The sequence below is a fragment of the Stigmatopora argus genome, chromosome 11, assembly GCF_051989625.1.
Source record: "Stigmatopora argus isolate UIUO_Sarg chromosome 11, RoL_Sarg_1.0, whole genome shotgun sequence".
Taxonomy (NCBI): domain Eukaryota; kingdom Metazoa; phylum Chordata; class Actinopteri; order Syngnathiformes; family Syngnathidae; genus Stigmatopora; species Stigmatopora argus.
In genome coordinates, this window is record NC_135397.1 from 11156263 (window position 1) to 11228351 (window position 72089).

General features: G+C 39.0%; 4 protein-coding genes and 1 pseudogene across 6 annotated transcripts in view; 2 read left to right on the forward strand and 3 right to left on the reverse strand.

Moving 5' to 3' along the window:
* Positions 1 to 10185: 10185 nt before the first annotated feature.
* LOC144084282 (phosphatidylcholine:ceramide cholinephosphotransferase 1-like) lies at positions 10186 to 28877 on the reverse strand. 2 transcript variants are annotated; one of them, XR_013303760.1, is made up of 8 exons: positions 28745 to 28877; positions 22045 to 22161; positions 17653 to 18428; positions 15953 to 16070; positions 15719 to 15872; positions 14023 to 14189; positions 13257 to 13560; positions 10186 to 12826 (listed from the first exon to the last, which is right to left on the reverse strand). XR_013303760.1 is itself a non-coding variant. In XM_077612547.1 (7 exons), the coding sequence occupies exons 3-7, from the start codon at positions 18243 to 18245 to the stop codon at positions 13384 to 13386; spliced, it is 1209 nt and encodes a 402-aa protein (XP_077468673.1). In that variant the 5' UTR covers positions 18246 to 18428; positions 22045 to 22161; positions 28745 to 28877; the 3' UTR covers positions 10186 to 13383. The 2 variants fall into 2 exon arrangements, 1 of the variants encoding a protein (XP_077468673.1); XM_077612547.1 differs by having other exon boundaries at positions 10186 to 13560.
* On the forward strand, positions 28056 to 33197 carry LOC144084281 (multiple inositol polyphosphate phosphatase 1-like). Its single transcript, XM_077612546.1, has 6 exons — positions 28056 to 28193; positions 30072 to 30794; positions 31249 to 31443; positions 31531 to 31628; positions 32057 to 32187; positions 32258 to 33197. The coding sequence occupies exons 2-6, from the start codon at positions 30218 to 30220 to the stop codon at positions 32661 to 32663; spliced, it is 1407 nt and encodes a 468-aa protein (XP_077468672.1). The 5' UTR covers positions 28056 to 28193; positions 30072 to 30217; the 3' UTR covers positions 32664 to 33197.
* A 1597-nt stretch (positions 33198 to 34794) lies between these two features.
* LOC144085109 (bifunctional 3'-phosphoadenosine 5'-phosphosulfate synthase 2-like) lies at positions 34795 to 46026 on the forward strand. The gene is made up of 12 exons (XM_077614112.1): positions 34795 to 35016; positions 38310 to 38424; positions 38747 to 38982; positions 39061 to 39199; positions 39268 to 39386; positions 42243 to 42356; positions 42430 to 42541; positions 42609 to 42814; positions 43245 to 43380; positions 43459 to 43727; positions 44776 to 45005; positions 45301 to 46026. Exons 1-12 carry the CDS (start codon positions 34990 to 34992, stop codon positions 45440 to 45442), a joined length of 1845 nt encoding a protein of 614 aa, XP_077470238.1. The 5' UTR covers positions 34795 to 34989; the 3' UTR covers positions 45443 to 46026.
* Positions 46027 to 48337: 2311 nt separating this feature from the next.
* LOC144084744 (high-affinity choline transporter 1-like) lies at positions 48338 to 60420 on the reverse strand (annotated as a pseudogene). The gene is made up of 8 exons (XR_013303899.1): positions 60026 to 60420; positions 55879 to 55992; positions 52630 to 52785; positions 51891 to 52039; positions 51683 to 51826; positions 51452 to 51605; positions 50740 to 50957; positions 48338 to 49997 (listed from the first exon to the last, which is right to left on the reverse strand). The product of XR_013303899.1 is annotated as a high-affinity choline transporter 1-like (transcript).
* A 6861-nt stretch (positions 60421 to 67281) lies between these two features.
* The window catches only part of LOC144085113 (solute carrier family 22 member 7-like), an 8838-nt gene continuing 4030 nt past the window's right edge, over positions 67282 to 72089 (reverse strand). Inside the window, exons 3-10 of the mRNA XM_077614122.1 lie at positions 71480 to 71634; positions 71232 to 71400; positions 71044 to 71164; positions 69418 to 69524; positions 69140 to 69354; positions 67955 to 68063; positions 67670 to 67882; positions 67282 to 67591 (exon numbers count right to left, since the gene is read on the reverse strand). Of these exons, the coding sequence (XP_077470248.1) occupies positions 67543 to 67591; positions 67670 to 67882; positions 67955 to 68063; positions 69140 to 69354; positions 69418 to 69524; positions 71044 to 71164; positions 71232 to 71400; positions 71480 to 71634 (1138 nt within the window). The 3' untranslated portion in view covers positions 67282 to 67542. The remainder of the gene's footprint in view (positions 67592 to 67669; positions 67883 to 67954; positions 68064 to 69139; positions 69355 to 69417; positions 69525 to 71043; positions 71165 to 71231; positions 71401 to 71479; positions 71635 to 72089) is intronic.

The window sequence follows — 72089 nt, forward strand, 5'->3', positions numbered from 1 at the left end:
TAAGATTCAGGGTTAAAAATAGAGTGCACATTTTCCTCTTGCTGCTGTAATTCACCATTGGCCACTTGCCCCTATTTTCATTTGTTTGGGTTTATTTATTTTTGGAACTCTCAAACATGGCTATAACTAACAGTTCCATTCCAAAACATGAATGATTTGAGAAAATGGTTTTCTTTCCCTATAAATTGGCCCAAAATATATTACTACTTAGTCTTCCCAAATATGTATCTCTTTGTTCATCTTGCTATGCTAGTAACAATTCAAAGACGCTACAGATTATTGACCCCCCCCCCCCTTCCAAAAAAAAACAAGTAAGCGATTAATTATGCATGCGTTGGTGCTCCTAATGACGTGGGTGAATTATGAGTGACCTTTCTTGACCCCTGAGTGTATCCGCTACAGGGCTGAGGGGGAGAAGAAGGCGCCAGCCTATTCAAGAAAAGATCATTCATTCATGCACGGGGACAAAAAGACGAGAATTCAAAACAAGAGCTTTGAAGCATCCTCGCCGGCCGTGTCTTTGTCTCAGTAGAGGGAGCATATTTACATGGGAGGAGGAAATATTAATAAATATGTATAGTACATAGTTAGATAACTTAGTTCCATTGATGGGGATCAAATGGATTGGACCGCTGTCGCCATCAATGGCAACCTATAACGATGTTTATTATTAAACATTTTTACTTACCACAAGACCTCTCCAGAAATGTGTTTGTATTTGAATATAGTAGTTTGAATGGAAGAATGCGACATTTTCATGTATTTTATCAATTGCAACCAACGATGAAGCAACTCATTATTCCAAAAATACATTTAAATGTAATTGTCTTCAAAGGTTCGGGGTCGCTCGCCCACATAGTTTACGTTCTCGATTAAAAGTCACACTTTAATTCATCTAATGAGTTGCAAAATGAATAACAAATTGTTAAGAATAAGCGGTAAGGAAAATGAATAAATTAATATATTGCCAAGACATTGACATTGTTGGAATGAATGATTTCTAATTCTTTTTGAAGGCCTTCTATGTGATTTTGGTAACATATACTAGTGGTAGATAGTTAGCATGCATGTTAGCTGTCCTAGTCAATGGCATGGGAACCAAAAGAAAGGCCAACGTGATTTATCATTTATTAATGAACACTCTTTGACAGGATTCTATCATTTCATTAAAAATCTGTGAAAATGGGCCTTGTCTTGACTATTCAGTTTTGTGCCTCAATTGATGAATGGATTTTAATCACAGATTGCATTAATCATGGAAGCTTTAACCCTTTCTAAGGCACGGATCAATGTCATTGGTTGCCATTGACAGCGCTAGATGTCCAATTCATCTGAAGTGGGAGGGTGCCGGTTGCCATTCTCACTGTTTAAACAGATTTGATGTCTTCTAATGATGAAGTTATCAATGGGCCAGGAGGAACAAATTATATATTTTGTAATTTATAGGCTGCTATTGACAACAATGTGTGTTCCCGTGTCGGTTATCATGTGGCCGAGTATTGGGTGTTTTCTCTTTCTTTTTTCCTTTTTTTTTTTTAATTTAGAATCTGGTCAACGTATTATAGAATGCAAATGTTCGTTGTTTAAAAAACACGCTTTTAAAGTGGCAGACTGGAAGAAATCTTACAGAAGCACCTTTTTGGTAACCCGGAGCCAAGAAAATCCCTTTTGTAGAGTTCAATTTCTAAAAGTGGGTTTGGTACTTTCTTCCGTTTTTTTTTCCAAGTCACATACGGTACATCTTTTTTCCGTTCCCAGCTGGTCCCGCAGAGACCAGCTGTCTGCCTGTCTGGACCGCCATCCCAGGAGAGGTGAGACTGAAACACGGGAGACATTTTTCAGGAAACACTGAGAACTTTTTCTTCTCTTTACCCTGCGATCTAGAGAGTGGAATTTGACACAGCGTAACATGATACGGCCTCGCGCTGCCTGTCGATTGATCGACGGCGCAGCTCAGGGGAGGAAATTGATTTAACAAAAGGCTGTAAGGATACTTCCGTCCTGCATCAATGACTTTGCGTCTTTTATTTTCAATTTCGGTGGCGGCTGAATAATGCTTTGTAGCATAAAATTTAAACAAGACGCATGAGGTGAAGAGGTCAGGGTTCAGTGACCGGAATGTGGGGTCGCCGTTGTATTCCGGGCGTGAAGAAGGCCTCGATGACATCATCACTTTTCACTACTATGACATTTTTGACAGTGTTTAATGTTAACGATGAGGAGGCCCTGCAGGAACTTGGCTGTTTTAAACAGGATTCTCAAAAGGTGTGGTCAGTGGTTAACCCATGATTAATCGACGACTATATATTATGCCGACTTAGAATGTTCATCTTTCAGTGCCATGGGTGACGCTTGACGTCCAATTTATTTTTACTGGATTGGAATGTTCAGCCAAAGAGGCTAAATATTTTTTTTCCATTTTTAAAAGAATTAAGGAGGAAAGGTGAGATCTTATTTGTATATACTTTTCAAAATATTTTCATTTGAAAAAAAATGCACAAGAGAAAAATTAAGTCTCCATTTACTAAATTATAATAAAAAATAAATTAAATATTCTCTATTTATTCAATTTTAAATATTTCGAATTAATAAAACAAAGATGACTAGTGCATATTCTTCATTTTGTATAAAATATTTTTTTAAATAAAATACTTGATTTTCTAAATATATTTTAATCAAAAGTAAAAAAGGGAAATATGGTGACTATCCTCTATTTTTTTAATTAAACTTAGTTTAAAAAATAAATGAAAAAGAGTGAACTGTTTTTATATCTTTTCATAATAGTATTTTGAATGAAAAATTGTTCAGGGATAAAGCCATTAGATTGATGGTTATGTAACAAGAAATACGTCCTTTTACGAGAATAGTCAGAATTTGACAAGCATCGGTAAATTACATCAAATAACTTGATTAAAATTACTCTGACGAATGCAAAATCAAAGTTGTACTGTCAGTTCAGCTCCTGCTGTTTTGCAAGATAACCATGAAGCCAGAAAGTGCTTCCAGCAGGCGAGCCAACCTGCGAAAACGGCCTCTCAGCATTCTCGTCTGGATCTGTTTGTGAAAATGAAGACAGACGATTTCATCTGCGGGAGTCCGCATAGGTCTTTTTCATCTCGCCTATCCCAAGCAGTACAAAGTCACCGCTCGAATGATGCTCTCATTACTCAAGAATTTAACGCCTGCTGTTTATGTTCCAGCAAATTGAAGTGGATGACACAAGTAAGCGGGCTGTCATATCTGCATATGCATGTGCGAGGTTCACATCCCCTCCTCCCCACCTAAAGCTTACCATATGGAAGAATTTCAGTCCTATCGTAGCAGGAAACGTGGGGTACGGCGGCCAATTCCGAGCAGTGGCACTGGAGCTTTTACAAGACATGATTCAGCTTGGGGTGCCTGTTAGCAAAAGGGAAAGTATGCAAAAAGTCAACAAAAGGGGAACAGACCCTCAAAAGAGCCCAGTGTTGATAGCATTCAAGTTGTTTATTACACTCTACTTGAGTTAAAACTGTCAAATCAAACATACACAACTACAAAACTGATACCTTATGGTAGGTTAAACACTTACATTATTCATGTAAATCATAATGCTAATAAATATTACCAACATAGCATTTAAATTTGAAGTCATTGACTCCAATTGATGTCCAATCCAGTAGAGCTGGGGGGGTTGGCAGTGAATCAACAAATGGCAATAAACAATAATGACCATTATTGGCAATAAAAAATGTAACCTTAAACAAGACGCATGAGGTGAAGAGGTCAGGGTTCAGTGGTCCGGAATGTGGGGTCGCCGTTGTATTCCGGGCGCAAAGAAGGCCTCGATGACAAAAATGTATCATGCCGACGACCAGTATAAGATTTAAAAATATTTTAAATATTTATGAATAAATTGAAGGTGGGCTGGTGTCCGAGTGGTTAGCGTAACGGCCTCACAGTTCTGAGGTCGAGGGTTCGTTCCCAGGTCAGTCCTCACTGTGTGGATTTTGCATGTTCTACCTAGGCTTGCATGGGTATTCTCCGGGTACTCCAAATTCCTCCCACAACCCCAAAATATGCAGGGTAGGCTGTTTGAACACTAAATTGCCCCTAGGTATGAGTATGACCGTGAATGGTTGTCTCCCCGCCTAGTGCCTGTAGTTAGCTCCAGCACCCCCCACGACCGTTGTGAGGATAAGCAGTTCAGAAAATAAATGAATGAATAAATAGGGTGTATAGCAGTCTAAATGGCAGCCAATGAGTTCACTGGCCATGATTAAATCTTACAGAGTAGTTTTGACCATTCAAGTCCTCACTCTATCTATATTCTGCCTCATGCATATTCCATGAGGTCCTGTCTGCGCCTTTATACCCTCCTGATGCTTGGCACCCCATGGAAACCTTTCACAGCAGTCCGATTAGTCGTCCAGAATCCTCAAATAGCTTTTTTTTTTATGACATGCGATTCTAGGCTGGCATCCTAATCGTTGCATCATGAGCTAACCGAATTGTTTGGATTATCTGCTGCGGCAGCTGCTGCCGGCTTTAAAGAGAGGAAGAAAAAAAAGAATTTCTCAGGCGCATACCTTTCTCAGCAGGTAAGCATACAAGATGACAGAGTAAAGTCAAAGCCCCGAATGCCAGTGGCACAGTTTTGAGATCTAAGACAGAAGTGATTGGCTACAATTCAAACCAGTACAAGAAGAAATTGCCACTTCTTATTGCCAAACAATGACCACACTTTTGTTATGGTTGCTAAAAATATAAGCCGAGCCGGCCACGTTCCCGCCCAGGCCGGACGTTCAACAGGCCGCCACCTGCAGCCTGTCAACAGGCGGGGATGGCCTCTACACACGGTCAACACCATAAACCCCCCCTCCTCCGCGCTGTGTGAAAGTAGTTACCGTCCATTTGGATGGAAGAGCTAGTAAAACTGGCCCCGAAGAGAACTTTACTACTGGACTGCCGCAGTTAAAATGAGAAAGCAGAACAATGTGTTCTGACGCAGCTTAACAACAGCTGCCGTCGCGGCTCAAATTACATTAGCCAGCGGGAAAAAAAAGTTGCCTAGCTATAGGAAAACTTCTGAAATGGCCAAATAAACTTTAGACAGAATTTTGAGCCAACTTGATTATAAGGCGCGGTCCAGCGGCTGAGTGGTCAGTGTGTCGGCCTCACAGTTCTGGGGTCAGAGAAATTTGCATGTTCTCCCCGGGCCTGCGTGGGTTTCTTCCTGGTACTCCGGTTTCCTCCCACATTCCAAAAACATGCAAGGTAGGCTGATTGGACACTCTAAATTGCCCCTAGATATGGGTGCGAGTGTGCATGGTTGTCTGTCTCCTTGTGCCTCTGGCCCGGAGTCAGCTGGGATTGGCTCCAGCACCCCCCTGCTAACCTAGTGAGAATAAAGTGGTTTAGAAAATGAAATGAGAGAGATATGTTTCCTACTTTACATTAATTCACTTAATACGGGTGGTTATGGTACGGATTAACCGGAAAATTTGAAAGAATACTGTATATCTCTATATACATACATAAAGTCAGATTGAAAGCCTGATCATAAACAAAATGCAACACTTCACAAAATGGCAACTTAGATCCATGGCTGCTATCGGCAGTGAAAGACGTCTAATCCATTTGAACTGAGAGGAAAAACACAAACTAGGACTCTTCCTAGAGCTTAACAATCACCCCCCATTTTTGTAAAATGCTCAAAAAACACTCACCAAGAAAAGTTCAAACACAGAAAGTGTCCATCATCCAAGGGGCTCGTGACTTGCAAACACAATTTACCACATTTGCATGACAAAGATGACTCCGGACGTCCATTTGAAATCGTCTTTGCCTTGGTGGCTGCCGACTATATTATGATGCGGCATTCTAATCTGCTGTAAAGGCTCAGCAAGAAGAAGACTGGGATTCTGAGTGTTATGTATACACACATTTTCATTCACGTTTTCCATATTCTGTACTAATAATTTAAGGCAAGGAGAACAGCTTTGAGTTCTATTCCTCATCCTAAAATTGAAAGGACAATTGGCCACTATGTATTAAGGAGTAACTACACATTTTGAACAAGAAAAGTATAAAAGTAACCATATACATGTGCATACCTGAATGATTTGAGTGATAATATATAAAAGAATACATCATTCAAGTGAGTGAAAATATACATCTAGATGCATAACATAAGGTGCTTGATAATGGAATATGACCATAGAGCAGCACACTGTAATATTACATCCATAGCTGTACACTTTAACCTGCTCAGTCACTTTAGGTATTTCAGTCATTTTAACCTTAAATCCTATTATATTTTCAAGGTTGAGAGAAACACAATTTAAGTCTTCTGTAGTCCGGCATCTATTGTAAATTTGGCATTAGAGTTGATTTTGACTTTGATAATAAAAGAGGTGTTTATTATATTAGGTATGATACCATAATTTACAGCTGTGCAGTATTTTTTTTTCTTCTTTTGGCACCTCTAACATATGACAGGTGGTGTTGGATGATGTGATATCAAAGGTATTTCAACCCTTTAGCTCAATGTGGTCATGATCTCATTATGATTGAATACAACCACTTTGTGTCAAAACTCGTCATTTTAAATTAAAACGTGTTTTTTTAACTAATACTTTTAAAATCACAAAACACCCAAAGATATGTTAAAGATCGTCCAGTCCAGTGCCTATTTTTTATTTATTTTCCCCCTAAATTCAGTCAGATCTAGAAAAAATACCTTGACATGGTTTTTGTCTAATGGAAACAATCATATCGCAAGTCATGTTTCGCCATTGAATCAGAAATACCATTTAGTTATGAGTTTGGTTTTCAAACTGATTAAAAACATTTGCTGCCATGAAGGCGATAGATCAAATTTGAAGTGAGTCAAAGTGATGGTAAATGTTGCTGTCAACCTCTCCTAGTTCAAATGAATTGAATGTTGATTGCCAACAATGGTAGGGGACGAGTTCAAGTTGGCCCTGACAGCATACCTGTCAACCTCTGCCGATAACTGCCCTTATAAATGATTATGATTCCCCTTACAAACCCCCAAAAACCTTACAAACACCGTACGACTCGTACGGTGTTTGTAAGGTTCTTTGGGGGGGTTGTAAGGGGAATCATAATCATTTATAAGGGCAGTTATCGGCAGAGGTTGACAGGTATGTGACAGTAGTTGAAGTTTACTTTGGTGTAGAATGTTTACGTATTCTACAGAGTTATGATGACCCTCGGACACGCCATTATTACTGAAAATGTAATGTCAGCCCTCCGCCCATCCATGCACAACCCTAGAGGCTGTGAAATGAGTTGCCCACGCACACTAACTTGCTCAACTTCATCTTCCTCACTCTTGCAATACTCACCCAATGCCTTTCTCACCGCTTGCGATGAGCGTGCACTTGGTTTCATCTCACGCCACTGCTGGAGTGCCTTACTCATACTCGAGTGGAAAAATGCTGATGGATAGATATTGAAGATGCGGAGGACAGAGTTTTGCCCTTTGGTGGCTGTAAAAAAAGAAATTGTCAAAGTTTTTGGATGTGAAGAGATAAAACCAATTTGAAAAAATAGAAATAATCTACCCTAAAATGTCTTTGTAGATCTATATTTTCTTTATAGACAAACATCTGATCTCTATATGAGGCGATTAGTTGACTTATTGGAAAAATAAACAGTGATTAATTGAATATCAATATCATAGCGGCTCTAAATCCACAAGAATAACATTAATTTTACTTTAGATCTACTTCCAAGGAAAAATAATGTTGTTACAACAAGATTGGAAAACATGCTTCATGACATGAAAAGGGTGGAAATGTTCCAAAAATATCTCCTCAAAATGATCGGCTGACCTTGGCCTCACGCCGCCACATCTGCTGACTTGTGTCGCTTGTTACATTTGGCTTCCTGTCTGCTATTTCTCGCTCTCGCACATAAATCCAAGCCGATTTACACAAATGTGAATGTGTCAGTGCAGATGTCAAATACGGCATAAGAGGGACTGTACTATATGCGCTTGTATAGTGTGTGGCTTTTTTATTACCACGGCTGAGTGCATTAGTTCTACTACAACAATATTATCTGCACGGGCTAAATATGGTATTAAGGCGAGGAAAGAATTTGTCAACTCGTGAATCAAAACTTGTTTGTATTGGCACGGCGCACTTGAGGAGTGGGCTGGATTTATGCATACTGTCAAGCCCCATCTGGGAGTCTTGGTGACCGTTTCACTCGTTGGTTGCCATTGACCATGGGAGATGTCTCATTTGTATGCTATGTTGACATTACTAGGCAAAATAATACTTGATTTCACATCTGTGTTACTTGTGTGACTTTTCTATTACAAGCTTTGGCCAAGCGTTAAAAAAGTGCTTAGTCTTATTAACCTGTCAATAAAATGAATATTGTGCCAATAATAATCAAGATTAATTACAGATAAATTCTGAGATGATTATTGTTATTCAATCTATTGACTAAGAATACTTTAATTCACTTCTGTCTTGTATGTTACAAGATATGGCTGGGGATTAAATGTGATTATTTGCATTAATCTGGCAATAAAAGAATTGCTCTGCAAACTTCAAGAATAATTACAGTTTTTTTAATCAATTCAAAGTTCATGGCAAAAGAATACTTCAATTCACTTTGTATTTTTTAAAGCATGAATCTATTGGTAAAATATTTGCTTCATCAAGATTGATTATATTAAAAAAAGTTGTTGTTTTTTGTTAATTTGACAGAACTCTGTACTTCACTCGAATCAAATAACTAGGATGATTATCAGGCTTCTGGAGAGATTGCGGAGGAGTGGATCATTCGATTCAGGTGAGTTTGAGGAGGGAGACATGCAAAACAAACTGAATAGGTGTCCCTGGGACTAAGAAATCTAATTGACTTGCAGTGCAATTTTCCTTTTTGTTCTTTCTTGGATACAGGGCAATAAACGACACTCTTCTTAGTTGGGCAGCGTTCCGAATGGCATAGCCAGACAACAAAATAAAGCCTGCCAAAGCTTCTTAATAGACACACTGGGAAACGCGAGTGTTTCTCAACATGATGTGATGAAGTCAGCTCCAAAAGTTCAGTGAGTGGAGGTCGCAATTGTAATATGTGGGAGGTTCGGCACAGAGCAGCACATTTTCCAGTGGGATACAACCAGGGGGCAGCACTGCATAAATATTCTTGAAAGATGGAGGGTGGGGGTTGTCTGACACTTTGTTTTCATTCCTTTCAGTGACCATTCAAGGAAACGTCCATTTATCAGGAGCTGAAGTCATGAGCGCATTTCAGGCCGGCGTGGGAATAATCCACAGCAGATAAAGATTATACATATCTATATATATTTATCTTAGAGGGCATTGGAGGTGCTTGGTTTAAATCTGATTCATTGGTTCCAGTGCTTGTGATTTGCTGGCAACCACTCAGGATTTCAGAATAAACTCAGGATTTGTGATAACAAAAATGAGAAATTTTGATTTTTCTTTGTTCTTTTTCTCTTTTCGTCCTCATAATGACATCTTGATTTGATGTATATTTAAATAATATTTTTGTAAAAGGAGAAAAAAAGCATTTTTTTACTTGAAGAAAAACATGACAGATAATTACATCTGTAAAATGAAACTAGTCAAGCAGAACTGGTACAAATATATGTCAATGTATTCAATGCAATTTACAGTCATAGACTGCCATTCACATTCGTTCATTCGCTGTCACCCTCCCACTTCAAATAGAATGGATCTGCTATTGTTATTTTTCAAGGCAATATATGTCCAATCCATTTAGGTTGGATGTCTAGAAGTGCTAAACTCATTTCAATTCAGAGCACGATTGAAAACCAGATGATTGGAAGTTAATTAGAAAGCATATCTATACAAATAAAAGCATAATTTACCTTGGCATCATATGACTGCAGTCAAGGGATCTAAAATACAAACAAAGTAAAATTAAGGGGAAAACAAGTTCACTCATGTTGCTAAGCCAGTCGTCAGTCACCCACAGTTTCTATTTTACCCACAAAAGCGAGACTTAATTTACACAATAAAACGTTAAGCCAAGTATAAATGATCAAAACAACATCTCTAGTGTACAATTAACAGAAATGAGGAAAAAAAGCTGTTTACTTGCCTTGACCTGTTTCTACCTGCTGGCTGTATGTGGAACTGCAACGACAAAATTATTCTCAAACAACAGAAAGTGTATAGTAAAATCTTTTTATTCAACGTCGTCCCATTTAGATTCCTTTATCGTATTTTACAAACGTGATAAACAGCGTGTAGATGAACATACATACAGGATTATAATCGTTAAAAAAAAGCTTGATTGCGAACCAAGAGACATGTCTTCGCCCTTCCTTCAACTTTATTACAGTCCAATTTGGACAAATACTTCAAGCTAAACACTGCGAGAAACATTGCGTAAAACGAACAGAGATGTTCAGACAACATCTGTACTGTGCTAACGTAAAACAGAGCAAAGCTTTTCCCAACTATGTGCAAAGTCACAAAAAAATGTCTCCCTTTAAAACGCTCCGGAGAGTTAAGAGGAACCCATTTGTAGTCTAGCTGTAACCAATGACGAGGTTTTTTTTTCTCCAATGGGAAATTGCAAAAGTCCGGTTTTCAGCCTTGAACGGATCATGAAACCAGGACATTTTTCACATTCACAGATAATGGCGCTCGCGCAGCCATCTTGTTCCCCTTTCACGCCAGGATTGTGTTATCAGTATGTTTGGAAGACCGGTGGGTTCCAAAATGTAATGTGGAAAAACAGGCGTGGGGAACCTGGCAAAACTGAAAGTTGGCAATTTTCATTTTCACTTCATTTTTTTTCCTGAACTCATTAAGACGACCTTGACACTGGCTGAAGACGTCCAATTCATTTTAAGTGGGAAACACTGAACATTCGTTTATTCATCATCACTCTTCCACTTCTAATGGATTGGACGCCTACAAGTGAAAAACTCATTAGAATTCACAACAGTAGGAAGATTGGACCACTATCACAGTCAAGGGTGCTAAAAGAGTTAACATTTCAACGGTAATCAGTCAGTTCAGTCTCACATTGCAAAATGATACATTTTTAGATAATAGATCAGCTGATTGTTTTAACATGAAGCCTATAACATTACAGCATAATACCTATCACACTGTGACATGAGGCTCACGTTATATTCAGAAATTTATCACAAGTTGTAAACAAATTTAAGTTTTGACGTGAAAACAAACAGTAAATTCAAGTTAGTCATTGCATTTTGATGAATAAGCAGTGTTTCAATGCTGGAAACATTGTCTTTAAATGGGATGTTGAATGTGAAATTCATCACTCTTTAACGTGACACTCAACGTTTGTTTCTGGTCTAGCAGCAATACACTTTCGAACTCAATTAACGTTTTTGTCTTTGTCATTAATGTCATTTTAGTCTGAAATTTAGTTGAAACGACCAAAAGATCATTAGGCTCCCTACGCCCATACTATGTATGAAGCACATTCAGAAGCATTTCAGTCATGGTCTAAAAGCTATGTTTCAGTCTATAAATTATATATAACTATACTCGTCCACTGCCTTCAACCTCTGAACAGGAAGTGATGCTTAACGGGGGTACGTGCGCACAGATTCTCAGCATTAAAGTCAGCTGTGTGCCATTGAAGATGATCGACATCCTATCATGTGGCTGTTTTCATCCTTGTGGAATGAATATAATTGAGTTTGTCCCTAGTAGACATCCAATCCACTTGAACTGGGAGGTTGGCAAGCCCTCCCACATTAAATGGACTGGACTTGGTCTAACGCTGTCAATGGCAGCCAATGAGTTAAGGTCCTTATTTGATGTTCTTATGTTCTTAAAAGTGTTTATGAACAAATTACATTTGAATTATTTTCGTGATGTGTTTTTAGTTATTCGGGAAATTAATTAGAATTCCCAAAATTGAAATGTCATGGAATGGTTTCTTTGAAATAAACAAATCAGAATATCATGGATAGTCAACTATTTATTGATATTTTAACTTAGACATTCTTTAATTATTTTTTATAAAATTTCCTTGACATTCACTTTTTGTATTTGTTTTTCTTTGTTGCAACAAGTCAGATTAAAATCAGAACAAGGCCTTCTTAAAATATTTTTACAAACTGTTATTATCATTTTCACCATACGATACTTTTATATATTTTGGGAAAAAAATAAAATTGATTTTAATTTAAAAAAATTAGACTATCATGGGAAGTTTTTTTTTCCCAATGACATAAAATTAAAATATGCAAAATAAAATTTTACATATTCTAGTTAAAAAAAACAGAGGATTATGTAATTATTCTAAAAAAAACAAGCTTTTCCATGAAATTCCAATTTCTTTTTAGTTTTCAATTTTATTTTATTTTTTAACGTCTTGGTGTTGCATCAAAATAGGAAATTTTTCCTACATTTTTTCTTTAATAAAAAAAAAGTTAAAATTGTATTGTTCAAATTATAAGATTATAAGTGTATCGCCTTCAATGGCACTGAAACAATCATTCCTTAAGTTTGATAAATGTGGTACGCACGCCCCGTTTTAGCACTGATGCTTTAAGATTCAGCTAATGAAATGAAACAGACGTTTGAAAAAAATAAAACATAATATAGCCATATTTCGTGCCATAATGCATCAATAAATACAAAGCTGGGACATGTCTTACACTAATTTGGAAAAGACCAATCTTGCGGTAAGGCTGGTATTTTGTTTTTTGTAAGTGGGGTGAAAGATTACATTCATTGATACACAAGACACGCGGTAGTTGAAGTTGTTCCACAATCAAGCGAAGAAAAGGCACTGGTGAGGATTTTTTGAAAAAGGTACAAATCTACAAAGAAAAAAAATATTTTGGCGGACATTTTGTTTATCTTGAAAAATAAACATGCTTAGAAAAAATAGTTCTTTGCACCTTGATTCATTTTAGCAAGTCTAAATTACAAAAACATCAAAAGGAGGCGGTAGTTTTAAGTAAATAAGGTAGGTTTCTAGTAAAAAGTGTTGACGTTTTACTGTCATTTACGGTAATAGACGTCTAGTTGTCGTTCATTCGACTTTCTTAGTCCGAATGAACTAGCTCTATCGCCGTCAATGACAGGCATGGAGTTAAAATCTAGAAGCATACTTTTAATTAGACAGCGAAGGGTGTGGTTTTGTGCTAAGAGCAAACTAGGATAAAGCTTGTTATTTAAGTTAATAATAGCAAGAAACTCAAACGCGATGAAAAAAAGACAGAAACAAAGAAGGAAATGAGGATTCACCTGCTTTTGGGGGGAAGATGGGGAAGCTCGTTGCTAAATGTAGACAGTGCCTTCTTCTTTAAAACAAGTTATTTAAAAAACTAAACAAAAAAAAACAGCACTTTTGGATATTTACAGTTCTGGCACATCAATGCGTTTCCAGTCGGCTATACTTAACGGCACGGTTCCATTGGACGCTCCGCAGCCACAGAGGCAGCTGATAGGAACGGGGAACCACGCCGCTGATGTTCTCCTCCAGGTACTGGAAGAGTCGATACCACCACACCCGTGAGAAGAAGTTGCTGGCCGATGTCTCTTTAAGCGACTGGAAGGCACAGAGGATGTTAGCCTCATGATGTCTTTTTAAAAAACTATATTTTTTTTCCTTATGTCATAAATAAATGAATACATTGATAAATACATTAAAATATATTTATCTAAATATAATTAATCCTTTTAAATTGACTTTTTCATGGTGTTATTTTTTAATTAACAAAAAATGTATGTTTTTATCTGAATAAAAAAGCAAGAGCTTCTTCATTTAAAAAAATAGTTGAATATTTTTAAAGGATTTTTTTTCATGTTAAAGATTTTAACTAGTAACTACAATTGTTAAAGATTTCATTTTTAATTTACATTTTAGTATATAGAAAATAGTGATTAGAGGATATATATATGGAAAATTAATGAAAGAAAAACCTTTACTTATTTATCATTTGATAAATAAGTACCTAACCATATATGTAACCCTGTATTATAATAAAACCCAACAATATGCAACACTCACTTGCTGGTTTGCCATAGTGTGGTACCACCAAAAGAGGCGGGTCGTGATAAAGTAGGCCACCACCACATCCACAGTGTAGTGGTCGTGGGCCAGAAGGATGCAGAAGACTCCCACTGTGCTCAATGTCCAACAGATCCAGTGGTACCACCAGAACCGTCGAGGGGAATCTGACCAAAAGAAAAAAAATGCTGATCAAAAGTCATGTCATGTTCTGATATTTGTTTTATCTTTTAATTATTCGTCGTTGACATTCCCGAATACAGGATGAACAAAATTATCCAATCCAAACCAATTAAGCGTATAATTTTTGGTCTGATGTACATTTTATAAAAGCCTTTCCTCACAATAAATTGTATTCATTAAAAGCACATGATAATGACGGCATTTCAATTCATTTTAATGATGAAAATTGATTTGCCACACCAGTAAATTGATTTAGACGCTTGCCGTGTAATTTTCGCCACAAGAGGTCCCTACAACATCAAATTTGGGTAATCTCATTTAAAGGGGCATTATGTAAAGATGGTGGCCAAAACTGATACTGCAACAAAGCATGAAAATACTGACGCTCACAGAATTCCATCCATTTTGCGTTGCCATATAAAACCATGCTGCATTATCACAGCAATGTCGCGTTTTAATCAGAAAAGATAAAGGCTAACAAACAAGACACCAACATGAGCAAAGGTCATGTGAACAAACAGTATGTGAACGATACAACCTCTCAATTACTTACCAACAAGTGCGAAATAGTTCAATTGGTGCAAAAACTATTTTTTTTAGCAAGATCGATTTACACAAAAGAGAAGTTGTGAAAAATCTATAAAATAACGAGAATTTGGCGGTGGCCAAGTGGTTAACATAGTCCCATAGTTCTTCGATTGAGGGTGCGATCCCAGGGTCAGACCTTTCTGTGGAGAGTTTGTATGTTTCCCTGACATTGTGTGGGCTTTCTCCATTTACTCTGGTTTCTGATCGTGTAATTAGCTGATGATAGCAGAGGGAAGAGCATCCGTTTTAAACACAGAATAAAAAAACTTTTTTTTTTGATGGGAAAATTTCAATTTGACATGGCAACCACTTTAGAAGTATTCAACCATTTATTTTCCAAGCTATTTATCCTAATGAGGGTAGTGGAGGTGCTAGCGCCTATCCCAGCCAACAATGGCCAGTAAGCAGGGCACACCCTGAATTGGTTGTCAGTCAGTTGCAGGGCACAAGAAGACTAGCAACAATACACGTGCATATTCATACCTAGGGACAACTTGGAGCATTCAATCACCCTACCATGTATGGGTTTGGAATGTGGGAGTAAACCAGAGTACCTGGAAATAAAACCCTGTACAGTACAGGGAGAGCATGTAAACTCCACACTGGAAGATCGGAACCCACCAGGAATTGAACCTGAAGTAGAAGTATTGTAAAAAAAAAAAAAAAAAAAAAAAAAAACTTAAATGTCCATTGCAATATTAGGGCCGATTATTGAATGATTGAAGTCCAAATCTGACAATGATCTTTTACTCAGCTCATAAAACTAGCAGAATTTGCCCCATTTGCAATTGTTCAAAGAGTGAGAAACAGAAAATGTTATGAAACACAAATCTGGCTCATGGCGTGCCCGGGGTTAGCCTGCGTTGTCTGTTTCCTTCCTTTCACGCCTCAGTTTCAAAAGCCATTTTAGAGTGTGTTGACTTACACTCCTTGATGAAGAGGTATGTTAGCGTTAACATGACTGTGTGCCCGCTGTACAGGTAATCTCCACACATGGTGTGTGAGCCTGTGATGGAAAGGCCGCCGCCGGCGATCATCTTCATCACTCTTCGCATCTGCGCTTCCCAGTCGCCTAGAAGCTGAAAGCAATGCAGGCACTTCATTAAAACTGAAATCTATGGACATAATTTTCCCATTAAGCTTGATGTTTTCATGTTACCTTAGGAGAGCATTTGAAGTGCATGCCCGGGACAGGCAGAGTGGTGATGTACATGGTAATACACCGATACAAATAGAGTGTTCCCACGATGAAAAAAAAGCGCCTTCCTATGATTGACCTGCATGGGGGGAAAAAAATATATATATAAATAAGAATTTGAACAGCATCAGCACAATTAGCAGTGGGTCAGGCATAATGTGGAAAATTTAAATATTGGAACACAGTGAGACTTAAATCATCAAAAACAAGGTTGTTTCCTTGACTAGTAAGTTAAACATTAGAAAGAAAAAGGTTATGTATTCTGTTCCGTATGTCTGTTTTCAAGATAACTCAAAATTGACGAAAGAAACTATTATGAAACTTGAAGATGTTTTTGGGATATGAAATTAAAGAGGTGATTGAATTTTGAGGTTGTAAGGTTAAATGTCACAGAGGTTAGAAAAGTTGCAATAAGGTAATATGATGAGAAGAAAAATGTCAATGTAGTATACATAAGTGAGTCATGTAGCAATGCTTTTGAATTTGAATGCTTTGGACGAAGTCTGATCTCAGAGTGTTCTACTTTTGAAGTGTATTTAATATTAGTGGAGACCACTAAAAATAAACACCTGAGGAAAATAAAACATTTACTATTAGTTGTAAAATGTTATTAGGCAAATGTATTGACAATTGATGTATTGGATAGGTAATACAAGTGAACTGCAGTTAAATATGCTATGCTTGATGAAAATCAAAAAGGTGAACCCAAATTTAAACATTTAATTCAGATTTACCCAGAATTTTAGTTAGTTATGGTTGACTGATCACTGACTATTCCAGCAATTAATTGACTAATAATGTTATATTTTTCTGGCCTCACATAATGAGTTGGAAATGTGTAAATGATTTAGTTTTTTACATTATTTTTATAAAGATAACCTTCTGCTTTCATCTACGACTACCGACAGATTATTTTTACAGTTGTTTCTTTTTTGTTTTCAGTGTTTTTTCCGTCACTCGGCGCGAATGCCGGAGCGATCGCTAATACGAGATATACATTACTTCTCGTTGGCTGCTCATAAGAACATCAGGGGCACTGGCTCCGCAACTCCTCGTGTAATATTTCTGGTTGCAACGCCCTCTTTGTAATGTCTGCGAGCACTGGGCGGAGCGTTGCATTTTTTCAGTCTTTTTCCCCCCTTAGCCTGTTAGCTCCTTTTGGCGGAGCGATCGCTAATTCAAGACTACTTCTCGTTGGCAAGTGGTCGTGCGTTATCCTATTGTGAGGACATTTGTGTGCATCATTTTCGGAATATTTTGAAGGGAATACAACGGCAAACAGTCCATCGATACTAAAAGTCAGGTTGGAGGTGGGGCAAACAGAGCCAAGAATGGTATAAAAATGTAAAACAAAATTAGAATTAAGTTTAGTGTAAAGTCAGATTAAATTTATTTTTGAATGTGTCTGCATCGTAATCCAAGTTCGTTTAAATTTGTTTGTTATATTACAATTCACCGGTGCAAAAAGTCTCCTCTTGTTTTTAGTTCATTTCAATGTGAAACGTTCGTTCGAGTTACGAGAATATCGACATACGAGCTCAGTCCCGGAACGAATTAAGCTTGTATCTTGAGGTACTACTGTATTGGATATCTACCATTGTCAATGTCAGTGAAAGAGTTAATCAAGACTATTTCTCGAGTGTATTTCTTCTCTACAGTACCTGTGCTTGAGGAGACCCCACTGTATGAGCCATAGCGCCACCAACAGCATGCCGTTGATTTCGCAGATGGAGAAGGCCCACTCCACCCTGTTGAAAAGATCGAAGAACTTGTCTGGCAACGGCGGTGTGTGCTCCTTGGGGGGCACTCTTTCATGGACCACCGAAATGACCACGGTGGTTGTGACAAAGCAGACCACGGCGTACACAAACGCCGTGCCTGTCTTCCCCCACTCAGCCGGAAAGGAGGTGCGCAAGGTCTCCATAGGAGGGATGGGAATGTGCACCATCTCCGGCGTCCGTGCCACACCGTTCCTCAGCGGCTTCGCCGTCCCATTGGGTAGATGTCCGTTAGTGTGGCCGTTCTTGTACGCCTCCATGTCGTTCTCGATCCGAAGCGTCTCCAGGCGTTCCAGTAGACGCTGCCCGCCGTCTGACGACACCCGCAGGAGAGGCGGCGCGTGGAAGTCAGCCCGCGTCAACTTCAACAGAGCGCTGCCATTTGTCCGGCAGAGGGCATCTGTGTACTCCGGCATGCCCTCTTTGCTCAACCAGTTGGCCACATCCTCGGGGGACCACGACGTCACATTCGTCATCTCGGCAAAGGAAGCGACGGGTTCTGCGGTCTTAAAGGGCGCAGTTAAGTCCGAACCGGCTTCGGGGCATGGCGTTTATGCAGCATCGAACGAGGGGCGGGGACCCACGAGGACCCCTTGTTTTCAGGGTCAACAGTTGGAAGGTCCTTTCCAGGTTGGCTTCCCAGCTAGGTCGTCACACAGCTGTAGAAACAAACAAAAGCTGTCACGCTAGGGCTGACGCAAACATTTTTAACTCATTAGACACTGTTAACTGTCAATTTAAAGTATATCTTCCAACTCCCACAAACATTTTTGCACAACTTCTTCCATCATGAATCTTATTCTGAAATCTTGCTGTTAAAGGAACGTACCTTAAGGAATTTAAAATTGCCATCCATTTTCAAGCATTTCTTTCTAGAACGCGATATCCGCAATGGGTTAGAGTGAGGTCGGCCAGACAGATGTGGAAGGGAACAGACTTTTTTTTCCAAGATGGCGCCGTCACGCGGAATACAGTGGCAGTAGCTCTGTCCACTCTTATTTGTTTTTCGTGTTTTAAAGCCCTTCTATCTTTTTTTAATTGTACTTAATACTTTTTACTTTAATTTTTTAAAAACTTTCTTTGTGCTGTTAGCCTGGCTTCTTTCTGCCACTTCTTTTTTGGAACCATTCAGCCATGCCAACGCTGTCATACACATGGGACTAGCTGTTACAATACGCAGCAGAAGGAGCAACACCTCAATTACCGCTGGAAATTCAGAGCTGGACAAAAGTGCCGGGATAAGAAGCAACACTTTTGACCAACCATTCCATCATGGGATAAGATGGAAGAGCTGTCGGCACTTACCAGGCCGGAAACGGAGTCGAGGGGTTCTACTCTGCTGCTGTTTTCTTCAGCTCCAGACTACTGAGGAACTGTGCGGATAAGCTTGGAAGAGTGACTCTGCATATTCTCTACCTCGGTCACAGTCTACAGAAGTTCCCCATCTTGTGGAAGACTTCCTGTGTGTGGTTCCAGTTTTTGTCCAACTTTACAACGTCTTTTTAAGTCTGTATCCGTTTTAGCTACCGCAACCAAGATGGCGCCGTTCACGTGGCAGCCGGTGGCGGTAGCTCAGTCCACTCTTGCTCGTTTTGCGTTTTTGCTGCTTTTCTGTCTTAATGATTTGATTTGGTGATTCTTAATGATCCCATTTACTTTGATTTGCTCTGTACTTTGTGCTTTTGCTTTGTTGTTCTGTCTAATCACCCTTTTGCTACCGCCACAATGAAATTTCCCGAATACCGGATGAATAAAGTTATCCAATCCAATCCAATAAAAAAGGGCATTTGTGCTCATTTCAGTTTAACTCAGCAGCTGCCATTGATTGCGATAAACATCCAATCCATTTAAAGTGGGACGATTGACATTGAGTGATCACGTTTCATTGCCTGTACGGCTGCCATCCTCCCAGGGACAAATGAAGTTCGTACCTGGCGTCTAAAATGAAATTTTCGTAACTAAAGTGGGTAAAAAGAGCTTGGCCATGTGAAAGGCCAGCTGTGTAGCCACGGCGTGAGGGAACATTACTTTGTGGCGATAAAGTACAGGAGACAAAGAGCACTTAGAGCAATCTGAGATTAGCTGTAAATGACTCAGCGGTGCGCCGAGGACCTTTGGTCTGTGAATCGGCTTACGGCTAGCCAGCGAAGGAAATACTAAGCTCCCCTCAAACTGGACAGGCCACATGAAATACATTAAAATACTCAAAGGGGATTTGCTCTTGAAATATGGAACCTGTTTGTGTTGTTGTAATAGAGTAACTGAGTAAGTAGAGTTAAAGAATGAATACATAAATCACAATATATACTCATTCATTATCTCTAGTAATATATATACACATACATACATGTATTATATATACATAAATACATACACATACACACATATATACACAAGTATTTTAAAAAAGTTAAATAAGATGCTTTTGAGGAGTACTCATATCAAAATATATACTCTATTTTTTTAATTAAAAGAAATCATTTCAAACTGTTTTTAAGAAGTGTAAAATTGGAGTGAACTTATGCAATACCAAAATATATATAAAAGGGGTATTTGGAGATAAACAATAAAAGGAACTGGCTCGAATCAACTTGTTCAACAGCGGAAAAAAGATGCTCTTCACTTCCCCCAACATGTAAAACAGAAGATTAATCCTCAATAAATTATTGTTGACCTAACTTTTAACTACATCTTTGTCTCTGTAAGGCGTCCATCGATCAGCAATGCCTTTCTCCCCATTTCTCAATTTACTCCAGACCACACTGCCGAGGTTTGTCCAGAGGACGTTTTGAGCATGTTTTTTATGATTTCAACTATATTTTTAAGGAAATACCATCACCGCTTAAGTGAACTTTGAATGGTAATATTGCTCAAGGAGCAAGCAGCACGTTATCGTGGACTGGATGATAAAAACATATGATAGAAACCCATTTGTGGTATTTGCTGAACATCTGCGGCTCAAAAAAAGCAAAAAGAACACTCCCCCTTACATTTGTTGCATTTTTACTCAGTTGGGACGAGTTAAGAGGCAGAGAGGTTGGGGCTGGCTCACAGGGCCGTCCACGTGACGCCGAGCAAAAAAGATCCCACCCAGAAGGACAATACGTCAAGCTGACACAAACATAAACACGCCATCCGCGCTTCATTTTTATGAAGCCTAGAGTGGAAGCAAATGACTCATTCAGGGGGCGCCAAGAAAAGGTCTTGGCAGGGGACATCGGGCTCGACATTGCCTTTGTGACAAATAGAAAATATGATAGTCTACAGATGCTAATTTGATAGTGACTGCAGTAACAGCAACAGTGAATTTTGTGTAAATCCACTTTAGAGCCTAGCAAATATGCTTTTTAGTATTTAGGAAGAAATGAAATTTTTTACTCTTTTAAAGGCACTCAATGTTTTCCTCAACTAGTTGGCTGCCAACGATGGTGATAGACGGACATCCTATTAATTTTGATGAATCAGGAACTCACTGCTGGCCGGAACTGATCAACTATGGTCCAGAAGATTAAAAAAACAGTGATCTGTTTCATTTTTTTTTTTTTTTTTTTTTTAAAGGAGAAGTATTTTATTTTTGGAGTCCTTGAAGAAGGCAAATGATTATTATTTTTAACAAATCAAGATATTTGCAATCATTTGTTTCATAATACAATGAACTGTCGATCCATTTTTACATAACAGTCCAACTTTTTGTAGCGCATTATTATTCATTTCAATGAAAATTCTGCTCAGCGCAATTGGCACAGTAAATAAAATAATACTAATAAAAATGAGCTAATGAGTGAACAATGCAAGCATAATTGGAGATTAATCTACGAATAAAATAATTTGTTAGTGGCTTGGCTGAAACACTAAAATGAGACATAACAATGTCTAAGTATGAACAACATGAATAGAAGTAGTGTTTTGTTTGCACAAGTCATATCGTTTTCAGGTCGGACAAAAAAAAGACGCGGGTCAATTTCACAATATGCCAGAATAATTCAAATTAGTGGAATTTAAAGAGCCTTTGATGGTTGAAATGTTGATGATAGGTTACTGATCTGAACTTGTATGACCGTTAATAATGTTAAATTGTCCCCTAAAACACTGCCGGTGTATTTTTTTAACCTGCCTTGCACTGCACACAATCGCATACAAGTAGTATCGCGGTACAAGTGCAGTTCAGTCTTACTTTAAAATTTGTATTATTACAAATGGTATGATTGCTTTGAATTGTGAAAAATGTAGATTGATGCCAAGTGTGTCAGTGCCCTTTCGACACTGTGTTCTTGCCTTTTCCGCCCTTCTCTTCTTTTTCCTCCTCTGTGGGCCGTGTGATCCAGAGCCAGCGCCGACTGACCCCCAAGGCGCTCCCGCTTTCACTTTTGGCCTCCGGGACTATTTTTCTTCCTGTTTTCAAGAAAGGAAAACAAAAGTTGCTATCTTATAGGGTTAAGATTCTAGCAGCAATTCCGTGTGCCTAAATGTGAAAGAATGCCTGTGTAAAAAGGTTTGAAGTGCACAAGCACGTGTCCAATGAGCACCGGAAATGTGTTTGTGTTCTGTATGTGTAGTATCTTGTGTGTAAACCAGATTGTTTTAGTTTCATGGTAGAAAATGTTTTCTCTACTTGAGTGCACTCATGTTCTCTTGTTACGGCTGTCCCACTCTGGGCGGGTGATGTTTTGTTTGTGTTTGTGGATTTCTTTTGGCTTAATATGGTGATGTAATAGATTAGAGTAGTGTAGAATGATACCACTTCATATAGGGGATATGCTGAGGAAAAAAATATATAATCATTGCATCTGACATTGTAAGGACTTACAATTTTACTCATTACTTGAATATTCTTTTCACGGAATACTAGTTTAGTACATTTTCGGAAAACTACTTTAATAAGTAATATTTTGAAATAACACTACTCATACTTGAATAGTAACAGTTTTGGCTACTCTTTGACTGCATGGAATTGTGCCATGGATCTAATGCCATACTACCTGGGATATGGAAGTGAATACAAATAAAACAAAAAAACTGATTTGAATAAATGGCAGCAAAATAGCAAGGAAAAAAAAAATCAGTGTGGAGGGCTGCAAGATTAGATCCGCCATTTTTTCTCAATCATATCCTGGAACACTCCCACAGCAAACACTGGAAAGTGCTTGAAAACCAACTTTCAAAGAGAGCATTTCGTTGTAAATTGTCTTAAGGGGTGTGGATATTTGATTGGCAAACCCATACCTCCCCCCACCAAATGGTATCATGTAGCAGGTTATTTACTTTGTGGGATAAAGGTTAACAAAATTCTTTCACCTATATAACTTACAATAGGGACAAAATCTCGTAGAAGACCGACCTCGCAAAATATCAAGTAACTGTCTGCCCTCTAGAGATTTCAGTTTTGAGCTATTACAACAAACAAAAAAATATAATAGCATCAATTTTCAAACTTTCCCTCAAGATTGAGGTTAGTGTTACTACCAAGAAACTTAATGTGTTGTTGTACAGCGTACGCTATATATCGAAAAGTCAAGTCTTCAAAACTTTTGTTGTTTTTTTTAATCTGAATTTGTACACTTTTTAATACCCCCTTTACTTTTTTGAGTAAGAATAAAAACACAAAAAGCTTTTTTTAAACATGTTGTGAGCTGGGATTTCTGCCGATTTATTTATTTTTAACAAAAATAACGTAACTTAAGTGCAAAACCTTCCTTAAATATTATTTTTCTCTCCCCCAATTTGTGCTGTCAGACCCTAAATACAAACACTAATTGAATAATAGAATTAAAAAGTGATTGCTGAATTTTTTAAAGATATTCTAATCTCCTACAATAAAATGATTTACCTTCCCACCCTAGCAACAAATAAACTAAAGTCAAAACAAATTATTTCTGTTTCCCAATACAGTTGCTGTTGATGGAGCAAATTACTGAAACGGCTTTATGAGCAAAGCCGAACTTTCTTGGCAAAAACAAAAAATGCCCGAGCTATCGGTTTTCCAATATCATGTCGAATGTCTTTGGAGTATCTTGGAATTGTTTAAATCTTTACCTCAAATTAATTGTTAGGACAATCAGATTTAGTAAGTAGTACTAGTAAGTACAACTGCCTTGATAGACCATATAGTATATTAACAAAAGCAGCCGCCGAACCACCAACAACAAATGCTATAAGCGAGACTCACTAAACTTCTGCTGAATATTTGATATTACACTGGAATCCAGCCATCCATAACAAATTTGCAAACATTCATCGTAGCAACGGCGCTACGACGGCAACAATAAGGGCCCATAGCTTCACAGCACACGTCTTTGGGGACAAGAAAGTTTCTACTGGTTAATGAGAAAGCCCCCCGTGGCTTTTTAAGCCCCTGATTAGCATGGCGAGCCCGTATGTCCTCTGGGGGAGACAGCACAATTTGCAGGGTCTCTCTGTTCAATTGTGTGTCCTGCTCACACTATACTGTATGACTTGTTGTCAACAAGAACCCATTAGAGTGCATTTTAGCCCATCTGTCTATTTATACTGGCAATGTTTGTGTGGCTCCTGAAAAGTGGGCAATCACCATCGTTATCAACATCTCGTGAATTATTAAAAGGAGGAAGAGGAGAGAGTGTGGCTAGGTTATGACAAACCACGCATGTCTAACATTGAAACGAATGTAACAATGCCATCTCTATAAATTACATTAAAAAATAGGCTGGTGAATAGTAAGTGTTCATTTCTGTTTTGCAATCAAGTTTTTTTCTATCTATGATTAACTCTTAAACTATAGGCTTTGGCAAGAAATCGATGTTATGAATTCAAGTTTTTTTTAAGTAACATTTTTAGTCACATTGCAGCCCATAACATTAGCATTGGGTATAGGTATGTGCGCTTTAAAATGTAGTTATGTAATTGTATTTCAAATACTTTAATAAATTAATCAAAAACATAATACAATAAAATAATATTTTAATGAATAGAAACTGAAATATACTCTACAGATAACCTAAATAACAGCCTTAAGTTGTAGTATTTTTTTAAAAAATATTTCATTGTATGTATTCATTGCCTGCCATTGACAACAACAGACGTCTAATTCATTCAAACTGTGGTGACTAGTTCTTTTTTTATTCTTTTAAATTAAATTTACGATTACACACTAACTCACACTGGATTGCGTTGAGTTTGAGCAGAACAATAAGATGAAAAGCAGCAGCGATACATCATTTTTCTATTTTGACTTGAGGAAAACAGTAATTACAGCTTGACAATATTTTAGTAGAAATCACTCGACATGAAGGGAATATTGAGAGACGTGCTGGAATGTGGAGACGGAAGAAAATACTACAACTGTGAACATTTTCCTACACAAGTCATAACAGGAAAGTAGCATTAGTTTCAGTTCCATGTTACATGCAAGAACACTACCCTTATTCCAAGCCAAAGATTTTTTTTCTCCTCAAGTACACAAAAGTTGTCTGCAGCCAGTGTTGTTACCCCAGAATTCCAAAATGCACTGGTAGGCCACAGGAAACTGGGACATCATGTGAGTGGGAGTCAAATTTCATGTGTTTCTAATTATGGCGGAATAAAGATGAAAGCCAGTTTGTGTTGAGCTTCTTTGAGGAGAATCTATGATGGAAACTTAATGAGCAATTTCTAACAGTCAACGCAAAGTAGTATAATTTAGCATGAGTAAATACCTAAAGGCTATCCAATGTTGGTAACAGTTTTCTGCACATGTTTTGCTTGGGTGTCTTCTGGTCACAACATGCCAGAGTAAAGACAATACAAAATGATGGTGGCTTTGTCTGTTCATATATGCGACTTAAAAAAGAAATGCCATGTGAGCATCATTTTCAGCCGAAAAATGTTAACATCTGGTTCTATTTGAGCCTGTATTTGTCCAAGAGTCATCATATCGTCAACTTTGGTGACATTTTTGTGTCTTGAGCTGTCAAGTGGAAGAGAAAACAATAACCAGCAAAAGGAAGAGGAAGTTTCCACTGAGATAAGCAAGAGCTTGTCATTGAGTTGAGGTTTTCGTTTTGAATAGTGGACGCCTTTCGAACTGTTTTTTTTTGGGTGGTAACCTTTTTGTGGCAGACTAAGAAGACAATTAATAAAAAAAAAGTCCTACTTTTACAGTTGTTTCAAAAACTCCCCTTAAGTTTACTTTTTTTCTGAAGCATTTCAGACCAGTATTTCTGAAAATCAAGAGTCAGAGGTCAAAATAACATTTAGGAATTAACTCATTGGTTGTTATTGATTGTAAGAGATAACCGAAAAATCATTTAAAAATTAAATACACCATAATGTTGATGCATTAGTACTTAAAACACTCAGACAAAGGAAACACATTATCAGCCTTCTAGGACCAGATCATCTTAAATGTCATTTCATTAATTAATATTGGCTGGCAGAGATTAAAACGGGCAGGCCAGTCCAAATGTTTTGGACGTCTGTCACTGTCAATGGCACATGGTGGACTTCACAAGTTCCAGTAAATAGTGATATTTTAATTACTGTACTATTCTCTCAAACAAATAAGATGGTGGTTATGACTCAAGGTGAATCAACATTTCAATGAATCATTTGCATATTTTCAAATCCACAATGATAAAAAGGCAAATAAACTCATAGCAGCATATTTCAAACATGCTTGTGAAAACATCATTTTAGATGCGGCATGGACGAAGAGTCAGTTACCAGAATTAATTTCAAGACATTTGGGTGTCGACATGACCTGAGTCAAGATTAGTGTTTCCCCACTGCTGAATCATCACCCATCCTGACAGAAAAGTCATTGTTTCCACCAGAGAGTCAAACTGTGTGTTCCCTGCTCACAGACACTCGGATATTCTTTGCTTTGGCTGTGACACATCCTAGCAACAATAAACCCCTTTGACTTCAACTTCTGCATTTTACTCACCAACTTAGAGCATGGGAAAAGTTGCTTTCTCCCCACAAAAAAATACATAAATCTCAAGAGCATTTATTTGTGTGCCCACCATTTATTCCCAGAACTTTTGACTTGAGAGTGAATTCAAACGTTAATAGGGCTCTGATTTAAATATTACATAAAAAAGAATAAAAATCATGACCTTTAGAGTGGTTTTGGGGGCCACAACCAGAGTGTAATTGTGTTTTTAGTCATTTTTATTGAATTAATTTAAAATTGCATTTATTCCCAAAATATACATATACACATGCATAAATACCTATATATGTAAAAAAAAAAAAGAGTAAAAACAGAAAAACTCCACTTTTGGACCCCAAAAACACTAAAGTTGATATCAATTGTATTAAAAACTATTACAATTTTTTTTTTATAAATTTAACTCAATTAGTAGTCAACAAAAGAAATTAAAATAGAAAACAGCCTTTTGGGCTTTTAAATGTAAGAACTAAGATTATTGGGGAAACTACATAAATTGTTTGATTATTGAACATCTATTATTAATTCATTGGCTGCCATTGACAATGATGATGTTCATTCACCCTTTGCAATAAGATTAGATTGTCCACCACCTCTGGGCAGGAGTCAGCTGGGATAGGCTCCAGCACCCCCCGCGGCCCTAATGAGGAGAAAGTGGTTCAGAAAATGAGATGACGCCCCTCTGATTCACAATTTTCACCTCCATATTCATGGTTTTAATAGGGAGTACAAATGTATTATTTTGAAGGGAAAATCTTAAGAAAAATCATCACACTGAGATACTGTATGAATCGAAATTGTCTGCTGGATTGCTGGACGCCACGTGAGCAGTACAACCAGAAAGTGTGTCCGTAGCGGTCTAGTTTGTCATCCCTAGGTAAGATGGTGGCGCCCTGAGCGAGCAATGGCAGGCACAAGTGAGTTTTTCCACGTTTTATGCAAGATTCCTTCATAGACGTCAAAAATTATTTTGTTAAGCGTTTTATCTGTTTATATTTTCTCCATTTTGAAATAAATGAACGTATGGGCCGTATTGTCTTGCGTTATGGTGTTTCGGGATGTCAAGTCTAATTTCTGCGCATATAAGCCTTACCCTCAATTCAGTTATCATTTTTCGGGCGACAAATACGGCGTATATGCGAGAAAATACGGACGGTACTTCTAGCCAATTATGCAAGTATAATTGAGATTTGCAATCACTGATATAGTTTTTCAAGGATCTGTAGTCCAATTAGAAAGTGGACACCCAACTCCAAATAGGCCAAGGCTATTCACGTTTGACCCACAGTAACCCCCAAAAGGATGTTTTTTTTTCCATCCCAGTGGGGAGGAAACATTCACTAGGTCCCGCCCTGTTCCCAATGTAAGCCGAACCCCCAAACCAGGCACAGTGTTGCTCTTTTTTGTGCCACTTTTAAGTAAATGTTTACTATTTACTAAGAGGCGGGCCTCATTGTAGATGATTCAATGCCCGGGGGAAACGTTAGCTAACACACCTGTGACATTCGTCCACATGACGGTAGGTTTTTTAACAAGCTAAAATATCCCGATTGTACACAAAGCGTTGGGGATGTGTTGTGAGGTTTAAGAGATTAGCGCTAGGGCAAGCGAAAATAGACTAGCAAAAGAGCGGCTATTTGGGCTAGCTCCCAAGATTAGCCAATAAACAAGAGACGCTCGTTAGCAGACTCGACCCCGCACCAGATTACATTTTAAAAAGTGGTAAATACAATCGGAACCCTAGCTAGCATCGTGTTTATATGCTTAAAGCACAAAATTAAGTATAACTCAGTGACTACTCGAAATCGGCGTCGAGAATTATGCGCCAAGTGGAAACAAAATTATCAAGGCCAGAGAGCAACACTAATCGCTGCATTTAGACAGTCCCGACCGGGGTAAATGCGAATGACACATTAAGGACAGGGTCGCTGAATTACGGAGAGTTAAAAGAGAGCCACACTGATGGTGTAGCCCGACCAACGAGATCCCACATGGGTGAGATGTTTCGTCCCCCCAAAAATCCCCATGTCGCGTGTCAACGTCGTTATCAAACACGACTTGTGTGGTTACCTGGTGGTTTAATTGTTGAAATCGTCCTCTTTCTGGTGCCCTGATGTCATGTACGTACTCCGTTAAATCCGCTTGACGTACTCCAGAGTAGACGCTTAACAACAGTGGGGAGAAGTAGGGAGTCCTTATGAGTGTCGTCACCCATGGTACATTTAATGACTCACAGAAAACGTGGTTGTTTTGAAATCCGATGACTAACACTGTATTTTTCCAATTTCATCAAGACTTAACTGGATTTACTTATGAAAAAATACACGTCATATAGTTTGGGTTTTTTATTTATTTAAAAAGAATAACCAGCAAAAAGAGGCATTCGCTACTTGAGTACTCAAAAATTCGATATCTCGGATTTACATGAACGCAGCAACAGAGCAAACACAGAGTTGGGTTTGAACCAGCTTCCAAGATTCTTGCAGCCATCTGTTGGCCAAAAAATGTAGTAAAGACTTGAGAAAAACAGCAAAAACGGTAGGTAAAAGGTAATACGTAACTGTTAAGAAGAGCAAAAACAGTAATTAGCATGCAGTAGTTTCTGCACCAATAACTTGTTAACTTGTGATGGTAGATGAACTAGAGTTGCTGTACACCTTAAAAGGACAGTGGTCAGTTGACAGCTATTCAAAAGTTGTCACTGGTCGACCTTTAACTTTTTACAAGTGACGCTGGTTACGGCTCCAAATGACAGGTTTTTTTTGCATAGTATTTACCTCATTGCATGCTATTGATGGCAATAGACGTGTAATTCACTAAATCAGGGGTGCCCACCTCCGGTCCTCAAGGGCCCCCATGCAATCTGTTTTCCATATCTCCCCCCTCTAACAGACAAATCAAATGATCAACTCATCAGGAAGCTGTCCAGAAGCTTGATAACGATCTAGATTATTTGATTTAGGTGTGCTGGTGGAGGGAGACATGGAAAACAGACTTGATAGGGGCCCTCAAGGACTGGCTGTGAATGCTGTGTTTTAGTGCCATTGATTGCAATAGACTCAATCCATCTAATATAAACCTTAAAAAAACAGACTGACAGCTATCCACCTTGTGCTTTTGTTATCAGTGCACGATAAATTTCAGCAATTCATGTCAGTTTTATTTAGCAAATCAAGCAAAAACACACACACGTTTGCTCTAAAAGAGATCTGTGGATATGAAACTTTAACAGACAAATTTAAATTTTCAACAGGTTTCCAGCAGGAATTTGGGTAGTAAACAACGTCACTGGTATCTTTTTTAAGTGCAAGTTGAACAGCATTCCTTTCTTATCTGTACATAGTAGCTACTGCATTTTTAATAGCCCGTGTGACACATAAACACTTTTATTTTCCAGAAAAAAGGTGCAGATTTCAACATTGGAGCAACGCTGATGAAGACTCCTACACACGGGCGTGATCTAGAAGTCTAAAGTTCATTTAAGAATATTGTGCAACTGACTTGTCACCATTCGAAGAAACTTTTGGACTGTTTTGGCCAATCATGCAGATCAACATCATAAGGATTCTTTTTGTTTACTTGGCAATTACTGTTAGCTTTTGTGGTTGTTTTCTCAACAAAGGCCGTCAAAGCATACCAAAAATTGCCAAATACTTTGGCACGAAAGGGCGCTACGAGGAAGTCAACCCCTATCTTTTGGAGGACGTCCTGGCCGTCAACAAGTCTGTCTTGCGACCTCCGTCCCCGCAATGTCGTCCTGTTCATCTGACCGCCATCATAAGACACGGTACCAGATACCCGACGAGCAACATCTTCAAGCATATGCGAAAGATGTATGCTGCGGTGAAAAGCGCCACGCCTGGGAAAGAAAGCTGGGTGTGCGAGATCCAGACACAGTGGCGGATGTGGTACCCTGACAACACTGACGGTCGCTTAGCCCGCAAAGGCGTGGATGATCACAAACATCTGGCAGTCAGGTTGGCGAAGCTTTTCCCCTCGGTGCTTTCTGAGAAAAACCTTCGAGGCGGATTCTTTAGGTTTATTAGTAGTTCCAAGCACAGGTGTGTCAACAGCACTCGCTCTTTTATGGCTGGTCTGACAGAGCTGTGGAATATTCAAGGTAGGATCTACTTTTGAGTACTATTTGCCTCCTTCTCAAGTTCTATGTGTTGATTTATCAAAAATGTTTTTTCAGTGATTTATTTTTGATGTTTTTTGAATTTCTTTTAAAACTTTTGTTTTTAAGAGTATTTCAAGGGTGGTTCTTTGAATCATTTTTTCAACATTGTTTTTCAGAGTATTTCAAGGGTTTTTTTTGTAATCATTTTTTTCCAACTTTTTTTTCTGAGTAGGACTTTATTTTTGGGGTTCTTTAAAAAAAACAACTCTTTGAATGAAATGAAAACCAGTCATGGGTTTTATGATCAGACATTTTAACTTTTGTTAAACAAGCTAAAATAAATAACCCACTGTAAAACAAAAAATAATCAAAAAGTGCGAAAGTGCATGAGTCACAGGTGTTTTATTTTATTATTATTTTTCAATCTCAATGACACGTCTCTTTCCCAATGTAGATCAGACATTTGACTTGGAGGTTAACGATGCACTTATGAAGCATTTTAGCCACTGTACCAAATTTGTGAAGGATGTCGTTGAGAACCCTTCGGCCCTGTCGGAGGTCGAAAAATTCAAAGCGGGACCTGAGATGAAGAGGGTGCGGGAGAAAATGGCCAAACAACTTGGAGTCCCCTATCAGAACATCACAGCTGGTCTGGTGTGATTTCAATTTTGTGACATTGTGACTCTCACATTTTTATTCAATTCACACTAAAGATGCGCATATATTTTCTTCACAGACATGATTGATGCTGCGATGAATTTCTGCGCTTACGAGTTGGCTATAAAGAACATTAACTCCCCTTGGTGCGAGTCTTTGGACAAAGTTGATGCTCAGGTATGACATTCATCAAATCCAATGAAATGGCAGCACTGGCAGTAATAAATGATAGTCACTTGACAACCACTAGAGTACAACTCAACATACAGAAGAAAAAACTAACTATAAGGTATGAGTTCATCTCAAAAAAGTAAAATCTCTAAAGTAGGTGTGCTGGGTGAGGTTTTAAAAAAAAAATTGAATTGACTGGAGATTATTTTCTAAATTATATTGAATTATTGTTAGAAAAATGTGTGAAGCACAGCTCCAACGGCCCTAAGATCAGTTGATTTTTGAAAGTCCCGTTGTATAGTTATGTCATCTGCCCACTAAAACCACAATGCATTTTCATTATCACTTTCATCACAAAGGCAAGCCATTCTTCATGTTGACCTTAAACATCTACATTACTTAACCAACCGTATTTTGGGGATTGGGGTCAACAGATAGTGGAGTATGCTAACGACTTGAGGCAATTCTGGAAGCGAGGCTATGGTCATAAAGTTAACCGAATGTCCAGCTGTATTCTCTTCCATGACGTGTTCAGTCGACTGGACAAAGCTGCTCGCCAGAGCATGTAAGTATGACATCACAGTTGATACATTTTTGCCTCCTTTATTCTTGGAATAATCGCTCATAAACTTCAGGTCCAGCCAGAAGGTGACCGAAGCGGTGACGATCCAAATTGGCCATGGCGAGACCCTCCTCCCGCTGTACACCCTTTTGGGTTTCTTCAAAGACGAACAACCTTTGATGTCAACCAACTACGCCGCGCAACGTCAGCGCACTTTTCGCCCTAGCCTCACATTACCATACACGGCTAATTTGGTACTCACACTGTATGACTGCGGACATGGAGAATTCAGGTTGCAACCGCTCATCAATGAGAAACCGGTGGCCTTCCCTGGTTTGACTGGGCATCGGTCGGCATCCATGCCGCTTTATAAGGCTGTCAAGGAACACTACAGGGAACTAATTCGAGGCTGTGACTTTGAGAAGGAGTGTCAACTGTTCACTTGGCCAAGTCAATTTTCAATTAAGGATGCTTTGTAGAGAACACTTTCTCTTAGATAGGAAAAAGAAAAAGTGTTACACATGTAGAAATGTGGTAAGAGAATTGGGTAATAGAAGAATAGGAATAGTATATTAATAGGAGTCATGTTGTTGATGTGCGCTTTACTACAGTGTACATTTTATTGCATTACCTCTTGCCTTGATGAAAAAGTTCATTTTTTTCCATGACCAATCCATTTGAGGCCTTCCCCCAAAGTAGGAATTTTTTTTAAGAGTATTTTAATGAGAAAACATACATATGAATGCTCTATTCAAAAGAAATATATTGTTTACAAAAATAAATAGAATACAATAAAAACAACAATTTGTGCTTGATCATTTAAAGCTGCAATTCATTCATTGCGCTGTAGTCATTTTGCGCTGCGGATAAAAAGCACAACTACTGATGCTAAGTGGTGGCATTTCAATGGTGCTTTACGCTGTTAATTAGTAATATACACAAAGTGTAGTTGTGTTTTCATGTTCAGTCTGTGTAAAATCTAACCCGGAGAGTCATTAAACAGGTTGAAGCCTACTGATGGTTTGTTGAATATTTGCCTTTGTCAGACCACAAAATTAGTCAAATTGAGTTCAGTGCAGCCATACAATGTTTGTATTTCAAGTTGGCGCTTCACGGCTCATGTTTCAAAAATAGCCAGCCTCCCAGTCCAAATATTTAATCATCTACTGATGTCAATGTCACCCAATTTAATAAAGCTATTTAGCAAGACTACTGTGGATTTTGCAGAATATGAAAAATGTTACGTAATTCTCATATTGATTCAAAATCTAAACTTTTGGTGCACTTCCACTCCAAACTTATTTGGATTCTAATTTTTATGTAACATTTTATGAACTGGCATCTTAGCATCCCAATCTTTAGCTTTGCTACCATTTTTTAAAAATATTTTCAACATAACCCTAATGTTGCAGATTGTAAACCCTTTTGCTTCAATATGGATGATGCTGAACATTGAATTGAGTTGAATGCTTTTATTATCATTATACAAGTATAATGAGATTTAAAGCTTTCACTTCAAAGTGCACAAATAACAACAACAAACAAACAGAAAAACACGTAATAAATAAGTAATAGATAAATATAAGTTTTCAACATAATAAGGCGGGAAGTGCACAAATAACAAAGAAACAAACATAAATAATAACAATGAATAAATAATCAATAAATAAATAATTAGTCAACATAATAAATAAAGAGTTTTCAACATAATAAATTAGTAGTCAACACCAATAAGTAGTCACATTGAAGAAGTCGTCTCATAAATAAGTAGGTACAAAGTGACTGAAGTGGATTGGATTGGATAACTTTATTCATATTCGTATTCGGTAAATTTCATTGTGACAGTAGCAAGAGGGTGAGAAAGCAGATACAGTTAAGGCATAGTTACACATTGTTACAAGTTAGACAATTCAGTCGCAAAGACCGCAGAACAACAGAGCAAAAGCACAAAGTACAAAGCAAAATATTTGGGATCATTAAGAATCACCAAATCAGATCATTAAGACAGAAAAGCAGCAAAAACAACGGACAGAGCTACCGCCACCGGCTGCCACTTGAGCGGCGCCATCTTGGTTGTGGTAGCAAAAACGGATGCAGACTCAAGAAAAAGACGTTGTAGAGTTGGATAAAACTGGAACCACACACAGGAAGTCTTCCACAAGATGGGGAACATCTGCAAACTGTGACCAAGGTAGAGAATATGAAGTGTCACTCTTCCAAGCTTATCCACACAGTTCCTCAGTAGTCTGGAGCTGAAGACAACAGTAGCACAGTAGAACCCCTCGACTCCGTTTCCGGCCTGGTAAACGCCGACAGCTCTTCCATCTTATCCCATGATGGAATGGTTGGTCTCAAGCGTCGCTTCTTCTCCAGCTCCGAATTAGCAGTAAGTCTTTATTGGGTCCTCTTAGGTGACATCATTGCTGAGCTTTTTGGTGGTAGATAGCTAGAGGTTGGGTCCCTGGGAAGAGATCTGAGGCAAGAAAATTTGAGCACCTCTGGACTGGAGTCGCGAAGCTTGTCGGCTAGCAACCGTTACTAAGGGGCGGGGCTTTTGCGCAAGTTCAATTGCGTGTGGATGCGAGCGGAGGAGGGAGGAGGCAGCCAAGCTGGAGGCTGGGCCAGCCTGCGGAATGCTACGTGTCTTGGAGGCCCTTTAAAACCTCCCCTCGTAGTCTTTGGTGATCGGAGCCCCCTAAAAAGAAGAGTTCCAAACGACCGAGCCCACACATCCGCTGGCCTCGTGAGCCAAGAGCAGCCAAGCGGTGTCCTGCAGCCTCATCGGCGTCGTCACCCATTTCCGAAATGTCCGGAGTGAAGAAGCCTCGCACGGTAAGAGACAGAGCGAGTCCCCGCAAGTTGTCACCCGATTCTCCACGGAAGTTTTTCCCAAAACATGACGACTTGATTTTGACGCCTTAGAACTTGTTGAAAGTTTTTTTCCCCTATGGAAATGCTAGAAATGCTTCCTATAGATGTTGGTATACAAATGCAACCAAAAAACTGTACATTTATGGGTCTTTTTAATGATGAAAGATGATAACCTATGCTTTTTGTAAGTTCTGTGTTCATGTTCGCCATAGAAACACATTTCACTCTGACATCTCACCCATTGCCTCTCATTAGATTGTTTAAAAGTACATAAACAAAGTTAAAACACTTTTTAATATTATTTTTTCATTCATTTTCTGAACCGCTTATCCTCACAATGGGCACCAGGGGTGCTGGAGCCTATCCCAGCCAACTATGGGGACCAGGTGGGGGACACCCTGAATCGGTGGACAGCCAATCGCAGGGACTTTTTAGAATTTCAAGCAAAAAATACAAACAGACAAAACGAGGTTACAAAAATTTCCTATTACATAGTAAATAAAGTTGATCCGCCAATGTGATAAATTGAGCTATAATATGATTATGATATTCTTATCCCTATACCTCTTACCATAACTCATTCAGTGCCATTGACAGTTATAGACATCTCAATGGGAGCCAATGAATTAACTTGCTACTTAAAAGAAAATAGTACACAAAAATAAACCTCGCTTTTCTTTCCCTGGTTCCGATCCCCTGTAAAGGATGTAATCGGGCCCGATTTCCGATTCTGTCACCCAAACAGGGCCATTCCTATTATATAATGTTAATTTTCAGCATTTAAAGAAAGTGTTCCCCCAAAATATATTTCACAGTGATTTAAATTCATTAAAATCCCATTTTATTTAACACTGTCAACCTTTGTACTACTGTACTACCAGGTATGATGCCAAGCGCCCATTTTGACTCTCAATGGGCTAGTTGTTGCCTAGAATTTATATGTCAATATGCACTATTCATAAGGTGGGATGAGAAAGTCCTCTGTTGAACATGCCCGAGCATCATATACATACTGCTCATGTTAGATTCAGAGAACAAGGTGGGCAATATGACAGAAGTCACAATTTCAAACATAACCCTCGTTATGAAGTAATGTACTTACAACTTCAACAATATAAATATTTAGACATACTCACGAATGTAGTGACTGAATCACAGACTTAAATTGCATTAAAAACAATGAAAGCAAAATAGCTAAATATTTTGAAACCTTTTTGGGGGGTGAACATTGAGTTAAAATAAGATATTTTACTTAGATGCAATAATCAAACAGTGCTATCCATGGCAAATATTTTTAAAAGTAGTGCTGGGCCAAAATTACATTGACATTTCTAGCCAAAGACAAGATATCATAACAATTAGTGTTGCTTATCTCATTTAATCGACTGCCATTGACAGCCACACACATAGAATGCATTTCGACGCTGGATCGTTCGTTCCTCCTTGTCAAAACGGATTGGACGTCAGTCGCCGATGAGTTAAATTAACAGCAAACTACTTTCAGATTGCTGCCACATCATCAGCAGCCTTGCAGGCAGCACACTGGTGGCATTGTACAATCCGTCCACCCGCCGCCATTCCTTCCACACCACTCACCCTCACCACCTCCCATCCGTCAAGTCAATACTGCTCCTTTCATAAAGCATCCTGGTCTGTGTAGTACTTTGACCTACTCTGTCATCAAAACTTGGAAAAAAAGGAGAGTTCTATTCCAGGCAGAATTGGGGAAAAAGAAAAAAAATATCCTCGGTGTACTGTCTCAGGAACGACAGGTTTGAGTCATGTTGCTTCTTTTGAATAAGGAGTGGCTGTGTAATAATTAGTAAGTGATCATAATCCTGAAAACAAATGGAACCAAACCTCTCTTAAGTATGTAACTCACAATTCATCCTCTGTTCCATTTAGAGCAATAATGTTGAAATCCAATAATTGTCTATTTTGACAGTCAATTAGTAGTCATGTAAAGAGTTACTTAAAACTGTACTATGAATTCTACTTTGATTCAATTTAGAGACCTTAAAATAATCAAAATTATTTTTTATTGACTTAATTGTAATTAGATATACATGAGTTATTATTATGAAAAGGTTTTACTCAATATTTTTAAATAGTTTATTTTATTATTGTATATAAAATAGTTTAAAAAATACAGTTGTAATATATGGACACTATTCTTTTTGTTAGAGTTTAATATTTTGATTATTTAGTGATGTATTTTAATTTCAAAAGCAAAAAAGGTAAAAGCTCTCTAAGGAATCAAAATTGATTTGGCAAACATTTTTACAACTACATTGCTACCTCATTACTAGTCCAACTTTTCATAGTGAAAAATTTCATTCTTGCACATTCACAGCTAAAATTTTAAACACAAAGTAATATTAAAAGTAAATAAAAACATCATTTACTTTTACCCAAATTGTTGGGTCATGGACAAAAACTAAATAGTGATTGAATTAAAACGGTTTATGACAGCACTAATTCAGTTGTATCATTTCATAGGATTTTCTCTACTTGCACTGCAATGTTCTTTTGGATGTTAATGGTTTGTTCTGCTACCGGGTGTACTCCCTTTCTGTTTACTTTGAAGACTGCAAAGATACATAAGGGGACAATGACGAATGTTAAATAGTGTAAATCCACGTGCTATGTAAATATTTTGACGAGGGTCGGGCAGGAAACAAGAGCCTGTTTAAATGGAGACTCTCCTACCAAATCAACAGAAAGATTGAAATGCGAAACCAGTGACATTTTTCAACTAATTGAAATTCAAAGCGGAAGGATGATATGATACCACATTATATTACACATCTGTCGTCGTCAATGGCACTGAAAGAGATCATTTGTGACATCCTTAACATTTAATCCAGCGTCAGTGGCATTAAATGATTTAAAAAAAACAAAAAAAACTATGTTTCCAGCAGCAAAATGGTCAAATGGAGCCTGGCAGTTTTCTTTTTGATGGACACAAAGTTATACTTCATGTTGCATTTGGCTATAAAATATTGAAATATAGCATCAGGTCGACGGGATGATTGTGTGTGCATATAAAAGGAGAAAAGTAGTAGGACAAACAGTTCTAAAATAGCCCTTTGTTGGCAGCCTTGTCCAATGGCATGCCATCCAACCCATCCACTTCAAGTAAATTGAACGATTAACGTTATTGACAATAAAGGCATTCATTCAATTCATTAAATGGCTGCCAATTAGTCAACAAGAAATATACAACTTTAAGTGACTCTTGCCTTTTATTACAGAACCTCAATAGGTCTACCAACGTGGTCTACCAGGCCCACCATGTCAGTCGGAGCAAGCGGGGCCAGGTTGTGGGCACCAGGGGGGGCTTCAGAGGGTGCACCATCTGGCTCACAGGTAAGTCACACCCAAATTTACCACAGGATTAGGGTGCTTTTGGGTGGTGAACAGCAGGAGGGCTGAATGCATCGGGTTCGTTCAATAAATCACCATATTTCTGACCTCTGTGACCTTTACCCTTATCCCTTTCCATTTTAAATGGATTGGACGTATGTCGTCCGGAATGGTGGTGAATTAACTACGTAAGATAATGGAAAACAAGAGTGTTAGAATAATAAGAAGAGGAAGACAAAACAACTTCCAAATTATGTTTGATGGGTGGAGTACGCAATGTTGAATTACAAAAAATGTCTTCACATTCCTTTTTCTTTGAAAACAGGTTTATCGGGAGCAGGAAAAACAACCATTAGCTTCGCCCTTGAAGAATTTCTCGTTTCACATGCTATCCCTTGCTACTCGCTGGATGGCGACAACATCCGTCATGGCCTGAACAAGAACTTGGGGTTTTCCGCCGTGGACCGCGAGGAGAACATCCGCCGTGTCGCAGAGGTGGCCCGACTCTTCGCCGACGCCGGGCTGGTTTGCGTCACAAGTTTCATTTCCCCCTACACCAAGGTTAGCAGGGGGTTAGGGTTAGGGTTGTTGTTTCTAAACTGATTAAAGAGTTTTGTTAAAAATACTATTACCCCGCAGGATCGTAACGAGGCACGTAAAATCCATGCGAGCGCCGGGCTTCCCTTTTTTGAGGTCTTCATTCACGCCAGCTTGGAGGTTTGCGAGAGCAGAGACGTGAAGGGGCTATACAAGAGAGCTCGAGCCGGGGAAATCAAAGGTTCTAGATGGTATTTAACTACCAGCTCACTCTGATCGCAATCATTACTCACATCTTTTCTTTGGCAGGCTTCACCGGGATCGACTCCGAATATGAGCGCCCCGAAGCGGCAGAGCTGGTGCTAAAAACTGGAGAACTGTCTGTGAATGAGTGCCTTCAACAAGTCCTGGAGATGCTCCGAGAGCAGGTAACGAATGTTGGTTTATGGTGCCACTGACGACTATAGACATCGATTAGGGCTGCCATGAGGAATTCATTAATCACCAACTAATGAATAGTCAAATTAATCTACAACTGTTTTCATAATCAGTGAATTGTGGAAGGCCATCGTACATCTTTTTTTATATACTAAATTTTATTTTTGTTTATTCCAATCTATTTTTTTCATTATCTAATCAAACTAAACAATGCATTCACATTTATTTATTGATGTATTAATATTTATTTATTTATTGTAAATAAAATGAATACATAAATTAATAAATAAGCTTTTTAATTTTAATTCTGAGAATATTTTCTTTTTAAATGTATTCCATTTATTTTGATAATGTTGACCAAAAAGTTCTTAAATATATGAATGTATATTTCATAGTATGTATGTTTTTAATCCAAAACAATACATTTTTCTTCATGTAATGTTTTTTCAAATCTATTTAAAATAAGCAAAAGTTTTCTATTTTTTAAGTTTTTTTATTTAAAAACAAAAAGGGCTAAATATACTTAATATTCCATGATTTATGTCTCCTCAAAGAAAGCAGAATATTATTTTTGTAACAAATCAAATTAAGATTCTTGTAAATATATGCTTTCGCTCTTAGTTATATATTTTCACTATTCATAGAACTACAAATATGCTTTAGATATGAAATAATGATCCATGATTAACCCATTGGATGCCATGGACATGCCATCCTCCCCTTTCAAATGGATTGAAATGTGAAACCAGTGAAATTTTTCAAGTAATTAAAATTCACAGCAGAAGGATGATATGATACCACATTATTGGACATCTGTCGTCGTCAATGGCACTGAAAGAGTTCTTTTGTGACATCCTTAATATCTAATCCATCTTCAGTGGCATTAAATAAGTTAAAAAAAACAGCTGTAGCGTAATGGTCCGGCAAATATAAAGAAGGTAGTTTACATTTGTGCAAATATCCTGCATCCGCCCATACATTGATACATGCATAAAGACAAAACGACATACAAATAAGAGGATTGCTAAATAAACCCTGAAGCCGGATCAGTAAGCGTGCGTCACTGAACCGTTTCTAAGAATTCATTGCAACATATCGCTAGTGGTTTAGAGACTGACTGACGATAAAATTATAGTGAAAAAGAAAAAAAAAGTGAATATGTGAATGATACAATGTTCAGATTTGGCATCCTGTTTGAACGTTTTCTCGCGAAAAAGAAAATAACATTTTTAAATAGGTTTGTTGGTTTATAAATGGTGTTGCACCTATATGGCACTGGCCAGGGTTGAAGATGGAAGGTGGCAGGGAATGAACCAACATCTCTTCCACTTCAAATGGATTGGATATATAGCAGCATTAATGGAAGACTGAGTTAAGCAGTGTGTGACCATTCCACGACAGAATTAGTTACGGTTCCAGTGCTTCTGCAGAAATTTTGTATATTTAAAAAGAAAAAAAACATATCGATACAGTATTGGCTGATACTTTAAAGTCAGGAATTGGTTTTGGGAACCACAAAATGATAATAAAAATGTAACAATAATTATAATTCACTACGAAATAGCTTTCCTTGGTTCTAAAGAGTTAAATGAGACATTTCCTGCTGTCAGGTGTTGTATTAAAATTTGCAGAGTGGTTCTTGTGATCTTGTGAAAATAACAACAAGCTCAGTCATTTTTATTCAAAGTGGTTACATTAAATATTCCTTTAGAGAGACACCTAGTGGTCCTTTTCAGAATCTGGTATGATGTAATTATGTATTGACATAAGAACACAAATTGAAGCACATATTATGATAGCAACATTGGGCACTTAATTATTAGTGTTCGATATTTTTTTCTACATTTTCAGTTACTTTTTAAAATGTGTATATATGTATATATATATATATATATATATGTATGTCTATGTATGTATATATATATATATATACGTATATATATGTATATGTATGTATGTCTATGTATGTATATATATACGTATATATATATGTATATGTATGTATGTCTATGTATGTATGTATGTATATATATATATATATATATATATATATATATATACACACACACATGTTAAAAAGTAACTGAAAATGTAGAAACAAATATCGAACACTCTAATAATTAAGTACCCAATGTTGCTATCATAATATGTGCTACATTTTCAGTTACTTTTTAAAATGTGTATATATGTATATATATATATATATATATATATATATATATATATATATATATATATATATATATATATATATATGTATGTCTATGTATGTATATATACGTATATATGTATATGTATGTATGTCTATGTATGTATATATATATACGTATATATATATATGTATATGTATGTATGTCTATGTATGTATGTATGTATGTATGTATGTATGTATGTATGTATGTATGTGTGTATATATATATATATATATATATATATATATATATATATATATATATATATGTATATATATATATATATATATATATATACACACACATGTTAAAAAGTAACTGAAAATGTAGAAACAAATATTGAACACTCTAATAATTAAGTACCCAATGTTGCTATCATAATATGTGCTACAATTTGTGTTCTTATGTCAATATTGTAATAAAAACAGTATGAAATAAATAATGGTATATACTATATAGTACCATTATTTATTTCATACTGTTTTTATTACAATATGACTTTTTATATGCGAGAACACCATAATCATATATTTTAATATTTCAATAATGTTAACGGCTAGTCTATTCTAACAAAAACATGATTTGAGGGCAGAATTTTCAAAAGATAACACTATCACACCAAGTTCTAACATCCATTCCTGACCTTGTACCTAGAACATTGTGCCAGGTGAAATCATGGAGGAGGTGACCGAACTATTTGTTCCGGAGAATCGGGTGCATCTTGCCGTGGCCGATGCTAGCACACTGCCTACCATCAGTATCACCAAGGTGACCTGATAACTATGCGCTGTGCAATGTACAGACAAGGTTACATTTTTTTTAAATTTATCTTTGACTGCAGCTGGACTTGCAGTGGATTCAAGTTTTGTCTGAAGGTTGGGCCAGCCCTCTTAAAGGCTTCATGAGAGAGAGGGAGTACCTCCAAGTTTTGCACTTTGGAAACCTTTTGGATGGTGAGAGTGGAAATATACAAGGCAAAAATTATAGTAAATATAATAAGATGATTTACTTCAATATCAGGTGGCGCCATCAACATGTCAGTCCCCATCGTCCTCCCCGTCAGCACCGAGACCAAGCAAGCATTGGATGGCTGTGCGGCGGTAGCATTGGAGTACGGCGGCTCGCGGGTGGCCATTTTGCGAAACCCGGAGTTCTACGAACACCGCAAGGAGGAGCGCTGCGCGCGACAGTGGGGGACCACGTGTCCGCAACACCCTTACATTAAGGTAGCACATATTTCGCACCAACCTTTATTGTAAACACACATCAGAAAATCATTTGTTGATCACACATTAAGCTGGGACTATTAATAAACGGCACATATTTTTGCTTCAAAAATAGCATGATTGTTTTCATTTTTGACCTAAGCCATACTATTACTTTTGTTATTGTCATTATTATTAGTTAAATTGAATTGGAAACCTACTGCCATCAATGGCTGTGAAAGATGAACATTTACAACCAGTAATTCCAGTTTAAATGAATTGTATGCTTATCGTTGTTGATTGGAAGGCAATGAATTCTCACCTTTTACATTTCATATTACAAACAAGCAAGTGTGAAAATCATCCTTTTATCTGTTCTTCAGTCATCTTCAACACAAGTATACAGACAGAAAACATAAAGGTGGTGGTAAATTTTGATGCAACTGTGCAGATGGTTCTGGAAGGTGGTGATTGGCTAGCCGGCGGTGACCTGGAGTTGCTGGAACCCATCAAATGGAACGACGGACTGGACCAGTACCGCCTCACTCCGCGAGAGCTCAAGCAGAAGTTCAAAGACATGAAAGCAGGTCCGAAATATAATGACAAGTTGACTGTGATTCATTTATATGTTCATCTGTGTGGTTTTTTTTCTCCTCTCCCCTCAGATGCGGTTTTTGCCTTTCAGTTGCGCAACCCGGTCCACAACGGCCATGCCTTACTGATGCAGGACACCAAGCGGCGACTGCTTGAGCGTGGCTACAAGAACCCAGTTCTCCTGCTGCACCCTCTGGGCGGTTGGACCAAAGATGATGACGTGCCGCTGCATTGGCGTATGAAGCAGCACGCCGCCGTCTTGGAAGAGGGGATCCTCGATCCGGCCAGCACCATAGTAGCTATCTTCCCCTCTCCCATGATGTATGCCGGACCCACGGAGGTAAATAATTGGACGTCCATCACTGCTTATGAGGAAACTGACCATCAGTGGGAACCTTTGTGTATCGCCTGATTCAATTTGCGATAAAAGGCTCACGATAATGAATGTCAAACAATATAATGATGCAAAATTATCAATACATAAGCCAGGAAATATATCAACTGGGTATGCCGAACAAATTATACACAAAGAGCAAAAAATGTATACTGTGAGAATCAAAGAGCCACACCACGCAGTGACCTACCTGCCAAAACAGACAGACAGAGACACAAAAACACACAATTAAAACCATGTTATTCAGGTAAGTATCCACCCTCACTTTGAATGTGTTTTAAGAGAGAATAAAAATATGAGAAACATGAAACGAGGCAAAGAGCCGTAGTATATAAAAAAATATGATAAGAAGCAAAGATCCGCATTCATTTTGGCCGGGAGCCGCGTGTTCGCCACCTCTGTACTATACAACTATTAAAGAGAAAAAACACCTGGGAGGAAAGTCCTTGAAAGCTCATGTTTGAGTCGGATTGATGGCCTTAAACGACCAATTGATTTTGACTGGGAGGGGTGAATGAACCAAAGTCAAAATGTCTTGACATTGAATTCTCTCATTCACCGACTCCCAGTCAAAATGAATTGGACGTCTAGTGGTGTCAATCACAGTCAATGAGTTAAGGGTTATGGGGTAATAATGGAAAAGCCATGATAACTTGATAACGGATTCGATATTTAATTCAAATTTGAGGGCCGGTGATAGAATGTGATGAGAACAGGTCAAAGGTTAAAGGTCAGAGAGATCAGAGCTATGGTGATGCTTTGAGCAAACATTCATTTGGCCTTTCCAGTCAAAATGGATTGGATGTCTAGCGGCGTCAATAGCAGCCAATGAGTTATATTTTAGGTCAATGAGGTCAAAGGTCACAGTGGTCTGAAAAGGAATCTCAAAATAATTTGATAAGAGTAATGGCAGCCAATGCATCAACAGAGACTGTAGTAATATTTGCTCAAGTGGATTTTTACCTCACCATCCCATATTGAACTTGCTCTTCAGGTGCAGTGGCACTGTAGGGCCCGCATGATGGCAGGGGCCAACTTCTACATCGTGGGCCGGGACCCCGCTGGCATGCCGCACCCACAGACTAAGCTGGACCTTTACGAAGCCACGCACGGCGGCAAAGTGCTCACCATGGCGCCCGGCCTTACCTCGGTGGAGATCATCCCCTTCAGGGTGGCTGCCTACAACAAGTCCAAAAAGGCAATGGACTTTTACCAATCAGAGCGGTGAGCTGAGGCAAAAAAAAACATTTAAATACATATTATATAAACTGTTCGTGTTCATTTAAATTTAAAAAAAGAGAAAAATATTACAAAATTCTACAAAAAACAATATTTTTGATTTACTAAGAGGCTCAGAAAGTGAATTTGATCTATTTCTAGCTATATAGTCTCTCTAAATGATTAGTCAACTATCAAATTTATTTGATATTTACAAGTTGAAGTCTATTGGTAGACGGTTAAACGTTGTTACCATATTTCCCAGGACTCTTTAGCTTGACCTCTTGTGTTTTCTTCGTAGCCAATCCGATTTTGAGTTCATCTCCGGAACGAAGATGAGGAACTTGGCCCGCAGTGGCGAGAACCCACCAGAGGGCTTCATGGGCCTCAAAGCTTGGAAAGTTCTGGTGGATTACTACAACTCGCTTCAAAAGGACAAATAACCATCGCCACACTACTCTACTACTGGGAGACTGCTGTAGATAGCGTGTGGAATTTTAAGGGCCAGTTTGCTCTGTTGGGTGTTGGGAAACTCTTGACCAAATCAAAATGATTTTTACCTAGTTAAACTTGATTATCATTCCAGTGGGCAATTGCGCATATTGTAATGTTTGAAACCAGATCGGTACAAAGAAGAGATTAATCTACCTAAAGGGGACATTTTATTTATGTATTTGTATACAGAAGTAACATAAGAAGCTAATCTATTTTTAACTCAGAGCACTATATTTTGTGTGTTAATTCTTTTTAATAATGATGTTGCTGTGCCATTGACGGCGACTGTTGTCCAATTCATTTGGACTTCCCAATGCAGATGGATTGGACGTCTATCTCCGTCAATGGTAGCCTGAGTTAACTGAACCTTGACTACCTGAAGTGCCTAAAGTTTGTACTAGTACTAAAACATCCTCATGGATATGCGTTCAGGTTGCGTTTACTGTGACATCGGGCATTCAAACGACATATGCGAGGATGAACAAGTGAATGTAGAAAATGCAGTCAAAAATAAAAATATTTGTAATTAGGAGTTATTCCTTCCTACACTAGCATTACAGTTAATGAATGATAACAACAACAACAAAAAACAAATGTCATCATCTCATCTCATCTCATCTCATTTTCCGAACCGCTTTATCCTCATTAGGGGGGGACCCTGAATCAGTGGGCAGCCGATTGCAGGGCACAAGGAGATGGACAACCATGCACACTAACACCCATACCTTGGGGCATTTTAGAGTGGCCAATCAGCCTACCATGCATGTTTTTGGAATGTGGGAGTAAACCAGAGTACCCGGAGAACATGCAAACTCCACACAGGTGGACCGACCTGGATTTGAACCCAGGACCCCAGAGCTGTGAGGCCAAGGCGCTAACCACATACACCCCCAGGCCGCCCAACAAATGTCATAAAATGGAATATTTAGTCTGCCATTGTGCTTTGTTGCTTGTCTGCAAAAAGTAATCGCGAATGTCGCCCTCTGATGGTCATTTTCTTCACTTTAAGATTGGTGGTACAACCGAAACCATGCTGCAGTCTCATTGGCTTGGCTGTGCCAAATACTAGTTTTGAAACAATGATCAGATTGTTTGCTGACAATTATATTAATCATAGTGCATCCTACGTTTTCAAAATGTGTAATCATTGCGTAGACCCAATGCCTTTTAAATCACTTGGCACCTTATTTGCAGCAAGAAACTGTTCATTTTTAAAACAACCCAATCCCTAAACCACTCAACCAGCAAAACAGGTAACAATAAACTTCTGTAGCCTATAGAAATAATAAAAAGTCATGAATTGATTACCAATCAAATGAATACAAAAGAAACTACCCTTTATAATCAAATCTTTACTCACTCAGTGAGACCCCTGGGCCTGTTTGTATTGGTGTATAGGCAACATTGCATCCTTGGTGAAAGAAATGCAAATTAAATGATCTTTTGCTAAGTTGCCTCACATTTTAGACTTTCTGCAAGGAAACTGCCACGTGGGAACACATCTGGGTCAGAATTTAGTCCACAGTCCAGTTCCAGAATTTATCCTTTTAAAGACTTCTCTATCGCTGTCATTTATGGTTTCGCTATCAGCTGGACACCTCATGCATCCTAGTAAGGCTTGCCGGAGCCCATCCCAGCTGATTTCGGGCTAAAGGAAGACTATGCCCTAGACTGGTCACCTACTGGTGTGGCATAATACTACATGATTACTCTGCCTATATTTGGACACTACAGATAATCAGCAAAGGCCCATTTGATTCACGTTGGCGTTAAAGCGTGATAAATTTCCGGTTTTAGCGTGAAAAGTTTTAGATTTTTCTCAGATAAAGTCAATGTTCCCACAGCTAGTTTTCACATTTTAATTTTAACCAAGGATCTGACTTTGCTATGACAATCCAACTGTTGATGCCTTTGGGAAATAAACATTGTGACGCCTCAGCTGCTTTTCAGTTCAACTAAAAAAGCAACGTGATGAAGCGAAAACTTCAACGTGATTCTGTCAGCCAACAAAAAATCAATTCTCATCTGCGTTGCCCTCATTCCAGCTCCTCATTAGAGGAAGCATCAAAGCGAGCGTCCTTCAAACGGCAACAACGGCATGTGACGAGTGCCCGATTTAGCACCCGCCGTTTATCTTTAGCTCAAGTACCCGTCGGGACTTTTGTTCCTGGCAGGCCCGACGCGTGGCCTCCTATACGTCGGACACATGCCCCCCACTTCCTAAAACACATGTCGCATGCCTCTTGGCCGCGCCTGGCGAGAGGTTATTTTTGAGTTTTATCAAAGACACGCTTCAGCACCACGGGTGGTTGTTACTTTGTTTTGATGGGCAATTTTGAGAAATGCAGAGGAGAGAAGTATTGTTTTTTTTCTGTTATTCATCCTCATTTTCTCTTTTCCTTCGAAGCAATTGGTGCCAACAATGAAAGGTTATGAATTTAAAAGTGAATTCCAGCTCTGTGTATTGATTTGTCATCACAATAAAAGACGGAGTGTCCAATTTTACTTCATAAAAATATATTGACAGATTCTAACTTGGTATATAATAGTGCCACTATTAACTCTGAACTATCAATGAATCCATTTGAAATAGGAGGAGTATCAACGATTGTTCATTTGCTGCCGCCCTACCAGTTCAAAGGGATTGGACGTCTACTCGTGACAAACTAATTGATGGAAGGGTACATCCTGGGAAGAGGACATTTTTTTCTAAAAATGTATTGGCTGCTATTGACGATGACAGACATTTGTTCCAGTTGGACTGGGTGGGTTGTCAGCGAATGAATGAACGGTCATAGAAAAACAAAATTTCGTTTTAGGTAAAAGATTGACAAGACGGCAAATGAAAGGGGGCTAACGAAGGGTTTAATGTTAATTCATTCACACTTGTTTGCATAGGCAGGCAGATATTTTGATTTTTGTCTTGTTTTTGTTTCGTTTCTGTACAACGAAGTGCTCGTGCTTGAGGGCCCTTCTTGTCACTCAGTCACGATACAATCAGTTGTTGACAATCACCTACTTATCTAAGAAGCTAAAATACAACAAAAACCAAACAAACAAAAAGAAAGAGAATACAACATTGACTTTTTTACTGGCATATGACAATCAGCTGGTGGCAAAGTCACTTGACGCCGAGCACATTCACGTCCTTTTTGGCAAGTGGCCCCCTAACGCCCCCTCTGTCCGTGCCCGAAAGTGTCATTGCTGCAGAAAATTGCAGAAAGGATGCTGAGCTCTTAAAACAGAGAGCATAGCTGTCGGTTTTTTTTATCCATGTACGCTGTTGAGCATACACAACTAAAAACAAAAACACTCATAAAAAAATCTACTGCAGTAATCCCCTGCTTATTCGCGGTTCAATTTATATCGTGATTACAGCTCAGTATCGATGACGGCTATCATCATCCAGTCCCTTTGGACTTCTGTTGTCATCAACGACTAAACATATTTTTCCAAAATTAAATAAGTTGTAACATAAGCATGAGTTGCAAGCAAAAAAAAAAAGTTTTTAAATCAATTTCCATCCTGTGACATACTTTGACATTCGTAGTAGGTATATCACAATTCCTTGCTTATGTCAAATTTAAATGACTACATTTAATATGTATATAGTATTCATTTAAATAGATTCAAAATCAAAATCAATTCAGCAAACATCATATGCAATTCGTGATCTACAACCTTAAAATAATCAACTCTGTGGTAATTTATCTTGAAAAACCAAGAGAATGAGTTAAATCTCCATGAAAATTTGGTCCAGGTTTAGAAGTATAAATGGCTTAATTTAATCTACGGGTCTTATGTTTGACAAACAATAAAGTAAGCTGTTTTGTGGATGAAACGACTGATAAATGGTAATTTGCCCCGGAACGGCGGGGGATTACTGCGCCGGTACTAAACTTGCATACATTTTTTTGTTCCTAAAGGACGAAAGTAAAGTCAGGCGCTCTAAAAAGTTGATTCTAGCATAGGCTCGCAGACCTCGTTGCTCTCGCTGCGCTCCTTGACGTCATCCTCATCGTCCTTGACGTCATACTTAGCGTCGTGGCCATCGGCGGTGTCCCGCGTCAGCACCTCAAAAAAGTCCCAGCGGTGCGGGATGATCCCCTTGTGGAAGAGCAGCGAGGCTAGGAAGGAGAAGCCCAAAATGGCTGCCACGGCCATCAGCATGCAAATGGTGCGGATGGGCCACGTTTGCACGTAGACGCCGTCCACCATCACACCGCCGGGGAAGCGCAGCACGGCAGGGATTCCCAAAACGGGCTCCCCGCAGAGGGTGCGGAGGAGCATGCCGCTCAGGCAACCCAGCACGGCGCCGTAGCCGTTGGACACGGCGAAGAAGAGCACGCACACCAACTGCGGCAGCATCAACGTGTAGGTCAGGTCCGATCGAAGCATCCAGATCATTAGGACACTGTTGTCCAAGAAAGTCAGCGACGTCCCCGCCAGGCCCACTACCACCACCGACCCGCGGATCACCCACTGGAGCTCTTGATCTGAAGCCTACAACCCCCCCCAAAAACCCAGACAATTTCAGGAACAGGTATTTGTCATTGGACTTATTAATGCCACAAAATAACTCTTTATAGGACACTCAATCCTTGGCTGCCATTGACGGCGCTACAAATCTGATCCATTTCAACTGGAAGGGATCTAGTGACTGAAAGAAATTTCGCTCAAGGCATCGCTATATTTCTGACCTGTGCTTTAACCTTTGACCCTTTGTCCCCCCACCATACTATTCCCTACCCTGCAAATTTGAGTTCAATAGCATTATGCATTCCCAAATTATTGTAAAATCCCTTTCCTGGCTTCTGTGAACTTTGACCTCATCCCCCAAAATTTAACACATAAACATTGCTTCAAGGTAGCACCATATTTCTGACCTTTGTGACTTTTAACCTCTGACCCCTTCTCTTCTCATTAAATCACATACCCAGCAAATTTGAGTTGAGTCCCCTAATCAATTTTCAAGTTATTTTACGATTCCTTTTATGACCTCTGCGACCTTAGACCTCATGACCCCAAAATTTAACTCACCGGCTAGCATTCACAGCCCTAAACATCCAATCCATTTTGACTTGGAACGGAGGTTCAATCACCCCTCCCAGTAACGTTAGATTGAACGACTAGCATCGTCAATGGCACTGAAGTCTGAACATTCACAGCCAGTCTTACCAATATAAATTAAATGGACTTATATCCTTGTCAGTGGCAGCAAAAGATGAATGCATTGTTCTCTCACCTGCTCTCTAAGAATGTTCTTGTAGATATTGGAGGTGAAGATGGAGGCGGCTGACAACAGGGCGGAGTCGGTGGACGACATGACGGCGGCCGCCACGGCGCCAATGCCCACGATGGAAATATACTGCGGGGTAAGGTGCTGTAGCACAATGGGCAGCACTAGACCCGTCTGACCACGATCGAATGGAGAGGGCGAACCGTAAGACGTCAAGTTCCAGTCTGCCCAGACAAACGGAAAAGAATTATTCGGATTCGCCACAAACCGTAGTTATAATAGTCAATTCATCACAATAATAAAGTTTGTTTTTACCGCAATATTACAGCCCAGCAAGGCCAGCAAACCAAAAACAGACTGGCTGCTCCGTCCACCCCTCCCTCCCTCACCCTAGTCAGTCACATGATGCGTTTAGGGACAATTCTTTACATTACTGTCCTCATTTTTACGTAAATCCAAAGTTTTGATTCTTTACATTAATGTCCGTATTTTTACATAAACCCAAAGTTTGCCACACTTCGCCTATTGGCGACTTAAGGTCTGTGTCATTACAGAAATGCTATTTCTGGTGCACGAGGAATTTTCGTGCAACAGTTTAACTATGGTTTGAACGCAGCATGAGTCTTTATCAATGTTTGTCGGTGTCTCCTTTCTACGATCTCCCTTTAGTTGATGAATCGTGACTACCCTCATTTGACTACCCCAGCTCCTTCCTTACCCGTGGATGCGGCGGCCGCGCCCAGAAGTATGGGCGGAATCCCCAGCGTGGGGACGATGAAAGCGGCGGCGAAACAGGTAATCTTGGCTGTGGTGGACGAGGCGGCTGACAGAGTCCTCTGATGAAAGTTCTGAAGTCCCAGGTTACCCAAGCCCTTTACGGGAATACAAAAAAAAAAGATCCTTTAGGACTGTCAAAATGGACCGGACGTCAAGTCTGCTCGTTCCATACCAGAATTAAGAAATTATCAATCCAGCGCCACACCCGGTCCTCCTCCAGCGAGCCCACCCACGGGGGCTGGAAAGTGTAGTTGTAAGCCGTCTGTGTGATGTCGGTCACGGCCGGACTCATCAGTGCAAAAGGAACGCACATCCACTGTGGAAAAATCACAAAAAAACATAAGAAGAAGAAAAAGACGAGGAAGAAAGTTGTGACTGACCAGGCTGATGAAGATGAGCACCAGCTGAATGATGTCGGTGTAGGCAACTGAGTAGAGCCCACCAAGTAGTGTGTATGTGATGGCCACCGCTGCCGAGATCCAGATGCTCACCGTGTATGACAGATCCAGGATTACGCTCATGGTCACACCTGCCACGCACATGGTTCAACCAATCGGTTGCTTTCAAAATGTTCCACTCGAATAATGTATAGGCCAGGGATGGGCAAACTATTCCACAAAGGGCCACAGTGGGCATGCAGTCAGTGGATTGCTGTCAGGTGTTTCTTGTTTCCGTAGAAACCTCATTGGTTAAACTGTCTGTGCTGGATTGGTTGAAAAAAAATACCTGCCCCCATAGCACTCCTTGAGGACAAGTTTGCCCCAACCCTAGTATAGGCTAACTCACTGGCTGTCAATCATGGCAAAATGGCATTGAATATTTGTCTTTGCACTCACCCGCCAATTAGTTTATAATTAGTAGGCATCCAATCCGTTTGAACAGGCAGCTGGTTCATTCAGTCGCTACCATTCCTCCCAGTTCAAATGGATTGGACATCTGGTGCCACCAATGGCAGCAATGTGTTTAAAAAAAACAAGGTAAGTTTGCTGAGAAGACGCCAGGAACGATAAGAACAACTATCAACTCAGCGGTCCCACCCAGTGGAATAACACGGATCCCGTGTCGTCCTTGTGGCCTCCAGCCGGGCGATCGGGGCTAAAACAACAGCAGCGTTCTTACCTAATCCTATAAGGGTGCCGGTCACCCACATGATCTCAGAGACCAAGGCGGCCAGCGAGAGGGTGGCTGTGGCCACCTTGCCGTACTTTATGTGGAAGGGGTCCATCATGGTCACGTACTTGCTATTGCGCATGGGCTCGGCGAAAAACAGGCCTCCTGTGGGCACAAAAGAAATGTAAGTAGTGGTTTGGGTTGCCATTCTCCAGCAGACATAATTTGAATAACTGTTTACACTTGCCTGGAACAAACAGACAAAAGCAACCTTGAAGGCGGAAGAAATGGGTTCAAACTTTGTTTGAAACTAGAAACCCTCATTTGTAAGCTTCACAACGACCATTTGAAACTCTGACCTACTTTAGAAATCCTTGAGTGGGAACCTTGAACCTTGTCCGAAATCTAAACTATACGCTTTAAATCGTCGTTTTAAAACCCTAAAATTAGCATGAAAACGTTTCCAAGACATCAAAACACTAAACTTGGCTCAACAGCCTAATTTCAAACTTGGCAACCGTTACATTTGCTTGAAAGTCAACTTCAAAACCCTAAGCCGCAGTACAAAAACATCCTTTCAAACCCAAACCCTGTCTTAAACCCTAATTTAAAACACCAACCCTGATTTAAAAATTTAATTACAAACCTTAATCCCGACCTAAACCACAAAGGCGGGTTTAAAACAACTATTTAGAAACTCTAAGTCTAAAAACTCTTCTATCATCGTTCATTTGCTGTCATGCGTCACGATCCAAATGGAAAAGACATCTATCGACATCAATAGCAGTCAAAGAAGAAATGACGCCGCTAAAACCAGATTACCTGTGAACATTTTCTCATCTGACTTCAGTCATATTTGGCTTCCGCCAGCGATTGTTTCGACACACTCCAGCGGCGATTTAAGCGCCGCTTACATAATGGGCCAGACGGGAAAATGTCCGTTGATGGAGATTAAGATCATGTGACTTTCACGCGGGGAAGGAATTCCGGCTAATCTGCACGTCGTACACGACGTGACCTTACGCAAGCTGTCGTCTCGCTGCGCTTACATCATGGCCGCAATGAGTCACTCATCACGTTTGTCATGTCAAATCCGTTTACGCTAGCGGCGATGAACGGCACAACCAATACGTCCGCGAGCGAATTTCCGTCACGAAAAGACGCATGGCATTTTGCGAAAGAAAAACTATAAGACGTACAAATCCATCTCTGGTATCGACCGTTTGCATTGTACTCCTAACCAAATTCAAAGACACCTTTGCCACTGAATAAATTAGTGCAGTAAGGTTTTTTTTCGGATTAACTGCCGTAACCCGGGGGCCACTGTATTTATTTTATCAAGCAAGGTGTCGTAATAATAACAAAAAGGACAGAAAAAATAGGTATCGTTTACCAATTACTTTACTTTATTTTTCAAAGAATATTTTTAAAAATCTGTCAGTATTCTCTCTTTTAATTTATCATCCATTATGATTCACTCATTCATTTATCTTCGATACTGCCCATCCTCGAAAGGGTAGCGGGGGTCGCAAGAGACTAACCCAACTGTCTTCGGGCGACAGGCAGTCTACAACCTAGATTGGTCACCAGTCAATCGTAGGGCACACAGAGAGACAGACAAACCCTCACAATGCCACCAAGTGGAAATCGAACCCAGACTGTCCGTACCAAAGTCAGGTGGAAGAACCACTATACCATCGGGTGGTCACATTATGCATTATTATTTTAACGCGTTAGCGCGTCAGCCTCACAGCTCTGGGGTTCTGGGTTGGAATACAGGTCTGTCCACCTGAGTGGAGTTTGCATGTTTTCCCCGGATCTGCGTGGGTTTTCTCCGGGTACACCAGTTTCCACCCTCGTTCCAAAAACATGCTTAGTAGCCTGATTGAGCACTTTAAATTGCCCCACCTCTGGCCCGAAGTCAGCTGGGATAGGCTCCAGCACCCCCGCGACCCTAGTTAGAATAAAGCAGTTCAGAAGATGAATGAATGAATGAATTTAATTTAGTTTAGTTGAACGATCGTTTTCTCAGGGAATCATTTTAGGTTCCATTGTATAATTCCAGCTAACATTTAGTAAGTAGCCAGTTTAATGTAACACTAAAGCACATGTCATTTATAAATGTGCCAATTTGTCGAGTCCAAAAAAACTATTTACTCAAGGAACAAATAAACACTTTTATAACACTCTACTGTATGATACAACGAACTCTGGCATGCCTTTCTGAGTGAATACAAAGTTATTTTACACGTCCCCGTCCTGACAGAGTTATGTGGTTTTAAGAGCTTTCCAGTATAACCTTGGAGGCTATCAGTAAAGCACTTGAAGGTCACAACAATCAAGAGCACACTGTAACTCAGGGTGGCAAGTAGGATTCACGTGCCTTCTACTCTCAAAAGCTTTTGAAAAATGTGTCCTTGCTTCACCTTGTTCTGCTGTTAAAAAATATGTCACACTAATGTTAAATAACTAGATGTCATTGCCACTTTTAGTAGTGAATACAATAAAATAAATAAGTAAATAAAAGATCAAGATATTCTAGAGAAAAATATCCTCGACAACCCATTTCTTATACGGAAGTATTTTTCATTTTCCACAGCCAAAGTTACAAGTTGATACATTGTACAACTTTAAACTATTACATTTTTATGTTAATTCACTGCCAGGCATTGACAATGATAGACATCCAATCTTTCTGACTGGGAGGGCCGGCGGGGCTTGGTACTTAAGTGTGAAATTTGTTTGAAAACTCATTTCTTTCATTCTATATTTGTGGTATTTTCCAACAGGAAATTTCAAAGTTAATGCATTCAAAAAATTTAATTTGTTATCACTTTCATTGGCTGCTATTGACAGGATTAGACATCCAACAGACTTGGACTGAGATCGTTATACAGTTTCAATCACCATCAGCCCCTTCCAGTCCAAATGGAATTGACGTCTGTCGCCGTCAATCACACTATCATCACATTCTGTTGTTATTATTTGTGATTGTTATGATCACAAGCTTCTCTGCCCCACTTTAATTCTCATGGGGTCAAATTCAGACATTGTAAACCCTATTTGGACTCTCGCGCCAACATGTCTTAAGTGGTCTTAAGGAACAAATCCTCTGTTTGTGAAGTCGCGGTCGAGGAGACTCTCCTTGTTTGGACGTCACTGCTTTATTTTTCGGGGGGTACTTTTCACAGACAAAATGGCGAAGGGGCGGCCGGTGGCAGTGGGGTGCGACGGCGTTCCCTAAAAAGGAGCACTCACCGAAGATGAAGCACATGGTGGCTGTGACGGGCATGACAGCCCAGATGAGACCCATGGACGGGTTATACACGGCCTCCGCCGTGCCCACAATGAACCCTCCGCCGACCCACGTGGCTGTGGATAAACACACAAACATGCAAGTGTCATTTTAGGCTTTTATGATGGAATGTAATGTTTATGTGTTCATAATTTATCATGGTTCTCATGTTCAGTTGTATTTAATGCAAGTAAATATTTATATATATATAAAACTAAAACCTGAGAATGTGTTGTTATATAAACCTACGGAAGGCAGGCCGGTCTGTTTGTAGTCAAGGTAACTCAAAAACCAATAAAGGGATTATTATTAAACTTGCAGGATATGTTTGAAACATGAAACGGAAAAGGCGATTCAATTTGGGTGTATCTAGGTCAAAGGTCACAGAGAGCAGAAAAGGAATTTTATGATAACTTTATAAAGGATTAGCCTATTAAATTTGCAGACAGAGAAGAAAGAAAAATAAGATGATATTTTAAAGCATTTGTGCAAAGGATTTTTTTTATCTGATTTTTTCAATTTTTTTTCAACTTTGTTGCAGAAACACCACAAATGTGAATAAAAAAACATTCTTTTGAACAAAAAATATACCTAAAACATGACAAATGTTGATCGAATTTTTGCTTTTTTTCGGAATATGTCCTATTTATTTGTACAATAGTAACAATTGCCCATTTCCGGGTACTCAGCAATAATTTGGTCAAAACTGGATGATGTACTAAAGTGTGGGCAGCAGGGGCGCTGCTAAGCCAGACATCTTTCAAGTATGTCCTCTACTGTAAGACCTTCCTGTGGCTAAAGTCCAGTGCCCCGACTGGTCACTGTCCACTACGCCATTTATTCCAGCTAATTTTAGGATTGGCAACAATTTTGCAAGACGAAACTATGGGATTCCCATGTCTTGAACTTTGATCTTTGCTGTCACTCACACACACCGAAAAAAGTTTAGAACTAATTAAGAACTCATTAAAATGTTTCCATGTTGTATAACATATGAAATTAAAGCATGTTAATAGAACAGATTTATATCCTATCCAATCGTTTTCCCTAAGTGTACACCTAACGGCAACTAGGTAATAGAGTTGAGCATGATTTACTACGATTTACGGCAGTAGATGTTTAATCCGTTTGGACTGGGAGAGGCTGGCAGCGATGTTGGTATCTCCCGGTAGAAATGGATCGAACGTCTATTGCTGTCAATCGCGGCCAAAGAGTAAAATGAATCAGTACTAAATACGTAGGCCTGACATAGAAGACCAGAGAATGTTGTCACATGTGCTGAAGAGCCATTACTTGCCAGAAATTCCTGTAGCGAAGTTTGAGAATGAATTCATTTTGGGTGTGTAGACTTTTTATAGCCACTGTATTCACATCATGTATCCTATTTGCATTTTATTTTGTCTTCATATTGTTACTATGGTGTTTTACCACTTTTAATTTAATGTAATCACATTATAAAGAAAATAATATATCATATTTAATGGTCTACTGTACTGTATGGTATAATTTTGACATATTGCAAATACTGTATCCAACATTCTTACAATCAATTTCTACACAAGTTTAATTTAGGATAACATTGCAGCGGATGTCTGTACACCTCTATTGTACCAGCAAGGCATCATATTTCAGGTGTACACCGCTAATGTAAAAAAAACATAACATTTTAAAATTAGAACTAGGTCAACTTTCACATCTGCATTTCTTTTGCTTATTCCCTTAAAGAGCAAGTGACTATATTTGGGGAATTTAACCTGCAAAAAATCTGGCATCGTCATATACAGAAAGCAATATTACATTCTAAAGTAGTATGTATAGTAGTAATAAGTATACATCCAAATGTCCTAACTTCCCTTTTCGTGTCCTTTCGTGGTAATTACTTGTATCCACTTGATAAATGAAGTTATAGTGCAATTGCTATGTTACTTATAAATTTTAAGAACATATTCCTTCTAGTATAGTAAATGTACAATAGGATTATATTCAAGTAGCACCCTGTAGAGTTATTTAAAAAAATATTTAACAGTTTTTTTGGTGGCTCTGATGTTAATGCACAAATAAAATAATGACCTATGTTAATTAATTTGTCCGTTAAATCAATGTTACCTAGTAAAGTTGCCCAGCCTTAATACAAAAAAAAATTTGATGACTAAAATGTGAATAAAAATTAACAGGCAACGCGTCACTTCCTGTTGATATTGGGGCATTTCCGGAGTCAATTCTTGTTGATGTTGATAGGCTACCAATCATGTGGTATCCAATCATCCATCTGCTGTGAATTCAAATGTGTTTATCACAAGTAAGCATCCAATCCATTCGAATTGGGAGTGTAGCAGGGAATCAATATCTGTTCATTCGCTGTGAACACTCCAAGCCTAGGTCACAGAGTATGTGTTGTGGTAGTTAGTAAAAGAGATAAGTTGACATTGAAAACACTTTATGACGCCAGTAGACGATCATTCAATCGCTTCAAGCCCCTCCCTTTTGAAATGGATTGGCCATCCATTGCCATCAAAGGCAGCCCATGAGTTAATATTTTATTGGATTCTATACACAATAACTATATTTTATTTTTTATTCATTCTCATTCATTGATTGTCCATTCCAATTATCGCCACAAGGGTTTCACGGGGATCCTGGAGCCTATCCCAGCTAACAATGGGCAGTATAGGCAGGGTACAGGGTACGTGGGTCATTGTTAGAGGGTTATTGGATGCCATCCAAATGCAGGGCACATGGATATGAACAACCCTTCACACTCAAACTCACACCAAAGGACAATTTAGAATGTTCAACGAGCCTACCACGCATGTTCTTGTGATGAGGAAAGAAACCGGAGTACCCGGAGAAAACCCACACAGATACTGTACACATGCAAACTGTACACAGGAAGGCCAGTGCCCAGGATTGAACCCTAGATTTGTGAGCTGGGCGTGCCATCCACTCCTCCACTGTGCCATCCATTTAAATTCAACAAATCAACAAAAAGTGACCCGGAAAGACCTCCAAATCATCAGAAAGTGACACATTATGGACAGGAAATGACCCGGAAAAAAATCAACAGGGGAGCTAACAGACCATGAGTGCCTCCCTGCAAAATTCTTTCAGAAATGTGATTTATTCATTGCCTGCCATTGACAGCGATAGACGTCCAATTCATTTTGACTGGGAGGGGCAAATGACGGAATATCATAGTATTTATGTATATCTTCCATACCATAATTAGGTTATTTTAACAGACCATGAGTGTATCCCCGCACAATTCTTCCATAAATGTGATTTAGTCATTGCCTGCCATTGACAGCGATAGACGTCCAATTCATTTTGACTGGGAGGGGCAAATGATGGAATATCATAGTATGTAAGTATATCTTCCACACCATAATTAGGTTATTTTAACAGACCATGAGTGCATCCCCACACAATTCTTCCAGAAATGTGATTTAGTCATTGCATGCCATTGACAGCGATAGACGTCCAATTCATTTTGACAGGGAGGGGCAAATTCCGGAATATCATAGTATGTATATCTTCCATACCATAATTAGGTTATTTTAACAGACCATGAGTGTATCCCTGCACAATTCTTCCATAAATGTGATTTAGTCATTGCATGCCATTGACAGCGATAGACGTCCAATTCATTTTGACTGGGAGGGGCAAATGACGGAATATCATAGTATGTATATATATATCTTCCATACCATAATTAGGTTATTTTCATGCCTCCTTTTTAAGATGAATACATTTACCTACCGTTTTACATCTGTATTGTGCTGTCATTATATCATATGTCCACATTGTCGGCACTATTGTACATGGCGAGATACATCAAATGTAGCATTTTACACAATAAAATAATATCCTCATATGATTTTTTTCCTGTCGATGAATTCAATTTTGGGCGCGTTGAAAAACGCTCGTTGCTCGCTTTTTCATCTTCTTTCACGGTCTAACGGCACAATGAGGGTTGAGTCATCACGTGTATAGGAGGTGAAACGGAGGTCGAATCGGGATTTTTTGGCCGCAATTTTTCCATCAAAAGCAACGATAGCTTCCCGATGAGGGTCGGGGGAGGGGAGTGGGGGTCTTTGGGAAGACTGTACTCACCGGTCATGGTGAAGATGCCGACGGCCAGGTTGATGCCTCGGTTGCCGAGCAGCGCCATCTCCGTCTGGTCTCCGTGGCATTTCTTGGCCTCCCGCTTGGACTTGAAGGAGGCCCACACGCCGATGGCGAGCACCAGAAGGTAGAAGAACATCATGACGCTCACGCCGGGGATGTTGAGAGCCATGATGGAGGCAGCAGGACGAGGCAGAAGAGGAGAAAGAGGAGCAGGAGGAGGAGGAGGAGGAGGCGGAAGCCGCACCGAGCCGAGCGAGCGAGAGACCGAGCGACAGTGGAAGCGGCTCGGCGAACATCAGCCCCCTCCGCCGTCGTCCCTGCCGCCTCACGCCGGGCGAGGAGGGGGAGGGAAGGAGGTTGGGTGGATGGGGAGGCGGGGTTGGACGGCGGAGGCGAGGCGCTCCCTCCCACGGCCGCCGCTCGGCCAATGGACGCGCACTACTGACGCTGCTCGACGGCTGGCTAGGCAGGGCTCCGCCGCGTCACGCCCGCTTGTCAGTTCGTTGACTCCGTCCTCCGTGAACCGCCCTGAGGTGACGATTTGCTGCAATGTGCTGACGCCGAGCCCAGACGCCGCCATACTGGAATACACCGGGGAGGAGAAGAAAGGAGAGGAGAGAAGAGGAGAGGAGAGGAGAAAAGAGAAGAGCTGCTGCCCCCGCCATCCCCGCATCCTTTCTTCCCTCCCCTCACGTGATCTAATGTACATTAGCTAATCAATACGGTACATGCATCGGTAGCTTTATGACTTGTGGGGCTTCTTGCTTGATGAAAAGGGAACATTCATCTGCTTTTAATGTACTCTGAGCTTCAACGATATACTGTAATGAAAGTGCATCCAAAGGAAAAACACACGGGAGAGGTAGTCGATTAGCTCATTCAATGCCACTGACGGCGATGGGCGTCCGTTATGGCTCTTTTTTATTCTTTCATTGAGCATATCGCGAGTAGGAAGGTCCTACAAACCTACGTCAAATTGGACGTCCGTCAATGGCAGCCAATGTTTATTTTTGCGACGAGTCGACTGATTGATTTTTACATACTATATGATAAATATAATTTTTAAATATTACATTTATTCCAATAAAAAGCAATGTTTATATCAGTTTATACCTATGGCTCAGGAGCCACATGTGGCTCTGTTGATGGGTGCATATGGCTCGAAGCTAATCTGTGAGGTACCATATGGAAACGTAGTAACAGAGGGAACACACCAATAGGGGTGTCGGGTTGGCACTGTAGCGTTGACACGACCTCTAAGACTTTATGAATCCCAATTTATTTTCAATAAACTGTTCAGTATGCATATTCATTGATTAGCAACAGCCTAGCAATGTCGTCCAAAGAATTCCGAGACATTTTCTACTATAAAAGTGACGAAATGAGTAAAAAAGGCACACATTTTCATGTATGTTGACTTAAATTCTGAGTATGGCTCTCAAATAATTAATAATTTATATATTATATTTTTACGTATTTATTTATTTAATTATTTTAAAAGGAAATACATTGAAAAGATAATACGTATAATTATGGGGCTAAAAAAAAAGAGAATTTGGACAAATTTTGGCTCAACAATGTCCCTAAACCAAGGGTGTCAGACTCGGGTTGGGCCGGACCACTTTAGATATAATATTTAGATTTTTTTAATAAATGGATTAAAATCCCTGAATATTCATTTTTTTATAGATCTAAAACAATGTAAATTTGAGCTTTTTTTGATATATATTTTTAGATTTTACAAAATTATTTTTTTAACTAAAAACACAGAAAAAAATTTGATTAAAAAATTACAATAATTGATTGAAAAGGGGGAAAATCAGGAAATTTAATATACATCTATACTCTTCATTCTAATTTGATCCTAAAACAGAAAGTCGGCACTCATGATTTACTTTCCCGGGCCACACAAAATGATGCGGCGGGCTAGAGTTGGCCCCCGGGCTTCCACTTTGACACATGTGCCCTAAACAATTCAACAACTCCCAAAATTGCTGTCCATCAATTTCCTTGTCAATTTATTCTCACTCGATTGCTGCCAGCCCCTCCCTTTTCAATTAGATTGGACATCTATCGCTGTCAGTGGCACCAAAACACCATCTCTGCCGGCTCTTCTATTTCAAACGAATGGCTGTGAATGCGTTGAAATCCACATTTAGTAAAATATTCCCTCCATGCAAGCGAGATGTACATTAGCTGATCAATACCCGGGCAGGTTTATGACTTCTTACTGGATGAAAAGATTCCATTACATATTGTACCGCAGTCTAGTGTGCACCAAGGAACACAAATAAAATACAGTGACTTGACTTATGACTTTAATTACATTGCATGACGGCATCTACTGCATGGTGGGGTCATTAAGGTCATTGAGTTACTGTACCTTTCTCTGCAGCGTAGCCTTTTCATGCCAGACTTGATCCATGTTTTAATCTATGTGTACTTGTATTTACTCAAGGCACCCACGGCGTGTATTGTCACGTCACTTTGTTGCTAACAAATGAAGTCGGCATTTCTTTTAGGGTTCATGTATACAAGTTGGTTGGGTAACCACTTCAGAGACTGGTTTTGTATGATATATATATACTTCAAAATTGCTCGAACACATGAATTGCGGGAGCGAACAAGAACATCTATTTTTTGCCGTAAGATTTCAAGCTAAATTTAAGATGAGGCTTCTATACTGAAGTTTTTAAACTAATTGCCTGGCATTGACAGCTATAAAAGTTTAATTCACTTTAGCTAGGAGTCTAGTAGCAGTCGAAGCACTTTCACATGAAATATAAATTCTAATCAGTTTAAACAAGAAAGAAAATGTAAATATTCATGTCTTATTTTTATTTTTTCTTAAAAATTATAAGCAAATATGTTCAAGTTACGTGTATGTAATGTTAGTGTAAAGATACATTTAAAAAATACACCCAAAAGTGTTTGATTCTCTTTAAAATTCATTGGTAATGCTCCCCACCTACTCCAATTTTACCTTAATCAAAAGTGTCAGTGTCACTGAAGGCACTATGCAATGGATTAAAAGCATAATTAAATGCACGTCTAGCCTTTTCAATGGCAGCCAGCGAGTTAACTTCTGCGGCAAGTACTACACTTTTAACAGTGTTGGGCAAAAGTTTGTTTCCGATAAACTTTCCTGCCCCCCGACCTGCACGTTCTCAGGCCTTACAGCTCTCACGTCGTGTTTCCACTAACAACAGTAACAAAAGCCGCACTCCCAGCGTCATCCGGCTTCCCCGCTGAGACTTGGACAATGCGTGCCAGCTCGGGGAATATATAGCGGAGGCGGTGGGGGTCCGTAGGGGGGGCGCAAGGTTGTGAAAGAGGCTTTAATACTAGAGCCAGAGAAGGATGATCTCTTTATGAAAGCCGCGCAAGCTGTCACTCAGTCCCATTGCAAACTTCCCATTCATGTATTATCATGAAGGGACCAACAAACCAGTCGTGTTGGATGGGCGCTTCAAAAAGACGTCGCTGACCCTTACGTGCTTTTCGGGTCAACTTTCACGGCCATTAAAAATACCCTCAATGAAGGTCTTTCACTCTAAAATTTGAAAAGTTTTACAAAGGTGACCAAATTGCAAACGCTGAATAATGAACAATGTTATTTATGGGGAGATTTTTCTTTAAAATATTTTTAAAAATTCATATTTGTGGACAGAAATTGATTTTTTATTTGCCAAATTTTGGCTCATTTGTGATTCTAATTTCTGTATTCTGATTATATTTGTTTTGACTACACAAAAAAGTACCAGCTGCCATTTGGGAATACTTTTGACATTTCATATTCCACTAAATCAGTGGATTTAGGTGTGTGGATTTTTAATTAGCATTTTTTTTCTGTTAAAGTAATGTTTTTTCGTGTTACAAATTTTAATTCAACAACTTTTTGTGATCCAAAGTTTGTGTAATTTTACAAAAGTGACAGCAAAAACAGAACATTGTACAATGAACATAATTGTACAATGCTAGGTTTGCTGGAAAGCCCGAAAGTGTCAAAGTTGTGAACAGAAACAGATTACAAATTTGCCACTTTTTTGTGATATCAATTTTTATTTCCTACACATTTTTTGTGGGTTAAATGTCAGATGATTTTTACGGGGGGGCTGCCAATGTTATACTTTTTGTTCAAATTTGTGGTTCTGATATTGATATTTTTTTGAGATACCAGCTGTTGTTTGGGAAATGTCTTTGCTTTGGCTAGTGAAAGAAATTTGTCGATTTAAAATTATTTTGAATTTACATTTTTGTATCAATTTTTTATGTTGTTTGTTGTTGTTTATTGTGATACTAATTTCTATTCGACCGCAGTGTTGTGGTGTAACCTTACTACATGGAAAATGTCAGTTGGGCCATTCTTCCCTCCGAGTTCATTTTGGATTAACGTCCTGTGATAAAAAACCTCCCGGCCGCCATCTTTGTTTTGGTTTAAGCCCCCAGGGCCTATTTTTAGCATGGAGGGCGAAGGAGAGGAGCAGCTGGGATTAGCCCTTGAAAAAAGATACTGCTAATTCGCCGGCATATGCTAACAGAGCTAGTGGTCGACTGACTTCAATTTCTTTTTTGGGAGGTGGTGCAGGGTTGTAGATAGATTTATATGTTTAAAATTATTTGAAAGAGGAAGAGTCTATATTAGAAGGGTGGTGACATCTTAACGGCCATGTGTGTAATGTTATTGTAAACAAAAGGAGGAGGAAGTAAAAATAAACAAATAAAAGTGACGATATTTGAAAGTTTTGTTGAAGATTTGACATATGGAAACAAAAGGAGTCAATGGACCTCAAAAATGATTTTGAATGATAAAAAAAAGTTAAGATCATCTTGTTGGATTTTGCCGACATTTATGGAATTAGACTTGAAATCCTCCATCTATTTTGTAACGCCAACGTCGATTTGAGGTTAAACTCTAAAACTAACTTGAAGTCCCAACCTGGAATTTTATTTCACCCCAAAAAATTTCTTGAAAAGAACATTTGAAATTCTAACCCTAATTTAGAAACGAAACTTGGCCTTTTTTAAACCTTGAAAACCTAAACCTAATTGTAAAACCCAATGGTTGTCTTTAAACCCAAACCAAATTTGAAACCATAACCCATCATTATTTAACACTTAAAACCTCTCTCTCATTGTCACCCGCAAACGTTGGTGTGGAACCCTAACTTTAAAACCTTCTCGTCTTGAAATCCCAAATCAGATTTCAAACTCATTACCTTAATTGTGTCTTGAAATGCTAATTTAAAACTAAATTGGAGTCTAAAACCTGAATCTAAAATCCAAATTTGATCCATAACACGAATTTCAAACCATAGCCTTATCTTAAAACCGTAATTTCTACCCCTCAAATTACGGGACATTACAATTTGTTTTCTACGTATACCAAACTTTTTTGTTTTTTCAAAACTTCTATTCGAGTAAAGCATGCTTCTTTCTTGAGTGTCTGTCAGCGGCCATCTCAGATGTGACACCAGCTGCCGTCATACAACGTTAACTGTAGCACATATTTAGGATTGTGTTGATTTTTTTTTATATTGTGAGTATACAGTCTGTCACAGGATATTCGAGATGGCCAGCTGCTTCTGTACTACGAGAGACAGAATTAAAAAATCCGATCTTTCCGACGTGCGAACGCTTTCCCAAGAATTTCAAGATGGCTTTCACCTTCCAAGTTTTTATATATCAGGAAGTGTATGGAAATCAAATGGGGTGGGGAATTGACACACGTCGACGGTCCCCGCCTGACTCAGACGTTCCGTTCTAAAGCTTCTTCCGACTTTGAACAGCTGCGCACAAAAATAGCCGCTTTACGGCTCACAAGGACGCAACAGCCGTGGAAAACGCACCTTGCTCACCTCCGGCCAGGTGGGACACCTTTGGACCTTGATGGCCGCTGCCGTGCTATTTCAGAGCTATATATGTGACAAAGATTTTTTGGGGCACAGTGTTACTCTGCTTTGTTCCGCCTCTCAGATATTTTGGGCATAACACCAGTGTAGATCACAAGATGGTGGTAGTAAATTTACACTGTATACATAAAAAAGTAAATAAATAAAAGGCAGGTGTTGGTGCCAGTGTTTTTTTTTCTTTAACATTTTACAAATATTCAACTGCTTTTACGTGTATAGTAAAAAATAAACAAGCTGTCTGTAAGGTCTTCATTCTATTCAATACACCAGACGGAAATTATGTTACATATTATGACAAACACATTTGGGATTTATCCTTATTTGTTTTCATGCTAAATATTTGTTTTATTCAATTTAGCTCCCTGATAGTGTAGAGCAGGGGTGTCAGACTCGGGTTGGTTCGCGGGCCGCTTAAACGTCAACTTGATTTCACGTGGGCCACCATTTTAGATATAATATTTAGATTTTTTTATATAAAAGGATTAAAACAACTGGATTAAAAGCCCTGAATATTCAGTTTTTTATAGATCTAAAACAATGTTTATTTGGGCTTTTTTATTTATTTTTAGATTTTATAAAATGTTTTTTGAACTAAAAACAAAGAAAAAAATGATTAAAAAATTACAATTATTGATTTAAAAGGGGGAAAATCAGGAAATTTAATATACATCTATACTCTTCATTTTAGTTTGATCCTAAAACAGAAAGTCGGCACTCATGATTTACTTTCCCGGGCCACACAAAATGATGTGGCGGGCCAGATTTGGCCCCCGGGCCGCCACTTTGACACATGTGGTGTAGAAGTTCTGACTTTGGTGCGTGTCAGATTGTGTGATATGATTGTGAGTGTGGATGGTCGTTTGTCTCTCTGTGTGCCCTATGGCTGACTGGTGACCAGTCTAGGGTGTAGTCTGTCTTTCGCCCCAAATCAGCTGGGATAGGCTCCGGAAAACCCTGCAACCCTTACGAGGACGTGCGGTACGGAAAATAAATGAATGAATAATGTATTCGTTTTCGGCGGCTCAGTGAGTGAGTGGTTAGCGTATCAGTCTCAGTTCTGTAATCGATAGTTCGATCCCACGTTAGCTGGTGTGGGGTTTGCAAGTTCTCCCCGGACCTGCGTGGGTTTTCTTTAGGTACTCCGGGTTCCTCCCACATCCCAAAAACATACATGGTAGCCTGGTTCAACACTCTAAATTATCCCTAGGTGTGCTGCCCATAGTTGGCTGGGATAGGCTCTAGCACCCCCTACAACATTTTTTGAGATTCCAGCTGTCCTTCGGGTAATGTCTTTGCTTTAACAAGTGAAAGAAATTTGCAGATTTAAAATGATTTTGAATTCATATTTTTATGTTGTTTGTTGTGAGTAGTATTTACGTGTAACCGAAAATTCACAACTCATAAAATTTATGAATAAAATGTACTTTTTGGCCATAGAGATCCAATGCATTTAAAGTGGGAGGAATGGATACCATCATTCACTGCCACCTTCCCACTTGAAATAGATTGGACATCTACCCGTGATAAACTATAACATTCCATGCCTAAAATTCTAGCACCACCGTCTGACTCATCGCCCACAAACAACCATTATGGCGTAATACTTGTCTCCAGAGGAACATCTTCTTCTCCTTTTCCACTAAACAAAAATAAAAAAAATCACGCATCAGCATTGAGCTATCACGCTAACACTTGCGACACTAGTCACGCGACTAACCACCGTCCGGCCTGCTCCACGTCAGCGATGGTCTCAGGCAGCACGAGGTTGAGGGTCTCGGGGAGGCAGAGCGCCACCAGGCCACAGAAGAGGGCTCCGGCGCATAGCACAATCTGAGGAAGGAGTGTCCACACATTTTCCAGAAGGAGAACTAGCGGCGCCACCGATACTCCCACGCGACTCGCCACACTCGTAAAACCCATGCCGTTCTGTCTGAACACAAAAAAACGCACATGAGACATATCCAATTCTAAATATTGACATAACTGTTGATGATCTTCTCACCTGAGCACGGTCGGGTAAAGTTCGGTGGTGTACAGGTAGATGGTTGTGAAGGACGCTTCGGAAAGGGCTTTTCCCAAAATGGCCACCGTTGATCGCACGTACCACAAATCTTTGATAACAACAAAAATGTTACTTTTTTTTTTCACCAAAAGCTACTTGACTCAAACCCACACACACCAAAAATAGTGAGGAAACATAGATTCTTCCACTGCTAAAAATGTCTCTCTGGGGAAAATATTATATAATGTTTTTTTATATATACTATATATACATAGTTACATCCCAAAAAATAATTCCTCGATTTAAAACCATCTCCTGCCATCATATTTCTCACAATTTTGATATCGTATAGTTATATAGTATACATCTTAAATGTGAAACATTGTACAAATAAATAAAATTAAAACAACCCTAATGTGACATATTTATACCATATATTTAATACCAATAAACATCAAGATATCTACATTTATGATATATTACATATATTTTATGACTACTTCAAACATACCTGTGTTGGTTTTCATACACCTAACATTTTAGAGATTTACATTGTACAAATTTAAAAATAAATACATTAATTAAAAAAAATATAATTCATTAAACATATTATTTAAAAATATTTTTAACAAAACCAAAATTTAATATTTAAAAAAAGGATATAATTAGCAATAAAATAATCAAATAGAGTAAAATACATTAATAAATTATGCTGATACACTAAAGTAACATTTTTGCTTTCTATACATGCAATTTTCATCTCATATTTACTCATGCCACCTTTTGTGTACTGTACCTGTAAAATATATTTAATGTACTTACTTCTAATGTAGCATAGTCACTTGATCTGTAATGATCTCTCCATATATCTTGTGCCATTAATATTAAAATGAATGTTGAAACACCTCTTATATACAACACTTTCATATTACAATTTACGTGTATGCATCTTTTATATAACACACGAATATAATTTTTATCACAGACATTCAGCTATGTGGCTCTTTTAATCTATCTGCTGTGATTTTAAAGGAGTTAGTCTCTTAATATCCATCCACAACAATAGTTGATTTTTTCATGTTCAATTCTTCTCCAAGGGAATATCTTTACACCATATTTAACTCCATATTATACTTCATTTTTCTACACAGCTTTCTATTTTATAGGAAAGGGCGTCATATTTACCCTTTGGGACCAAGACGTTGATGCCGATGCAGGTTCCGGTCAGCACCAAGGTACCGACCAGACATGGACGGCGGCCAATCCTGTTGATCAGCACAGAAAGCAGCAGCTTGGAAGGAACCTCCACGACGGCATACACAAAGTGCGTCAGGTACAAGTTGAGGCCAAAGCCGCTCAAGTTCAAGCTGATACCGTAGTAGGTCACCGCCGTTCCGTACCTGCCCAATGAAAATTAGACATTAGAAATATTCTCAATTTTATTCATGTTTAATGCCACCTACCATGCGATTCCGCTGATAAATGAGATTTTTCTTAGCTTTGGTGTCTGGAATAGGTGAAAGAATGTGTACTTTTGGGCCTTATCTGGAGTTTCCATGTGGGATAAAGCCTGAACACACACATGGAAAATATTCATACTTAATAAATTCTGAGTAAAATCATCCTTTTTTTGTATTATGCATTAAAGCAAAACATAAAACATAACATAAAACATAAAATTTAAAAACCGAGTTAGTACACTAAGCCGTGAAATCCATCACTTTAAAACTAATGTCAAAGTTATCATGATAAACATTAAAACATAAAATGCACCAGATTTCAAATGTTTCATTTTAAAATGTCAATCTTATTATAATACAAATTTGTGGATTGACAGCCAGACGTGCTTCACCTTGTCATGCACAGACCATCACCATATTTCTGATCTCCGTGACCTATAACCTTTGACTTATTCTCGTCATATACAATTAAGTTAAATGGGCCAATCAGTTAAAAAGCTATCGTGAAATTCTTTTTCTGACCTTTGACCACACCAACCAAAAAAATTGACTTATCTGCTGTTATTGAAGCGATAGTGGTTTCTAAAAAAATGGATTATTTACTATCATTTATTTGGTTTTTATAAAAAAATTAAAGAATATGAAATAAAATACAAAAATATTTGCTATTAGGTGGCTTAAAATTAGGTAAAAGGTTAAAAGTTTAAATTTTTCATTTTGAAACATGAAATTACAGTGGTACCTCAAGATACGAGACTTTTTGCACCGGTGAATCGTAATATAACATAAACAAATTTAAATGAACTTGGATTACGATGCAGACACTCAAAAATAAGTTCAATCTAACCTTACACTAAACTTAATTCTAATTCTGTTTTACATTTTTATACCATTCTTCCGGCCGGGTTGGCTCTGTTTGCCACTCCTCCAACCTGACTTTTAGTATCGATGGGCTGTTTGCTGTTGTATTCCTTTCAAAATATTCCGAAAATGATGCACACAAATGCCCTCACAATAGGATAACGCACGACCACTTGCCAACGAGAAGTAGTCTTGAATTAGCGATCGCTCCGCCAACAGGAGCTAACAGGCTAAGTGGGGAGAAAAAAAACACTGAGTGCTCGCAGAGACATTACAAAGAGGTAGTTGCGACCAGAGACATTACAAAGAGGGAGTTGCGACCAGAGATATTACACGAGGAGTTGCGGGCCAGTGCCCCTGATGTTCTTATGAGCATCCAACGAGAAGTAATATATACCTCGTATTAGTGATCGCTTTGGCATTCGCAGAGTGACGGAAAAAAAACACTGGAAAAAATGCAACACTGCTCAGTGCTCGTAGATATCTGTTATACACGAAAGAGAAGCGGCAAAATAGACAGTGCGCTACAATGATAAACAGCCTCTCATGTCTTAGCCACCTGGCTTTCTCGTACCTCGAAATCTTTCTCGTATCTAGAGATAATTATTTGCTCGAAATTTTACTCATATCTCGAAATGCTCGTATGTCAGGGTGCTCGTATGTCGAGGCATCGCTGTATTTCTAAACATAGCCTTGTTAGATGAGAAATATATCATTAGAAATGGTAAAAATAATCAAATGAAAGAAAATTAATGACCATAAACATACCTTCATTTGGACTTCGGACAGTTTAGGTCTGTTGTTAAGTCGGGCGCATTTGTCCAGGTAAAACTTCGCTTTTTCCGGTTCACCATTGGTCAGAAGCCATCGGGCCGATTCGGGCACCCACCTGGATGAGGCCGACAGATGCAATCAGGTCCCGGTGAATATCGCCGGTCATGCTGTCAGGTACTGACCACCAGGTAAGGATGGCTAAGGCCAGCGGAGTGGTGACGGCTACGATTAGCGGCCGCCAGTCGTTGATGAGGAAAGCCACGGCGCCCAAGAGCATGTTGCCTAGCGACCACGTCAGGCTGCCAATGATGCACATGGACGCACGGTGAGACGAGTCCACCCACTCCACGCCTAAAATGCAGTCGTGAATTTGGGTTACACTGCCCTCTAGTGGTCAAAGTGCGCACAGAAGAGGGAAACTATTACACACAGAGTGTGATGGAAATGAGGCTGATGCCTGCCAGCCCGGCTCCACTGAGGAACCTGAGCACGGCAAAAACGACGTAGGATTTGGCCGACGCGCTGGCCAAGCCAAACGTTAGCGACAGCACGTACGAGATCAACAGGGTCCATTTTCGCCCGTAGCTGCACACAAAAAACAACAACAAAAAGTAGCACCATCCAGGCAAATCTTTTCATTTGGATTTGTCATACATACCACGCGATGGTGCCCACACACTACTGTAGTATATAGTAAGGCTTTTTTTCTTTAAAAAATCGACATAGTATAGTAAGGCTAAGAAAGTCGGAGAATAAATCTGACTTCTGATTCTTCTCCTAGTTATTGCTGTGGTCCATTGGCAAAAATATTGGTTCAGAACTTGAGGTGGGAATCAGGAGTGAGTTCAATTACACTCGTTGCAATTCCCAAATTGTTTATTGAGGTAATGAAAAGGATAAATACAACTTCCAACTTTACTGTGGTGGAGTGGCAAAGACAATGGGTCAGAATTTCAGGTGGACACAAGTTCAAATCAGAAGTGAGTTTGATTCCACTCTTTGCAATTCTCAAATTGTTTATTGAGGTAATGAAAAGGATA

What these genes read in the sequence shown, in the direction of transcription:
- LOC144085109 (XM_077614112.1), top strand. Translation starts at nt 34,990, where the DNA reads ATGTCCGGAGTGAAGAAGCCTCGCACG. An exon ending in GTGCACCATCTGGCTCACAG is followed by an intron (nt 38,425 to 38,746) that starts GTAAGTCACACC and finishes CTTTGAAAACAG; the next exon opens with GTTTATCGGGAGCAGGAAAA. An exon ending in CGCAACACCCTTACATTAAG is followed by an intron (nt 42,815 to 43,244) that starts GTAGCACATATT and finishes GCAACTGTGCAG; the next exon opens with ATGGTTCTGGAAGGTGGTGA.
- LOC144084281 (XM_077612546.1), top strand. Translation starts at nt 30,218, where the DNA reads ATGCAGATCAACATCATAAGGATTCTTTTTGTTTACTTGGCAATTACT. An exon ending in CTATCAGAACATCACAGCTG is followed by an intron (nt 31,444 to 31,530) that starts GTCTGGTGTGAT and finishes TTTTCTTCACAG; the next exon opens with ACATGATTGATGCTGCGATG. An exon ending in AAAGCTGCTCGCCAGAGCAT is followed by an intron (nt 32,188 to 32,257) that starts GTAAGTATGACA and finishes CATAAACTTCAG; the next exon opens with GTCCAGCCAGAAGGTGACCG.
- LOC144084282 (XM_077612547.1), bottom strand. Translation starts at nt 18,245, where the DNA reads ATGACGAATGTGACGTCGTGGTCCCCCGAGGATGTGGCCAACTGGTTG. An exon ending in TGGGGTCTCCTCAAGCACAG is followed by an intron (nt 16,071 to 17,652) that starts GTACTGTAGAGA and finishes CCCCCCATGCAG; the next exon opens with GTCAATCATAGGAAGGCGCT. An exon ending in ACTTCAAATGCTCTCCTAAG is followed by an intron (nt 15,873 to 15,952) that starts GTAACATGAAAA and finishes CATTGCTTTCAG; the next exon opens with CTTCTAGGCGACTGGGAAGC.